At 39.7% G+C, this 72,089-nt stretch overlaps 1 pseudogene across 2 annotated transcripts; it reads right to left on the reverse strand.

Moving 5' to 3' along the window:
* Positions 1-40,290: 40,290 nt before the first annotated feature.
* LOC148030337 (PRA1 family protein F2 pseudogene) lies at positions 40,291-43,966 on the reverse strand (annotated as a pseudogene). Of its 2 annotated transcripts, none has more exons than XR_015692175.1 (2): positions 43,045-43,966; positions 40,291-41,510 (listed from the first exon to the last, which is right to left on the reverse strand). The product of XR_015692175.1 is annotated as a PRA1 family protein F2 pseudogene, transcript variant X1 (transcript). The 2 variants fall into 2 exon arrangements; XR_015692176.1 differs by lacking the exon at positions 40,291-41,510 and adding an exon at positions 41,526-42,618.
* Positions 43,967-72,089: the final 28,123 nt, after the last annotated feature.

The following is a 72,089-nucleotide window of genomic DNA, read 5'->3' on the forward strand; positions in this document are numbered from 1 at the left end:
TCACTAAATTGATTGCTTATTACGCATTCTCTATTTAATAAATTCATGTCAATAAATTAATGATTCACTTGTCTTTAAGTGTTGATGATGATCTAGCGTGGCCATGAGACCATTTAGAGACCAGTATTCCTAGTGTATCACTTAATGGGGTGATCAAAGCACTGTGATGGGGATATCTGGTACATGTAATACAAGTTATGAAGGGGGAAAGAAGTGTCTGCCAAGTGTAAGAGTGTACACAAGAACCAAGGAGTTACACATAAATAAAGATGGATTGAGTTCTAAGAAGAGGAAGTGCATTAGCATTATGTTATGTATTTATGTGTGTATCTAGGGATGCCTGGGATTTTTTTACTTGTATGTAATGAGCAGTGCATTCATTTGGGGTCATCCTCTCCCCTACAAGTCAAGGTTTAAGGTCTTTTCTTTCATTAAGAAAGATGAGAGAGGGAATTCTCTCACTAAGAAAGACGAGAGAATGTGATCCTCTGGAAGTAAGGAGATAAGTGATTTTCTCTTTCTAAGGTCTGAAATGACACAAGATTTTGTATGGAATTCAATCTTAAGGTTGAGGCCCAAGGCAATATAATGAACTCTCCTTATCTATGACTCAAAGTGGTTGCATGGACCACAAGTTAAGAGTACAGTTTAAAAACCTATTTTTTGGAACATCCATTTTTAAAATATCTCACAATAGAAAAATGCTCTCTCAAAACGGGCCGTGAGGATTATTGGAAACAACGAGATCTACAACTTTCGTATTGGACATCTTTTCATCCAAACAATGCACAAAGAGATATCTCAAAATTAGTGCTGTAGAGTGGAACAACCACATCTTGCATGAAGAACAACTCAACTCTCTCTCCAAGAAGAGAAGCTCTTGAAAGCCTATAAAAGAGGAGGCTCTCTTTGGGTGTAAGGGAGGGGTGAAGGAAGCATCATTTTGCATGTATCCAAGAGAAGAAGAGAAGGTGCAAGTGATGTGGAAGCCCTGCTGAAATCAAGTGTTGTGGAAGCTCTGTTGAAATCAAGTTTCAAGAGGAGAAGAGAAGGTGCAAGTGCTGCAGAAGCCTTGCTGAAATCAAGTTCCAAGAGGAGAAGAGAAGGTGCAAGCGCTGCGAAAGCTCTGCTGAAATCAAGTGCCAAGAAGAGAGCCCTACACATATTATATAGGAGAGAAGGAGACTCAAGAAGGATCAAAAGGTGCCAACTTCCAAGTTGTGCAAGTGTTAGCCAGTTGTATACCGTGTAAGGAACCATGATCTTGTTTCCAAGATCTACAAGTAAGAACTGGCTTATGTGTAACGGAGGAGCTTTCTCATTGTCAATAATATAACTCCACAAGGGGGGGACTGGCCCATCTTGTGTTGCCAATTTCTCCATCTCTCTCTCTACATCTTTCTTTTCTCTCATCTATTCTCCCTCTGTGCCAACATAATATTCGCCACATATATTTTAAGTATATAAGAAAGTCGAGCGTGTATCTCGGATTTTATAACACAATCGGTTCCTATGCACTGCAATATAAGGCTCCCTGGCCTTCCTTCTCGCATCGTATGCCAGCACAGGGTGGGATGCATGATTGCACCATCAAATGCGCACAAGGCATACAACCTTTACATAAGTGAATGTGAGGATTACATCAATGGGTTTTAGGAATGGGCTACCCTCTGTATCTTTCAATAGAGCATGAGACAGAGGGTGGGTTGAGTGTGATTGGTGTTTCTCCTCAATCAATTCTGAGAGGTGAGATTGAGGGACATTACGTCAATTGGAGTCAAGTATGTTTCTGTTTCCCTCTACACACACGGGATGGGTCTCTACCACCATCACAAGCCATGCCACCCTATTCTATACACTGCATTATAAGGCTCCCTGGCCTTCCTGCTTGCACCTATGCCTAATGGGTGGAATGCACGCATGCACCATCAATTGTGCACACTGGCATACTCCCTCCCAATCACTTTTCCCTTATTCAGTTCTACATCGATCGTGAGTTATGGGATTTCATGCTTATTCATTGAGCGATGTGAGTCATGGGGTGAGCAACTGTTCTATCATCCTCTTGAGTACCTATGAGCTGAGAGTTCTATTCTTCATCATCGACACTTGACTCGACAAACTTTATCGACAAAGCTACCTCCCTGGGTGCTATTGCATGGTCTCTGCCATGCTAGATGTGTTTTGTGGGGTGCCCTGGTCCCTCCTGCCACCCGACGACGGCTTCAATCTTCCTGCATCAACAATGATGGTTCCCTTCAATCCTCTATGAAATGGGCCAAGTGTCCCTAACCCTACCTTTCTATTTGCAAGTGCATGTTATGTCTTAAGTGTGGGAACGCCAACGTCCAGTCGGTTGACAAGTCCGCGACCGTGTCGATCAATCTACCCTAACCAGTAAGGTCTTAAGTGTGGGGACGCGTCCTTGCGAGTCTGATGTGCATACCCCTACATATGTTATTACCTAAGCATGCTTGTTTACCATGTACTAGTTCTGCCTTGATGGGGTCCCTTCCTAACCCAGCCACCCTCGTACCCCCTGTCATCGAGGTCGTTTCCCTTGTGGTTGCTTTTATTTGCACTTTTTTTTTCATTTTCTATGTGAGCATACCCTATATTCACCAAACTCCCGATCCAACCTTATAGCCATGTTTGTCTCTTTAAATGATACACTTTTCCTTTTTACATCCCCCTATTCCAACTTACCGTTGTTGCGTTATTAATTTTTGAAGCTTTTCCCGTACAATTGGATGTATTTTCATCCGAACATGTCCTTATCATTTCGAAATAGTGATTTGATGTATTATCCCTCTCCTACGCCTTCCTCTGGATATTTTTTATTCTACCCGCCTGTTATTCCGATGTGTAGTTTGTCCGTAATTAATTTTTGTGCGGTTTCATGTCTTTTTCATGCTTATTTTTTATCTTTTTCCATGTGAACATGCCCTATTCTCCTAAAAATTCAATTCTAACTAGATAGCCTTGTGCAGCCACCTTTCCTGCACAATTCTCCTTTTCCCTTCACCATGTTTCGCCCTCTATATTTCTTGTTATTAATTTTTATTAGTATTTTCGAGCTCTATTTTCTTGTTTTTTCCATGTGAACGCCTTCTAACCCCATCCGAACTGCGATTTGATGTGACAGCCTTGAAGATTCTATATGTCCGGATATTTTTTCTTTTTACTGCCCTACATTCTAGTGTATGGATCCTTCGCTATTGATTTTTGAATCCCGTTTCGAAAACGATTTTTTTTCCTTTTTACTACCCTTCGTTCCAGTGCTCGGATCTTTTTATATTGATTTCTGTGTCTCATTTCGGGGTTGATTTTTTTATTTTTCCATGTGAACGGGTCTTATCTCCATCGGAACTGTGTTCTAACATGATAGCCTGTTTGGCATGCCTTTTCTCACAACTTTTCTTTTTTCCGCGTTTCAATTCGGCAAACGGATTTTTCGATATTAATTGTTGTATGTGTTTTCAGGTCTGATTTTTGCATTTTTACCATGTGAGCACCCTAAATTGATCCCGAACACCCCGTTGTCCTTTTTTGCAGTCTCCCCCTCGCCTTTCGCCACAGTATTCCTTTTTACCGCATTGCATTTTGACTCATGGTTTGCCTGTTATTAAATCTTCTTTGTTTTGTCGAGTCCCCGCATGCCTCACCTCGTGCGATCCCACTAACCAGCCCATAAGGCAAACATCACTAGCTAAGTTATCTAGTTCACAATCTCTCGTAGGCCCTAGACCCTCCTATAAGCGGATATCTATTAGCCTTAGACTTAGCAGTAAATATAGGGGATGACCTAGTCACTTGCATCATATGCTTGGATGCCACCTTCACCACATTTGCTAAAAGCTAAAAACCATTAAATTTAGGCCTCCTTGAGGAGCCATTAGCAACGAAAGTATGCTCCTTGCCATGCAAGATGGATATATTATGATCTACATTTGAGCAATTTCAGGAGTATGTTCCTCCCGACCATTCCTTTTTTGTCCTTCTATCAGCTGCAGAAGTTGGCCTTCTATATGAAGCTCTCAATGATGGATCTACCTCTTCCAGAGGATGGTTGGAGTGGAGCCTGGTCTTTGAATACCATGCTAATAGAAGTTGTTTGTATGGTCTTTGAAGATTCTGTGACTTTGAATACCATGCTGCTGTCTTATATGTATCTACAAGGTGATTTATTAATTCCAGATGATGTAGATCTGGCTTGGTATGTAGGGGATGTGGTCTTACAGGCTGCCTTATATGTCAACCATTTGGATTTGAGGATAGATAAAATATTCCAGTGCTATTCTTCTAAAGTGGCTGCTTGACCTTACACTTTATGGCATTCAATTATTGATTCTATAGTCATGAACCAACGACAGAATACAGCCTCTACTCATGTGCAGAACACTAACCAATTGAGGGTGGATCTTTTAGCTTATCTTTCCACTAACCATCCCTTTGATTCATCCTTCTTTGATGCCTACCATCGACGATCTGTTTTAGGTCCCTCTGTTCCTAACTTATTTTAGTATCAACAAATGGCCCATCTCTATGATGCTTATTTTTCCCTTTATCAATCCAACTCAGCAACCATCTTACCTCTCCTTTTTCAACCTCAGGGTGCTCCTCAAATTCCAATCTTTACCTATTGTTCTTTCATTGAAGATCGAGTCTTTTCCCCTTCTCCGCCTTATCCCTCCCCATCTATCCAAATACCTTCTACTTTTCATGCTTATCAATTAACACCTTTCTTAACTGATTCACCTAAATTTTCAACTAATCCTTCTTTAGCTTATTCCTCATTCTATGATTTTGCCTACCCATCTCTTCATCCTCTTTTACTCATTCCTCTTCCATCTCCTACCACTTCTATTTCTCAACCCCCTCAGTTGGCTAGTGGATATGAAGGATTTGATCGGCAGATTTCCAGACGAGGAGGATGGAGCTCAACTGATTCTCTTACGAGACCATAGATTAATTGGCCATTAATACCAGGGGACTAGACAACTACTAGTCAAGCATACCAAAATTATCTCCATTTTGCACAACAATATTCACAATCTCTAGATCCTTCAGTGAGATTGATAGCCCATTTTGCTTAGTACCTAGCATATATGCATAAGCATTCCCATAATGATCAAAAGGCCATTCCAAATCTTTGTATGAATGTCAATGTGAACATTGATTCCCAACAACTGGATGTTCTATATTTTCATGCCCTTTGTCTACCTAGCAGATACCTTGTCTTGCTAGAAAGGATGTGCTACCTCCTTAAATTCTTTCAAAATCCTCCAAAATCTTTTGTAGATGAATCCTTATCCATGGATTGTTTTTGTAATCATCAAGCTTTCAAGAGGGATCATCTTCACTGATACCCCTGGTTGTATCCTTTATGCTTCTTAATGCTATATCTCTCTGTTGGAGGTGCCACTCAGATTGTTGTTTTGTGTTTATGATGTATTAATTTTTATGTGATGAGTTCATGCTGGTTGAATAATTTGTTCAAGATCTCTCTTTTCAACTATTGACATTGATGGTCATGTTGGAAAGCCTACGATGCAAAGCTAAAGAACCTCTTATATCCTTTACAAATTTGTTATGACTTTCTATTATTTATAAGATGTGTTAATGCATACATGTGTTTTATTTTAGTTGTATTCTTTCTTAGATACAGATGATATGTTGGGATCGTGGTTGGGGTGATTATTAAAGATGCTAAAAACGACCGAATTGAGATGTTTATTGAACTTATATTCTTCTTTTCCTTAGGTCATCGCGAGGACGCTTCCTTTTTGTGGGGATATGTTGAAAGTGGAAAAAGATTGAATTTTTGACTGATTTTTGTTGTTTTTGAGGCTTGAATAGTTGATTTTGATGGATTTTGAGTGATGAGTAGTTGTTTTGGAAGTGTTTGAAAGTGTTTTGGATGATATTTATTATGTTTTAGGAGCTCATGATGATTCTCAGTAGAAATATGAAGCTTTGTGATATTCTGATATGTTCTGTTGAGGTTCTGATTGGTTCTGATACCTTCTGTATAGCTTCTGTTTTGTTCTTATTTTCTTCTGTATGAAGCATGGATTGATGATTGATGAAGTTTGAAATATTTTGAAAGCTTATTGAATAGTTTTTGATAATTTGAAATGGTTTTAGTATGAGTTATGAGGATTTGTTGTTCTCTGTTGACCTTCTGTAACCCTCTAATGAGCTTCTGTAGAGCCTCTGTCTTTGCTCTATTTCTGTTCTGTTCTGTAGATCTTTTGTAAGTGTTCTGTGAAATGAGGGTGTGACTTTGAGAAAGTTTTCTAACTTTTGGAAAGGATGAATCTAATTTCAAAAGAGCTAAAAAAAATGGAAGAAGTAGCTGCTGAAGACTGAAGAGAAGATTGAAGTGATAGAGACAGAAGTGAGCTATGAAGAGACACTATAGTGGCTCTGGTGCCCTTTCATACCTCCCATACCTCTCAGGAGGTGCATCCATGACCTAAGAATGATTATTGAGAGTGATTATTGAGTATTTTAGTGAGGAGATGATGTACTATTGATAGAGAGAGAGAGAGAGTTAGAGATAGCTAATTCTATCAAAACAATGTATCTATCTATAAGAGATTGTGAGAGAGAACTATAAAGACAATGAAGATGAATACTATGTGATTATTTCCATTCAAAAATGGTGCATTCTTTTGTGTTTATTGTTCTATTGATAGATTCTGTGAAGATGTTGAAGATTATGGTTAATTCTATCAAATCAGTGGGAGATATCTACTATGATGCTGTGTGAAAAGTGGTTCTTTTCCTCGTTGTGGTTCTCTAAAGGATGAAATAAAAGCTTATTGATGTTACAAGATAGATTTTCTTACAGTAGAAACCCCTTTTCCTTCGTGTTCCTCTTGGGGCTCCAGCTGACTAGAGATGAAGAGGAGCTGAAGGAAAAGTTTGATGAGCTTAGTCATGCTCACCATGGCTTTGATACCATCTTAGAATGCATGGATCTAGAGCATAGCTATGGTAGATGGAAGAGAAAGAGAAGACTCATGATAACATAGACAAGAAGGATTAATTATCATACAAGTGAATTAGATTCCAAGATGGAAACTTGGACTCATAAACACAATCTTGTGTGTGTAGACAATGTCACTATAACTGAAGGGACAAAAAGTGCAATGACATTGCATTGAAATAAGAACCAAGTACATGCTTATGTAGCCTTTGGGTTGCTCCATTCTCCTCACTATGATTATGGGATACAAAGCATCTCTTCCTAGAGCATACATCATTTGTCATATCTTTCAACAATTTTATGCCTAGAGGTAATGGGAGATCCTATTCTAGAGGCAGAGGATGTTCGAGTCTACAGAGAGATTGTGCATATCATTATTGTAGGTAGTTTGGTCACTCTGAGAGGGAATGCTTTCATAAGTAGAATGCTATGTCTAGAGGTCAAGTAAGGACCCAATTTGGGTAGTATGCAACTGGCTATAATGGTGCTAGCTATGGTTCTAAAGGTGGTTCATCACCTAGAGATTATCTCTTTACTATGGAAGTATGATGCATCGCCCTATAGAGGATGGCTAGTTTTTTTATTTAGAAGTAACAAACTATATGACGCATCATGCAAAATGGTTTAATAAAAAGAAAAAAATGTAGAGTGAAGAGTATCTTACTACAAGAGATGACACATTATATAAGATAACTCATTTTGTTCCTTTGCTGACTAGAGATGGGATAGAGAATAAGCTTTGGGATGTTTTGTATAAGCCTACCATCACTAAAAATTTGGCTTTACTTGGTCAAATGACTGATTGAGGGCTACAAGTAAGGTTTAATAAATATGGTTACTTCATTGAGGAGTTTAAGAATGGAAAACTTGGCAGGTTTATTGGTCGTGGTTAAAATAAAGGCACGTTGTTTGCCTTGGATGCAAAAACTCTTGTCGTACAAAGTTCTATGTATGTTGAGACTCAACATGGACAAGATAAAGATATTGAATTATAGCATAGAATAATTGGGCATGTAAACTTGCAAAGGCTTAAATAGATACAGTCTAGACAAGCTTTTCATGGGCTTCCAAAATTTGGTTATGTAAATTATGATCATGTATGTGAGGCTTGCCAGTTTGGCAAGCAATCTAGACTCCCATTTTCAAAGAGGGGGAGAGTGAGCACTTATCCTTTGTAAATGGTACATTTGGATATTTGGGGTCTGTGTTAGAATATTTCTTTCAATGGAAGATGCAAGTTTTACATCATTTTTATTGATGATTTCAACAAGATAACATGGGTGTTTTCTTGCAACATAAAAGTGAAGCCTTTGAAAAGTTTTTGGAGTTTAAAACCATGGCAAAGAAGCAATTTGGGAGTTACATAAAATTCTTGGGAATAGATATTGAATGAGAATATGTTTCAAATGAGTTCTCTTACTATTTTGAGAGATCATGGGATCAAAAGACAGCTTACATGCAGGTATACACCATAGTAGAATGGTGTTGCAAAAAGAAAGAACATGATCATTGCAAAAGTTGCAAGGGCTATGATGAATCAAATGCATATGCCTTTGACTTATTAGGTTGAGGTAGTATACACTATACTCCATATTATGAATAAGACACCCCCAGCTTTGACTCATCACATGTCTCCATATGAGAAGACATATAGAAAAACACCTACAGTTTCATATCTTAGGGTGTTTGATTGTATATGTTATGTTCATGTCCCTAATGATTTGAGGAAAAAGATGGAATCAAAGGCTATCAAATGCATTTTCATTGGATATTCAAATGAAAAAAAGAGTTACAAATGCTATTATCCTATCACTAGAGAGATCTACATAAGCAAGGATATAAGATTCAATGAGTACGAGTCTTGGTATAGACTGAAAGTTGCAATTGAGCTGGATGCTTTAGGAGAGAAATGATGATGATGGTTATGATGACAAAATTGTAGCAAATAATGGTTTAAAAAATTAGCATATTGAGGATATATCTAGACCTCAATACCATGAAGAAAGTAGTGATAGTTATAGTCCATTGAGTGACAGGTTGAGAAGTGTACAAAAGAAGGCAAAAACTGCACAAAGAAAAAAGCCTATGGGTAAAATTTCAGAGGATGACTCTATGAATTATGAGTTTGGGATACCACATGTTATAAATATAGGGATAAAGAGTGTAATAAAGTATATATCACCACATGTAAGAGTGGTTGAGACACCATCAGCGCACCTCAAATGAGGAGATTAGATAGAGTGAGACATCTAGTTGATAGGGTGACATATAATGGATTCATGAAGATACATTATGCATACATGATATTTTCTATTTAGCATCTAGAGCTAAATTTCTTTGAAGAAGAAATTGGAAGCACAGATTGGAAGGAAGTCATGGATGAGAAAATGGATGCATTGACAAAGAACAACATGGGTTCCAATTGAGTGGCCTTATGGCAAGAAGGCAATTGGCTGCAAGTGGATATATAAGGTCAAGTGAAAATTGGATGGCTCATTTTAAAGATACAAACAAAGGTTGGTTGCAAAGGTTTATGCACAAAAATATGGATTGGACCATGAGGAGACATTTAGTCCAATGGCAAAGATGACTACAGTGAGATCAGTGATTACCCTAGCTTTGATTTATGGCTAGAAATTATATCGAGTGGATGTCAAGAATGATTTCTTAAATGGCACATTGAAATAGGAAGTATATATGGAATATCCAAAAGGGTATGTGCACCCTAAGTATCCTCATTATGTGTCAAGTTAAGGAAGGTATTGTATGGATTGAAGCAAGCACCTAAAGCTTGGTGTGAGAGGATTAGTAGGTTCTTATGTAGCATGGGATTTTAGCAAAGCATGGCTAATTATTCACTATGTCAAAAATACAAAGGATGGAATGGTTGTTTTGGTCATCTACGTTGATGATCTTATCATTACAAGTTCTATTGAAAGAGAGATTAAAGCATGGGCTACACAAGGAATTTGACATCAAGGATCTTGGTTTATTGAGGTACTTTCTACGCATTGAAGTGATTGATACTCCACATGGAATTCGGTTCGTACAAAGGCAATACTCATTGGATATGTTAGAGAAGCATGGGATGACAACATATAAGCCACTGGATATACCATTGGATCAAAACATTAAGATGGTTGATTATGGATAGTATATTGAGATTGTTGCGATGTTCAAAAAGATGGTTGGTAGTTTGATCTACCTAACCATAACAAGACTAGACTTGAGTTATTCAATGGAATTAATTAACCAATTCATGGAAGTCACATTTGGATGCAATGAGAAGACTCTTGAGATATGTGAAGAAGATAGTTAGCTTTGGCTTGTTCTATGAGAAAGGGATTAAGCCTACATTGTTTGAATACACAGATATTGAGTGGGAAGTATTATGGATAGGAGACCTAACAATGGTTATACTTTTTCATTTGCTTCAGCCATGGTGAGTTGGAGTAGTAAGAAGCAACCCACAGCTGCTTTGTCTAGTGTGTGGAAGAAAATTAGACGTATAACATTGGTAGCATGTGAGCAAACATGGCTAGACTACTATTATGTGATATGGGGATTTAGATAGATGGTCTACCAACATTATGTTGGCAAAGAATCAAGTCTACCATGCAAGAATGAAGAGTATGGAATTACACTACCATTTCATTAGAGAGAAAGATGTGGATAGAGAGATAGACTTGGTACACATTGAAACCAATGATCAAGTCACCGATATCTTTACCAAAGCATTAGGCAGAGATAAGTTTGATTACTTTAGAAGTGCACTTGGGGTATTGTATCTATAAGCTCATTCTGAGCTTGAGGGGGAGTGTTGAGAAATAAGACATAGGTTAATTCTATATCCTATCTATGCATAAATAAAAGAGAGCCTATATATAAAGAGACTAAAAGGTCAAAAGTTATCTATCACTTTAATGAGATACTTAGTGTGTAGACTATTTGACAATGGTGGAAGAAAGAGAAGAATGAAGATGAAGAAGAAGAAGAAGATTACTTGAGCCTCCATATCTTGTGTCATTCTCCCTTCTGTTGTGTATCCATAATGATTCTTTTTAGAAAACATCCCAAGTCACACAAAGATGAGATGACACAATGATATATAGTGAAGGAGTGTTGTTGAAGTCCATTACAAAGATGAAGAGCTTTGAGTCACAACACAAGTGTTCCATTAGCTCTTCACTTACAATAAGGGCACTACCATCCCATCTAGAGTTTCAAAATGGCTCTACTAGAAGATATTGTAATAGGGAATATCATTAATCAAGACTTGAATGTCCTCTAGTTGGAGTGTGTGATTGAATCTTTATCAAAAGCTCATAAGGTTCTCATGAAGAACTCAAATCTAAAGCTAAATCTCATAGATGCATGCAACAATATTATCAATTATAGGAGACACTAACTAAGTCATAAAAGTCAATGTGGGAATACATTTACAGAGCCATCAATGTTTGTGACCCAATAACAACAATCATCAAATGAGCATACAAGATAATATGGCACCCAAGAAAAGCCAAAGAGACAAAGGGAGGAAGTCAAAATTTTGATACATTTTGAGGATCTAGAAAAGTAAAAGAAAAAAAAAAGGGAAGATATTGAGCTAAGCTTATCATCATCATTAGGAGAGTTGGATGAGGGGGAGACAAAGGAGCAACGAATGATCATCAGAGCTGCCAAAAGGATGCCAAGAAAAGAGTGAAAAAGACTAGATGCTTGGATGAAGTAGAGCCAAGAATAATATGAGAGAGCAATTAGGGGTTCCCTTGAGGAGCTCTTATGCAAGAATGATCAATCAATCTCTCAATAGGCGACACAGATCTTAGCAAAAATAGGAGACTCATTCAAGGGGAAGGAAAAATTAACATAACAGTCACAATCAACAACTCTTTGTGAGCTAATGGCTCACTTGGGAAATGTGAAAGCACAAATTGATGAGCTCACAAAGGCAAAATAAACCACAACAATAAGTAAGAAAGTAGACCATGTCTATAATAACAAGTCCAAACCCATGAACCACTTATAGAAAGTCAAAGTGCAACAAGAAGAGTGGGAGCTTTGAAACAATTCTAGTAAGAGATTAGGACAAACAAGGCTACAACCATAGCAATAAGGCAAGATCTTTAAAAGATATTGGATGCCTCTAAAGACCAAGTGCAAAAGCTCCTCGGTTGCCTCTAAAGACCAAGTGCAAAAGCTCCAAACCAAGATTAGCACGAATTGAAGGCCATAGATCCACACAACCTGATATACCCCTTTAATCTCTCCCATCACTCTAAAGCCACCCACAATCATGATGTCCCCTACTATCATGTCACAACTACCAAAATTGGACGCAGGGGAGTCAAAAGAGTGCTCGATAGAGGAAGAGGAAGACCTAGAGTAGAAGAAGGCTTATACAGCAATGATATAAACCTTGAGGACTCAATTGTGGAAGGTAATAGAGCATCCCAATTACCCTTGATCTTATACCACATGAAGAGAATGAGAACCCAAAAGAGATTGTCTAGAGATCCCTAGGAGAAGTAGAAATCTAGTACTTCAATAGTGCTTGATTTTAGAGTTAATGAAGAAAGCAAGTTCAGAAGGCCTCTTTCCTCTTGTATAGTACAACTACTCATATGAATAGGTGAAAATATTACAATGAAGTAACTAGATGCCCTAGGTCATTGGACCTAGTTCCCTCCTTTGGCTATTTTTTTGAAAGAGTTTACTGACTGCCTTGATCCCTCCTTCATCACCATCTGCAATTATTTTAGACTCCTCATTAGACTTTTACAACAACCAATGATACCATATGACAATGGGCTACCACCACTATTCTTTGATATCAATATATGTATCAATCAAATGGTGATGGTTTGGCTTCCCCTCTAAGCCCTACTATTGCTAACATTCTACAAGACATGGTGGACATCAGGCTTGCCATGTGCACACACCCCATCTACCCAAAGTCATCACTACAAGTTGCACGTATTTAGCATATACTTAGGTCACTTCCTTGAGTAATGTGTCTTTTCTCATTCACTTACCTATATTTAGTTCTTTTTTTGTATCTTAAAAAAGAGATAAATGAAAAAAATAAAAAGAACAAAAAGGAAATGTGGAAAAGGACAGTGCAGCCTCACTCCACTAGGGCAACATCCTAACCCAATTTCCCATATCAAAGTTACATCAAAGGTAGGACATTCTAAGTATGCTTAAATGACCTCTTACCTTGAGAATAGCACAACACCACAACTTTTCACCAAATGGGTCCTCAAGTGTGGGGCAACTTGGGATTCAACCCAAATCCTAGTTGCACATACATGTGCACAAACCACTACAGAAGTAAGGTAGACACACCTTGTAGGGAGAACATAAATGACTTAGAAAGTACAATGGAGCCTTGGAGAGACACACTATGTAGAGAGAGAATAAGTGACTTAGCAAGTACAATAGAGACTTGGAGAGACATCAACATTAGTGTCCCATAACCATCATGATCCCTTTTATTGGAAAATAGGTCAAATGATGTACGCTGCCGAATGAGGAGACTTGTATCCCATAAGCATAGTGAGGAGAGTGGAGAAGCTGGAAAAGCTATAAAAGCATGTACTCGGTTCATCTTTCATTGCAATGCTATCGTACTTTGTACTACACTATACGTCATTGTCACGTCCTACTTGAGATTGTGTTTATGAGTCCAAGCATTCAATCTTGGAACCTAATTCACTCAAGTAACAATTAGTGTCATTTGTCCATGTCGCAATGATTCTAGTCACCACTTTCCAACCTCGATAGTTGCAGCCATGCTCAAGATCCATGCATTCTCACATGGCATCAGAGCCATGGTGAGCATAGGCTAACTCTTCACATTTCTCTCTTAGTCTCTCACAACCTCTGGCAAGCTTAGTCCAAGCCCATAACTTCATCTCTTACTCCATTTTTCACTCTATTCCTTTGGTTTGCCATAGCCAGCCTGTACTAATCTCTGTTAAGGACTCAGGGAGAACAAACAAAGCCATATCTTCACTAGCCTCCTTCTAGGGATCTCTTCCCTAACTCCCTGCATAGGTTCCTATGACATCACAAGCGGGCATTGATCGCTTGTTTGAGCAGCAATGAGGTAACAGATGGTACATCAAGAGATGAAGAGGCTGTTAACCATATCTTTCTCAAGAAAACAGAGGCACAGTCCCTAATAGTGGGCACTGTAAGCCAACTACCAAGAGAAGCAAAGTCTTTGTCCATGGGAGAATACCTCCTCCCTCAACTCTAATTGACTTCTGAAATCACCTCTGACATCAAGATAGAAGCATGGATGTACTGTTATCCCTATTATATAGCAGTCGCAAAGACAAAAGCAGAGTCAAAGACAGGGACAGAGCTAGAGACAGAGACAGAAGCAGAAGCAGACATAGAGGTAGAGGACCTATTCTTCTCCTATAGAGCCTCTACAGAAGCAAAGACAAAGCCTCCAATGGAAGAGGATGAAAATGATGAGGAAGAAAATGAAGCAGGTTATGAAAGTGCAGATGAAGAAGTTCCTCTAATAGCGAATGATCTTGTTGATGTCGTTACAGAGACCTCAGAGGCCGAGAATCTCAGGGTGTTGGATGGAATAACCATGGTTCCGTTTGGGTTGACCAATGGGCCACAAAGTATGTAGAATCTGCATAAGCAATGGATCAAAGGTATAAAAATTAAGTTCCTCAATGGATCCTATCGCACTGACCATTCATTCTGGAGAAAAGATGATGATGATACCCTTTGTCAACAAAAGCCAGAGCCATCAGAGCCATGGTTTATACAAGGTTCGTGCTATGTGACATTCCTAAACGCATCCTCTAAAGATGAATCCCTAAGTCCAGAAGAAATCACCACTCACACAGAAACAAACAAAGCTCTGATACCCTTCTAGCAATCTCAACAAACAAATGAGTCATTTGTTCAGAAGGAGGACACTGGTTCTAGTGGAACATTAGACGAGGACACTACTTCCTTGAAAGAGTCAGACCTCTATCTAGAAGCAATCCGTGGGACATTTATCTGCGAAGTGGAAGGTGAAAGACAAGTCACGTTCCTAGATACTGACGGTACTGAACGTCACCTAAAAGTGGGTCTCAATCTTCTAGAAGAAAAACTAGTGGTCCTGTGAGACTTACTAAAGGAGAACTTAGACATGTTTGCTTGCTTGAACAAAGACCTAAAGGGGATTGATCCCATAGTATGCCAACATCACATTGACCTAGAGCCTGATGCCAAACCTATAAGGCAAAGACAAAGGTGTATAAATCCTAATTATTCTGCTCTGATGAAGGCTGAATTATTGAAACTTCTTGAAGTCGAGTTCATTTATCCCGTGGCTAACAGTGAATGGGTTTCCCCCATTGTGGTAGTACCCAAGAAGAACGGGAAACTTCGAATATGTGTGGAATTTTGAAAGCTCAATTCGAAGATGAAGAAGGATCATTTTTCTATCTCTTTTACAGACCAACTGTTGGACACAGTGGCAAGCCATGAGCTCTATTCTCTCTTGGATGGATTCAGCGGATATAACCAAGTCCAAATTGCAGAAGAGAACCAATCCAAAACAACCTTCACCACATAATGAGGGACCTATGCCTATAGATTAATGCCATTTGGGCTCTGTAATGCTCTTGCCACCTTCCAATGAGTAATGATGGCTGCCTTCCAAAATCATCTTCATGATTTCATTGAGGTGTATCTTGATGAATTTTGTGTCTATAGTTTGATCCGTGAGCACAGGGGACACCTAGAGCAATGTTTTGACAGATGCCGAGAGTATGGGATTTCTCTCAACCCCGACAAATGTGTCTTTGGCATCTCATCATGAGTTCTTTTGGGCCATATTGTCTCTGCACAAGGGATTGCAACAGACCCAGTGAAGATTGAGAAGATTGTCGTCTTGGTGACAGCACCAAAAAACCTCAAGCAATTGAGAGGATTTCTTGGCCATGTGGGCTACTACAGAAGATTTATTGCACATTTTGAAACCAAGGCAGCCCCTCTGCACAAGCTCCTAAGGAAAGATGTGGATTTTCTTTGGACTAATGATTGCGAAGGAGCCTTTAATGCCCTACAATAGTGCATTATCAAAGCACCTATCTTACAGCCTCCTGACTGGACAAAGGAGTTCCATGTGCACATAGATGCATCAGTTGAAGGGTTAGGTGCTATCCTATGTAAAAAGGGCCCCTCTAAATTAGATCATCCATTTGTCATTAGTCATAGTCTCAGGCTATTGTTGCTCACTCAACCTTAGTGGCTTTATCTATGATTTCTACACCAATACTCTTCCAAAAGGCATAATTCATACCATCAAGCTTAGTGATGTTAAAGATAGCACTGTCAGTGGGAAGAAGATTCCATACTACAAGCTGAAACAATGCAGACAGTTCAAAATTGGTTGCTGTAAATTGTAGAAAATGACCAAAAAACCACCAAAACCAAGGTAAAATGGCAAGAAACAGGTATTTAATGATGCTTCCCACCAAGCACCATCAAAAGTAGATCAAACCAGGATGATTGAGCATGAAAAATACATGACAGCCCAAAGATATATGCTTGCTATAATTTATGACTGCAGTGTACAATGTACAATGAGAGCTGACAGTAGGCAAAACCCAATATTCAAAGTCATCACTGATTGTCAATGCAAAACCAGCATCAAGCGGGCATAAACAAGCATGTAACAATCAAACTGAGATGATCCAACACCCAAGCATGTCAAACAAAGTCCATCAATAAAGTCGGTACACCCCCCAATCAATAGGGCAAAATGTGCATACCATTGCCAAGACTTGACACAAGTTAGTGTCTGCTCAATGAATACAAAGCCGAATCAACTCAAGTACATCTACACAAACCAAGGTATATCATCTACAAGGAGATTGATAGCCTCCAATTTAATCACCAAAAACGCTAAAAGAATGTGGTTCTTCATCGACAAATTATTTCCTTTTATCCAAAATTTGTGCCATAAACACCTTTGTAGAATACTTAATGTCATATTTTGTAAGTGGTGGCGTATTTTAGCGGGTCCGCAAGTTTTAAATGCCATTCACAATTTAAACATCCTTTTGCAAGTCAAAGAGAAGTAGGACTTTCTTTTCTTTTGTAGGCATTAAAATAAAGGTCTCTTGAGCCTTACATATGAAGCAATGTATGAACCTTACTTTATAAATAAATTGAAGTGGTTGCTTTTGGAGGTTCATAGGAAAAAGTGGTTGTAGGAAGTGCATGACTCCTCTCTTTTTGAAGGGAGTTGTGTGTCTTATTGCATCTTATATTCTTCCTCTTCTTGGAGCAAAGCACTTCTCCTTCTATCCTATCTCTGTGTTTTCTTGCTCCAATTTCCATGGACTTTGCACTTCTTATGTGTCCTCCCTCAGGTGCTTTTGGGTGATTTGTGCTTGTTTTTTAGTGTCCTCCAGTAGGCTGCAGAGATCCTGGTCTCAAAGATCCAAAAGTTCAATAGCCATAACCCGCACTACTGCCCAATGTATGATAAGTGTACAAAGACGCTCCCATTGGCACAAAATCCATAAGCGTCAAGAAAAAAAGCTCAAACAAAGCATGTAAGAGCACCAGTGATGGAGTATCCAAGATCATACATCAATAAGACATTCAGAGCATATGAGCGGTCAAGTATCTAATGATAGCATCCAATGTCATGAAGACAATCCTAATGAATCTCTGACGAGTCAAAGTAAGACCAAAATAAGCTCCAGAATATCCAAAGTCAAGCCCCAATGAAGCTCCAGTAGCATTCAAGTCCAAACAATGTAACTAGCATGTGTAGGTAACATAAGCATTAAGCATGTACCAACAACAGGTCATACATAAACCATAAGTATAACCTTTGTCACAAAGCATGCCAATGTAAACCAATTTCAAGTAAATTCCAACCAATACGGAGCTCAAACAAGGCTTAAAATACATTCCGGAACCATCCAAAGCATTTGCCAACCTTAATTTGCATCCCAATATTCATATGAAACATCCAGGAAGCACCCGTGACCAATAGGCAAAGCATAAAGTGACTAAATAAGCTTCAGCCCTAGAGTGTACAATAGTGATTTACTATGTAAAACTAAGTATTTCAAGCCACTAAATCAGCTCCAAACAATGGCCAATCAATAGGCATATATTCCCCTAGCATTCGGGGACCATTCAGGACCAACCGGGCATCAAATATCAATGCCAACCACGTTGTAGCATCAAATGTCAGTGTAACACTATTTATAACAGTCTCTGGACTGTTATGACAGTCCCAAAACAATGCTAAATCAGACCCAAATCAATACCGATGCTCAATGCTTCAATGTTAGGCTCCAAGTATGCTTCTAGGCATCAAATGAGACCTATCCAAGTGCCCAATGGTTGGAGTAGCTGGAGAATATCAATGTCAAGCTAAGGAAGATACTCCTGTAGGTCACGTGATGGCACAAACTGATCTGGGTTATGTGTAAGGATTGGGCAAGGTCAAGGCAAGATTGGGGGGTAGTCAAGGATCCCCAAGAGCTCCCTCTTGAAGGGCAAAGTCACCGGTAGAGTGTAGGCGTCACAAGAAGCAAGAGGACATGGATGTCTTGCTTCATAAAACCTATGGACTAAAGTGAAATGACAAAAGAGAGCTCCAATACCTCTGAAGGAATGCTTTGAGGGTGCCTAAATGGGCCGGATAGGTGCTCGGGAAGTCAGGGAGTGATTGAAGCTCGAAGAAGTCAAAATATGGCTGCGACGAGTGAGAACCAATGGTATAGGGATTCGAATGAATGCTGAAGGATTCATGGGCCAACCTCAAATGCTCAAGCAACCATGCTCTGATACCAATTGAAAGGTGAGAAGGATCGAAGCTTGCACAAGAGAGAAAGAGCAAGAGAGAGAGAGACTCACAATGTGGGAACTCCAACAGTCACAATGTGTGAGCAGCCTTTCCTTTATTCATTTGTCACTAAAAGAATAAAGAATAAAGTGACACTGATGAGCGCCCACTACCTGCGGTTTGTAGGCACGGGTATTGTCAAAGTAGTAATACACAAGCGGCTAGGCGGAGGCACCTTTACCCCCAACAACTACTTCTTGATCCTTTGCCTCTTCTCAAGAATTTATGCTCATCTGCAATCTCCAAATGGAGAAAAAGAATATAATATAAAAAGGAGATGCCAGAATGCAAATGGTGAAAAGGAAATGTAAAATATCTTTGGATACTCATGAAAAAGAAATAAAGTATTACCATTTGATTTTTATTATTCTCTAGTTGGCTTGGATTCCATAAGTTAATTGATGATGTTTCCTTGGTATCTTTGATTTCCTTTACATACTCTAATTCTTCTCTCCTTTAAGTCTTTCTTAAAGCTCATGAAACTCCTTATTAGTAGTCTATAATTCCTTCTCAGTATCTTTTGCTTTGGTCAAACACATAGGCAAGGCCTCGAGTGCATCTATGAACTTATCATCAGACATTTGTGTATCTAGTAAAAGAAATTCATCTTCAGAATCATGTTCAACATCAATAATGCCATCAATATCTATAAAAGCTTTTGCTATAACTGCCAAACAATAGTTCTCTCTCAAATTAAAGAGCCTTTAGATAGCAAACAATAGCAAGTACTCTTTGTCTTTGATTGGAAAGGTCAGCATAGAGGGGACAAAGGCTCAAGGATGACTCAAATACTTCAAGGATCTCAGCAATGCTTTCTTCAATAATAGTCTTAGCCTTGAAATGCGCAACATCTAAATTCTTTACAATAGATGCCTCCATTATGAACTATTAGATATGCTCAACACCCCATCATTGTAAGGTGTCATCAATAATGCATGGTGCTCTAAGTTGTAATGTCCCCATTATGAGAAGAAGCCATGTGTGAGCACAGACATTGAGGTCTTGACTTGTATGTCAGATGAGGTCTATGTGATGAGATGGAAATTGTAACATGCTTGCTGTATAGGCATGTTTTTAGTGGTCCATCGAGAGACAAATCTAAGCAATGCTTCCCGGCACTCCCATGGAATGTTATGGGGTTTTTCGCCTAGGGTTTCTCGAGTCCCCCTCCTCGCAATGAAACATTTGTGGCCAAACCCACTAGGATCGACCTAAAATATGGGCCACCTAGTGGTCAAGGTCTCCTGACAGCATTCTAGCATTGGGTCTTGGATATCCTACTTTACACAGAGATACCCAACCGAGCAGATCCATGTTGCACTTAGTTCAAAGAGAATGAGAAAAAATAGGGATGTGCCACTTAACCTCTACACCTGTAGGGCATAGCCCCATTCCGGTTCCCTAAAATGGCATGATTCGAGGTTCTAACCTAACAATTTATAAAGGTCAAATGTCAGTAAAACCTTGTGAGAAGCCTCCCAATTCTCTAGGACCACCCTGCCGTAAGGTGGACCTACCAGGGGTTCCACCCACCTGCTTCCCTCAATAGGCATTCTTTAGTTATTTAATTAGATCCTACCACAATTAAGTGTGATATTTAAAATTAGTTTTCTTAATTAAGCCTTTTAGGGAACAGGGTTTTGTTGTGTAATTTATAGCACAAACACAAATACAAAGCAAGCAGTCCTTTCAACAAACAAGTTCCTTAACTTATCTTCAAGTTAATCTTTGTCTCCTACCCATATAGGAGAAATTATATGTCCCTTCTGTCCTACAGAAGTAACTAGTCCAAATCACATGGCACCACAATTTCCATCCTTTATCTAGAATAGGATCTTCCAACGCCACAGAAGTTGGGGCCACAATGGTCTTCAACTCCATTCCAGACTTGGCAAGGGGTGTCCAAAGCTCCACCTGGCCTGCAAGCTACCTAGGAGTGAAACATTATTCCTGTGGTTGGCCTTTTCACCACTCGACCTTCGGCCCATGAATCGAGTAGTGCCCTTCTCGAGTTGATCCACAATGAAATCATGGAGGTGATCCACCCGCGCAAAGAACCTTTCCTTAATTAAATCATTTAAGAGTCAAGCACATACGACGCAGTTAGCCTAATATCATCTTCCAAGAAAACATTCCTTTATCCCCATGGCAATTTGTCATCACAGACCCTTGCCATGAATTTACCATCAAACACAAGCACTTGGAATAACCATCCAAATGACAATCCAACAATCAATTGAATGTAAAAGCATTTAGGATGTTGTTTGATCAACCAACAAAACCAATTGTATTTTTGCAAACAATGCAAGAATAGACGCAATAACATTTCCATCCACATATTCGCTCTCCCCCTTGGGATTTAAGAGCAGTACTATGTAAAATTTTACTTAACACTCCCTTCCTTCGGCTAAGGCATATGTTAAATTCTCAAACAACCATACAAGATGTAAGTTCTATTGATCACTTACAATGATCAACAACCCAAAATTCTTCCAAAGCAAGTATAAAAGTATCAGTCTTCCCTTTGGCTTAGGGTTTCCTATTCCTTGAGCTCTCTACTTGCCTTTGAGGCCTGGAGTTGTTGTTTGTATCTAGCCTAAACCCAAATTAGATTGATAAATGTAGTAGTTATCGGAGGAATCTCAAGGCATCTTAGGTTTAATCCTTATGATCATTTCTTGTACTAACTACATACATCATCAAGATCCCAATCTATCAAACATGAGCTATCAATTTGTGATATTAGCAAGAGCTTAAACAAAGACCTTAGAGTTTTAAAAGTGAATTTCTTTTAGACTAGGTTGCCTACCATGCAATCCATCAAGCATGCAAGCTGCAACATATACCTTCAATGTGGCAAAAACATAACTACTCATTTGCAAGAAGAGGGAGTCAACAACCTTATATACTTTTCATACTACGTATGAATTTGTCACATAGCATCTAGATGCAATTTAATTCTCTTGATAACGTGCACTTTGAAAACTCCATCTTTCGAATATTTAAGATGAAATTTATGCTTTTTAATTATCTATCCTCTTGCGGCATAGTACGGACCTCATGTGTCTCATGCGAAAATCAAAGCAAGCATCTAACAACTTAGAAATGTATTATTTATATCCGGTATCATAGTTGTATTGGCAATGACACCCTTGCCCGAAGCTTCGTTGTTGCTGGTTGTGGGATTCCCACCCACACTCGACACTCTTCGCTTTGGGGGCCATTCTCTATCTTCCTCTCTTTAAGTGAAACCCCCCCGCAGGGACTTCAACGGCCTCTTGCTCAATAGAGGGGCAAATGGGGAAAAGGTTCGTGGGATAGAAGGGAAGGGGAGGTGTATGTGATCTCCCTCTAAGGAGGGAAAAAAGAGGAACCTTCTGGAATGCTCTCTCTCTCTCTCTCTCTCTCTCTCTCTCTCTCTCTCTCTCTCTCTCTCTCTCTCTCTCTCTCTCTCTCTCTCTCTCTCTCTCTCTCTCTCTCTCTCTCTCTCTCTCTCTCTCTCTCTCTCTCTCTCTCTCTCTCTCTCTCTCTCTCTCTCTCTCTCTCTCTCTCTCTCTCTCTCTCTCTCTCTCTCTCTCTCTCTCTCTCTCTCTCTCTCTCTCTCTCTCTCTCTCTCTCTCTCTCTCTCTCTCTCTCTCTCTCTCTCTCTCTCTCTGTGCATGCCAAGGCATCCTCTTTTCTTGCTATGGGGGGAAGAAAAAAGTAATGAATCGTAGCCCTAGGGGGGGTTTATAATAGGGGAGGTGGGGAGGAAGTGGAGTGGTGGTGGTGGTGGTGCCTCCCCCACCCACCACCTGTCTGTTTGCATGGTGGCGCTACGGACTGGTTGAGAGAGCTAGGGGGTGGCAGGTCACGTGGCCTCCCCCTCATCATCATCATCGTCACCATCTTCTCCATCATCGTTGTCATCTTCCACTTCTTCCCCCTGTTGTCATCCACCCCCCCCCCCCCCCCGGCACCTATTCGGCGTCAACAAGGGGGAGGGAGATTTTAAAAAATCAACTAATTTTATTTATTTTTAGGGGGGTTCCTATCCGGGGAGGAATATTACAGCAATGCTACCCTCGGTCCAATGCTACCCTCGGTTCCTATCCAGGGGTTCCTTGGCCAACTAGGGAAGGTTTATAATATGACATGCCAACTAGATTACCTTCCCATGCTATAAAAGGAAAACCCCACCAAATCCATTGCTAATCTATCTTTCACCTAGATAGAGTTCCTCCAGCTATCCTTAAGCTCTTCACCTATCATTTGTTTGGATCGCCATCTAAGCTTTGCAATGGAAGCACACATGTGGACAGTATCAATTTGTTTGGAATTAAAGTAGTTTTTATTCTTCTCATATGTGATGTGTGTTCTCTACTCCTTGCTCAGATTTTGTCTGTTGTGTTGTGTAATTTATACATAAACAAGATCCTTTGACTCCACTTGCATGATTGGACTTGCTAAATTTTCAAACTCCACATAGTCCTCCTTATAGAAATATTTTCAATAATTTACTACTTGATCTAGATCCCATTTAAGATTGAACATGTCCTTGCTGATTGGAAATTATAATAACTCAATTTTACTTTGAATTAAAAAATCCAAAAGCCTCTTAGAGGGAATCATATCTATAATTTGAATGGGGCCTACAGTCATCAATGGGAATTTTCCTCTACTTGGTGGGGTCCTCCTTGAAATCCATGCACTTCATGCGGACCCTAGAGAGATGGTAGAAAGAACATTTGTGACAAGGCCTTCTCTTCTTTTTGTTGACTAATGGATGTTGTGGAGGTAACAGTACTTTTCCTTTTAAGACATTGCCTTAGTAGAAGAAATGGCCAAGGATCCTGACTATTAAGACATGAATAAAAGGGTATTGGAATTTAGAACTACAAGGCATGGGTATGTGTTGATATAGCATGAGGAGAGACAATGGAAGACTCAATTGGTGCCCCAATCGTGTCGTTTAGAAAGAGATGGAGAGTAGCTTATACGATGCACGAGGAGTTGGTCTTAGAAGCAAGAGGCTATGCAATCATGTCCTATGAGAAGGGATGAGCCAAGGAGATATGAAACACAAACTAAAAAGAGTGATTATAGAGAGGGAAAAAAATCTAGAGACAAAATCTCAACTTGGCATCTTTATAGGCACTCCTAACACGTAGCAAAAAACTACCCATTGGATCCAAATGTTGGAGATGTGGCAAAAATTTAACCATTGATCATTTCATTGGGAGTAACCATTGAAATCATAGCTCATCTAACACATAGAGGCTTGACACATGGCATGCTATGAAGTTGACTATAAAATATAGATTTTTTTGCATAACGTCTCAATCACACTCCAGCTCTCCCACATGGACTAAGCCAATGACTTGCATCCTTGAGAACTTCCCCTATGGTATGATTAACACCTTTGCAGCTCCACCAACTCTCTCCTTTGCACCATATCGGCCTTCTCTTTTGCAACTTCCCCCTAGAGTGCAATTGCACACCTTCAAACTTCAGCAACTCTCCCTCTCGTGTCGTATATTGGTCATCTCCTTGAGGACTTCTTCTATGGTGTGAAAGTACAACTTCACTCTCGAGCAGCTCTCCCTCTCACACCGTGTCGTGTCAGCCATCCCCCTAGGACTTCCCCCACGGTGCAATAGTGCACCTTTGGCCTCGAGAAAATCTCCCTCTTGCATTGTAACAGCTATCTCCTTGTGAGGACTTTCCCTACAGCCTCGAGAAAATCTCCCTCTTGCATTGTATTAGCTATCTCCTTGTGAGGACTTTCCCTACAGCATGATACCGCACTTTTTGGCTCGAGCAGCTCTCCTTCTCATGTCATATCAGCATGATCCTTGGCAACTTTCCCCTACGGTGCGATAGCACCCCTTGTGGCTCCACCAACTCTCCCTCTCACATTGCATTGGCCTTCCTATTCCTAAGCTAGTTTTTTTGCTTGAGGCACAACCACAAGCTTCTTATGTTCCCTCAGAGCAAGATGTTAGCCAAGCTGTCCTAGATATTTCCACAATGCCTCAAGAGATTCCTCTTGAAACTCCAACTGAGGCCACATCTTCAAATGATAGTCAAACTCTAGCTTCTCCTAGTCCTCTAACTTCAACTTCTCTTACTATTCTTAGCCAAGGGGAGCATTCATCTCTTCTAGATGCTCTTGAGCATGGCAAACCTTTAGCTATGCTAGTTGGGGAACCTTCCAAAGCAACCATAGTTAAGCAAAAAAGGAAGTCAAGTGTTTTTACATGCAAAGATGCTTCAAAGAAATCAAGAAATCCCAAAAGGAAATCAACCACCTTATCCCAAAGGCCACATTTATCATAATGGTCAAGGATATCTCAAATAGATTGTTCAAGGTTTCTACAAGTGATGGATTTAATAAGAAGTGGCAACTTTTAGCTTTTTTTTTTTTACAAGAGACTGATAAGGACTTCATCATTGATATCATGAATTATGCTTACATTGCTACTATCCATACGCATACAGTCAAAAAGACTACCATGGAGGAGAAAATCAAACACAAGGTTGAAAGTGAGGATGTGAGTCGCAAGAGAAAGATTGATTCTCTTAGCGCAATCAACTATGAGAGAATTGGCAAAGTATTTGACCAAATGGTTGTGAATGTTTCTTGGGATGCAAATAAAGAGGATTACCTTAGCATATCTCCAAAAAATAAGAGTATGTTAGAGAAAAGAGATATTCAACTATCAAATTTTGTTGTTTATTATTGTATGAAGTGGGGCCTATCTTTGGTTTTATTGACTCTTTTAAAGTCCCTTGTACCTTCATTCCCTTGTTTTGGGCTTTGTTTTTATACATGGCATACATTGCTTCTCTTAGCAACAATGATATTGCTAAAGAATGTATTTATTGTTGATCTATCTCTCTATGGACTTTTTTTCAAATTCTAGCTTAAATATTACAAGCTTTTTTAAATCTTTTCATAGTACCACATGCTCTCATATCTTTTTTCCATATGTTGAAATGTAAATACCTTATAATAATTACTTTTATTAATTTATTTTTATATTTGTTTGCTGACTAATGTTTTCTTTATAGTGGACATTGAAGTCTAATCTATTTTGATATTCTTGCTCAAGAAGCCATCCTTATGAATTCTCTTTCGAGAATTCATAGCATGGCAAAAATGTATCATCAATGGTTTTCTCTTGTTTTCTAGAATTGTTACAGGTAGTCTGTATTGTTGCCTAACAAGTTTTCATTTGCAATGCTACTACACTTGTTACTACCCACTTAGATGCCAATATTGAAGACATTGTAGACTCTCATAAACCTTTAAATTTTCTATTTCAAGAGGTCCCAGTATAAAATGATGCACACAATTGCAAATAGAATGTTACCTTGAATGTTTGTAGGATTAAAGATTCAAAGTTGTTGAACATAGATGAGGTTAATGTCAGTCTTTTATCTTTTGCTTTTAAGTTAAAGTTCTCTTGTGTTCTCAATTGAGTTTTTGTTTTCTTTGTTTCAGTGCAAAGATTACCATGAGCCATATATGTGGTGGATAAGGGAGACGTGTATTGAGATAACTTTGGACAAGTCAATAACATCGATGGACTGCCCTCTTCCTCTAAATCTTCGAAGGACAAAGCCAAGACATGAATGAAAGCTATATGCACGGGTACGTACACTACCAAGTCACCTACGAAAAAGACTTATGTTACCTCTACAAAGAAAGGTATACCAAAGCTTTCTCCTTTGAGTAAGGGCATCGGCAAGTCAACAACCAAAAAGACTTATATTACCTCGACAAAGAAAGGTATATCGAAGCTTTCTTCTTTGAAGTTTGATTCATCTCCTTTGAAGCCTCAAGAGAAGAGGGTGCCCTTGATAGTCAAAGAAGAAGAGAAGGTCAAAGGAAGGAGAAACTAAGGATCAAACAGCCAAGGACTAGCCTTGTATTTAAACCTTTATATATTTGCACTATATTATATTGTCTTTGTACATTTGTACTTCAATTTTGTAACCCACATATAATGAAAGTTTTGGGATATTGCTCATAGCAAATCTCTGCAATGCTTATAAGTGTCTATTGAAAAATACATTTGGCAACAATGTTTATAAGTAAGAAAAATTTAGAAATTTTTTATATATTCATAGTTCAAAACTCAAAAATGTTGGGAGGCAAATACCTCATATAAGAGAAAGACCATTCAACTCTTCTTCCAATTTCAGTACCATTGATCTTAAATGTGTACCCATGAGTTATATTGTCTAGAAACTCCAAGGTATCTCTTACATTCTTCAAACTACAATTAAAAGTTACATTAACCTCCTTTGATTCTTTTACAATTACTTGCACCTCTAGTTTTAATATGGAATACAATCAACATTCGAATCTAAAGAAACACAAGTACCATCTCTAAGTTTGTACCTCCTATAATCAAAACCATAATAAGAGATTGTCAAGAGATATTGTAAGATATAGCCAAAGACTTAGGACATCCATTATTGCACTATCTAAAATCATCTTTGTGGTCACATTTCGTAGATTTCTAGAATAGCCCCAAAATATTATCAAAATCCTCCTCTAATAACTTTTGGCTTAGCCATGAAATCTTTGTCCTTTGTAAATTTTTTACTTTAAAATAAGCTACAAATACATGTAAGGGTACAAACCATAACAAGCATATCCTTCTCAATATCCTTCCAAGAATCATGCCATTTTGAATGTTTTCAGCTATTCTAAGTTTGAATCTCTTTACAATTACTTCATCATCAACAGCTGTCTCCCAATGTAAGGGTGCAAGGCTTAGTAATGATAATCCTCGATATGTTTATATATACCTTCTCTTGACAAAGCCACATATTATGCATAAATACAAAATCCTACCTTTACTAAAAAAGCTATGCTTTGATTAGCATAGATAATATTTGCAAAATCTCTATGAATTGCATAGAATGTGCCACTAAGGCTCTCCATGAGCTGCCATTCAAAAATTGTCAATGGAAAGATGTATAATACCAATAATCCATTGTTTATTTGGTGCTTTAACAAAAAAATATAGTCACATATAGTATTCAACTCAAAACCAAACTTACACTAGCTTTGCTAAAAAAACATTCATTTGAAGGCAAATACATCTTATTCGCCATGTAAACATGTTGCGCTCAAGCAAACCACTCTTGGATTGTGATTTTGAAACCAATGATATTTGATATCTTCTCATTTTGTTTTCTTCACCTTGCGAGATTCCTTGCAAGATGGTAACATGGTAACCCAATCATTTATACTAAACATTTTGGTCTCTCATTTTCCATCTGCACTTTTGTTAAAGACCATGCAAGAATTTATCAAATGAGAAGGATGCCTTCTAAAACCCATGGAAAAAAGGGATCATAGCTAATGTGAAAAGAAAGAAACTTGTAGAGAAAAGGTTAATGAATTCACAACAAATGTCAACAAGGCTAATGAAAATACAATGGGCTCCAAGAAGAATATTCAAACATGTCTCCAAATTCATAAAATCGATAGTATTAATTGGATCTCATTTTTATCACATCTTTTATCAGCTTTTATTAGGTTTATAAGCTTTGGAACTACTAAAAGATGTCACATTGCAAAGGTTCCAGGTAAAAAGGAGGAGAAATCCATGAAATGGACTCTACTATCTCCAAAGTAGAGGAGACAAGGATACTATATTCTTACACATGTGGCAAACTCTCATTGGTTCTTTCCTTAATCCAATTATTAACAAGAGTACCATTTTTGACATGTTTTGATCCTAATGCAATCTCTCATACATACAATAAATTGATCACTAAAATTGACTATCTCTCTTTCTCAATCACTCTCTCACATCTCTCACACAATGATACAATAAAACAATGATCCATAATCCTCTCTTTTGTCATGAAGCCAGCCTTTAAAGGGCATGTCTAATATGAAGAGGCACCACAACTATTACAATCCTAAGGAGGTCTGTCATAAATATATGTTTATATCACGTGGGTTCAACATAAGGGATTTTTAAAATATCATTTGTACACATTTTTTACATACAAAAGGGTCCTATATAAAGGGGTTACTTATAGATTGAATAGAACAGGGTTATTTTTTATTAAAGGAAAACTCAGAGATAAGGATATTTATAAATAGACCTTGAACACATGTGATATAGAGGGTATAGATATAGTGAACTACCCAGGATTACAATGTCCCTTCACTAATAAACTACTATCATTGTCACTCCAAGTCTTCAAGTCTAGTATTTAACCACTACTTTCTTCACTTGAACTAGCTAAAAGGAGCTTCTATTCCCCTCTTTCCCAAGAAAGAAAATACTATTAAGCTATGAACCTATCATATGGAATCTTTATAGAAGGCTATAAAAGCATAAAGAACTTGGAGGGGAGGGGGAAAGGGCTATATATATATATATATATATATATATATATATAGCAACTAGACTCAAAAGATTGGATTTTTTGAATACCTCATTTAGGTAGTTTTTATATGTACAAAAGAGTGCCATATAAAAAGGTTACTCTTAGATTGAATAGAAAAAGGGTTAGATTTTATTTAGAAAAAAATTACAAGTAAGGATATTTTCAAGTAGTCCTTGAATGCACATGATATAGGGGGGTCTACGAGGGGGTCACTCATAAATGTATATGTATATCAGGTGGATTCAAAAGAAGGGATTTTTTAAATACATCTTTTTCCATATCAATCAATCAAAAACCATCCAAAGAGTCTTAAATAAGGATATTTTTAAGTAGTCCTTGAATGCACATGATATAGGGGTTTACCAGGGGTCACTCATAAATGTATATGTATATCAAGTGGGTTCAAAAGAAGGGGATTTTTAAATACATATTTTCCCATATCAATCAATCAAAAACCATCTAAAGATTCTTAATACTAATGTTGAGAAAATTGAAACATAGACCAAAACTTGATAACTTTCTTAGTACACCAAATTGAGAACTACCCACATAAGAAGAGGAGAAAAGTGAAAAAAAAAATGCAAAGAGTGAGACATTATATCAATTGGGTGCAATTTTCCCCGTGCATTGAGAGGGCTCTCCCCAATGCATGTATTTATTAATTATTATTGCTTTTGTGTCCAAAATAACATATTGTATCCATACTTTTACATTTTGTAAATAGCTCCATTTCTCTAATATCTTAAACGCAATATATTTGGACTCAATAACAATAATATCCAATCCTACAAGCATACAATAAAAATATATAGCACTCCAAGTAGAAAAGTGATATGTTACTATAAAAATACCAATCATAATTATTGTGCTCCTTCCAACACTTCATTATTTCCACAAATTTCTCCAATTCTTTGATCTAAATATATGTCCATCAACAACACAAAACTCATTATTTGTTTTGATGTCCACTACTTTGCATAATGCAACTAGTGCTACACATTCACATGTGCAATAAATCACATGATTGTGTAGCAAATTGGAAATAAAAATAAAAATCCACATAAGATATTAAAATTAGATCATTTTCAATCGATAATCTGATAGATTAATAATCATTAAAAAACCAACAATGTATGAGGATAGTTTGCTAATACTCTTATTCAATGCCAATGTCGAGATTGTAATGGTATGGCTCTATCTCTGAGTATTGTTATTCCCATTATAATGCATAGCCTTGTAAGAGGATATGTAATTAAAAAACAATCTAATAGATTGTTTACCCATATTAGAGTTTACTTACAATAGTGCTAAGCATGTGACCCTAGGGTTTAGTCTATTCATGCTTATATACGAATTTCAACCTTGATCAACTAGTTACAATGGGATTAGCTAATGAGAAAATCCAACATGCTAACGACTTTCTTCAAGATAATTTTGATATGCTAAAATTAGCATGCTTAAATGTTAAGAAAGCTCAAGATTGTTAGGAATATGCATATGAACATAGACATATGGTCACTTTTGAAAAAGGTGGTAAGGTCTGCTTATGTGTTCCAAAACATTCAAGAAGTTTGAAGTCTCGGCCAGTTCTTAAGTTATCTCCATAGTATTCTTGTCCATTTACAATCCAAAAACATGTCGATGAAGATGCATACAAATTATATCTACCATCCTTTAGTAGAGTCCATTCAATCTTTCATATTAGCTAATTGCAAAGGCAACTTGGCAATGATTATAGTTTGGTGGACCAAGGAGCATTAGTAGAAACTATTGAACTGTCAGTTCAACCTCATGAACCAAAATGAATCTCAGATTTCCATGAGCATGGTATGTGTCATCATGCTCAAAAACAAGTTTTGGTTAAGTGGAAAGATAGACCTGAAGAAGGTCCTACTTGGGAGAACATTATTGTACTCTCAAGAAGTGATTTCCCACTTTTGTTTTTGAGGATGAAAACTCTTCCAAAAGGGGGGAGTAATGTCAAGACAAGGATCTTGCGAGGGGAGACGGTCCGTGGGATAGATCGATTGTAGTGCTAATAGCAAGCAATGGACCACTATGCTAAGGTATTCATGGGGTTAAGGGGGTCAAGAGATAGTCTACATTATGGCACAAAGGTAATAGACCGAAGATCAAAGGATAGGCAATAAATGTGAATGGACTTACTAAAAGTCATTAGTCCATGGGGCTGCCTAAAGATACCACTGTAGTGCTAAAAGAGGCTATCATCTTGAGTTGCTAGGAGGTGAACTGAGCTTTTCCAAACTTCTGTGTTCACTAAAGGCAAGGCACCTATGAATGCATGACAATAAGGCTTTAATTCTCATGGAGTTGCTATGAATGGGCCACCTTTCTACAATTGTACTCATATGAGAGGCATGTGATGTAACCAATCTATAGCATCAAAATTTCAATGCTAGTATTGATGTTATCCCTATAAACCACAAGACCTCTCATTCCATAGGTTCCCTCCAAGATCAAGAAGGGTTAAGACATGACCATGGCATCATCGATGATTTACAAGTGTTCGTACTCATGTGCCAAGCATATTTAGCATCTCAACTTTAGTGGTGATTTGTAGGCATTATAGAAGTCGGACCTATGGCCCCCAGTACTCCATTTCTTTAACCCATAGCTCAAAATCCTACACCTAAACCTAATTATCTTTCTCAATCCTAACCTCTTGAACATGGTTAAGGTTTATGATTTTAAGGCATGAGTTCTCATGAGTTAAGTAATCAACTATGTAGCTTTTAGTATGGTGATCCACTTTGCTATATAAAATATCAACAAAGCCATAGATGCAAAATTTCTTGAGGTCTAGACATCACCTATGAGCCAAACCCAACCCAAGCTATCAAGTTGGATGGCCCGCTTCTATATTGCCAACAAACCAGTGGTGAAGTTAAGATGTTGAGAACATACTTGGTGCAAGAGTACAACCACTTGTTAAGGATTGGTAAATGAGTTGTATATGACTCGCACTCAAGTTCTTGGGGGATCCACATGTAGGTTCCCATAGGTAATAATTTCATTTGATAAATATTTATATTGTAATTTATAGTACACACATAATAGCTGTATAATTTATTTTTGGTGTACACTAGGATCCCTCACCCATAGAAGGGGCATAATACTTAAGTTTTGGAGATGTGACTAACAGAGTCTATGGGGGACACACACACACACACACACATACACGCACATGCACACGCATATGCATGCACACACATAGAGTGTCACACACACATGCACACTCACACGCACACACGCATGCACGCACGCATAGAGAGAGAGAGAGAGAGAGAGAGCTTGTGTGTGTGTGTGTGTGTGTGTGTGTGTGTGTGTGTGTGTGCATGCGTGCGTTCGTGCGCACACACTCTCTCTCTTTGTGTGCATGCATACGTGCATGTGTGCATGCGTGTGTGTGTGTGTGTGTGTGTGTGACACTGTGTGTGCGCGTGCGTGCGTGTGTGTGTGCATGCATGCACGTGCACACGTCGGCATGCTAGATTTCTACAAGATGATGATCAAACTAGACTATTGTTTATGTATGCGTGCACATGCACACACACACACACAAAAAGGTGGACTTTATGGAGTGATTATTCTATCTATGAATAGTGGAAGAAGGATCATGTGCCTCAACTATGGCAAGGAATTGCCCATGTTAATCATTTCTTTATTCTCAATCTATGTTTTTGTATCATTTTCTCATCAAATGGAAGAAGTCAAAGAGAGGGAGAGAGAGAGAGAGAGAGAGAGAGACACACACACACACACACACATAGAGAGAGAGAGAGAGAGAGAGAGAGTGTGTGTGTGTGTGTGTGTGTGTGTGTGTTCTTCCATTTGATGAGGAAATGATAATGTAGTATAGATTCAGAATAAGGGGATGACTCGCATGGGTGATTCCTCACCATAGTGGAGGGAGAACCTCCCTTTTCCACCACTCACTACAAGAATTCCTACTCCATTGTGTGTGTGTGTGTGTGTGTGTGTGTGTGTGTGTGTGTGTGTGTGTGTGTGTGTGTGTGTGTGTGTGTGTGTGTGTGTGCGCGTGCAAATACACAAGCAATAGTTTATCACCCATCACCATCTCGCAAAAGGCTAGCTCTCTCTCCCTCCCTCCCTCCCTCCCTCCCTCCCTCCCTCCCTCCCTCCCTCCCTCCCTCTCTCTCTCTCTCTCTCTCTCTCTCTCTTTGGTTGGATCATATGCATCAGGAATCATAGAAAGATAAACTTTTCAAGGCATCAAATTTCTAATTGTTAGTATTATTAAAAGTTATAGAAGTTGGCTTGACCTCAAGAATTAAATAGATTACTCAATTTGTATTGTTTCCTTAAATACCCAAATGTAGTATGTTTCTTAGTTCATATTTCAACTTAGGTGATTCATAAACTTCCACCAAAACTTGAAAGGGAGAGAAATGTAGCAGAAATTGCAACACTTGAAGCTTTATCCATAATCAATTGGCTCTAGGATGACAAAGCATTGTTGCATAGGGTTGTTTCAAGTTAGAGGATGAAATTGAATGCAAGTTTTAATACTCTTGAGGCAGTTCTTTTGTAGCGAGAGAATAAGATTGTAGTTTTGTGTAATCAATTGGAATTGTCTCATGGTCAAAGCCAAAATACTATTCTTAAGGATCTCTATGAATCAAATGATCAACGATCTAATCAATCTATAATTGATTTTAACAAGCGAAATTGTGCAAGTACCAGATGTGAATAATTATGTACTTCACATTATAGCAAAAATGGGTCAAGTTATTCATGTTAATCAATTTTTTAGTATGTCTAAACTAGTTCCAAATGATCTCAATGAAAGTAACGAATTTATTTTACACTTAGTTATATGAAAAAAAAATTAGGTCCCATACCTATTATACAATTTTTTAGGTTCATTAAAAATTTCAACAATTCATCAATGTCCAAATGTGCATAATATTTCAAGAATTTAATACTAAGAATTCAACAATGCACTTCATTAGTACCAATAGAAACTCATGTGCTAGAGCAACAACCTAAAGTACATCAACTTGAAGACCTACAATGACAAGAATGTTTGAAGTAATCCAAATGCTAGCAATAATAAAGATTCAATCTTCAATCACCAAAGAGTAAGAAGAGATATTGGGGTTCAATTGAATTCCCAAAATTCACATAAATAAAGGAAGCTAGTGGATCAACAATAATAAGAATATGAATGAGACTTAAAATATGTTTCTATTGATTGAGCTATTAAAAGACATTGGAAATGTATCTTTGAAAGAAATGCTTCAATTATGATTGTTTTTGGTTGTTGAAAGTTTGTGATTAAGAAACAAAAAAATGGTTAATACCTTCATTTTGTGCATTCACAATTGAATGAGGGGATTTGATTAAGAAAAAATGATCATTGGTCTCAGTAAGCCAAGAGGTATTAGCACCATATAAGGTGCAGAAATAAACCACCTTATGAAGTGAGGTGCTTACCATACAATGGTGCAAACCAAGTAGTAATAATCCCTCAATGCTTAGCATATGAAGGTGCAAGCCATATATATGTTACCATAAATTACTTAGCAAACTAAAACTATATTGTGTGACTTGGATGGAAAGTAGGAGATGCAACATCGACAGTTGTAGTCCAAGGATAGGTGGACCCGATAAGTCAAGCAAGCTTCCCAAATGAATCTATAGTGAGTTAGAAGACATGAGATCATTGACAAGATTTTAAAACCTAAATCAACTCTCAATTGTAGCAGACCATGACGAGGGCCATGGCTTTCTAAATGAAGCAAAATTGCATCATCGTCTTTGAACCAAGTGAAGTTGGTTACTCTCAACCTTTATGAATTGCCAATTATCTAGTTCAAGCAAGCACTAAAGGTTTTGAAGAGAGTAACCCTTACAAATTGCCAAGTGTCCAATTTAAGCAAGCGCTAGAAGGTTTTGAAGAGAGAAGTTTCCCTTGTAGGTAAAATCAAAGTTTTCATGATAAACTAAGCATACTATCCTTGAGAAAAAGGAGATCGCAAGTTAGGGAGGCATAGATAAAATCCAAAAATCTTTTTCACCATCCACCTCTACTTTTGTTATACCATGGTGCTATTATAAGCTTCTGGTGATTTTTCTATCAAAATCATGGTTTATGATCTATGATGTTGCTTTCTTAAGTTATAAACTCTCATATTCTCCAAGTTATACTCCATGTAAGAGCAAAGATATTTTAGAAGCCTATAAAATGGGCCATAACAAACCTTCAATTTCTTTGTCAAGAAGTTGGAAGGGTATACTTGCATGTAACTATTCTCATGCTCAACTAGATTAAATTGGCTTGATCAAGCAAAAGAGATAGAGAACAAAGAGTTGGAAAACTTCTAAACTCTTAATAGTTGATGTGCCACATGTGGTTATTAACTAACTAATGTGTCAAGTGGCTTAGTGGACGTCACTTCCCACTCAGGATATGGCACTCATGTCTGAGGACTGCGTGCAAGGCGCTCAAGGGAAAAAACACAAGCTAAATTGGGATGAGCTAGACATAGACATACCCTCTACAAGTGTTTGTGATGTGCATAGAAAGCCTAGAGAGCTAACAATAATGCAATGGAGATCAAGTATACAATAGTCATCGTGCAACAAAAATCCACATGGAAAAAATGGAGTCCCAAACTGCGACACGATCTCAAGAGAAATATACTGACAAGTGCAAAGCTGTGCTACAATGAGAATTCTAAAAATTAAAATACATGTTACTTTTTTTGTGCCATTTTACAAACCACTATGTTGCATACTCTACCGCTTCCTCTATTTTTGGCCAAAAAACCCACAAAGTGGGAGTTTGAGCACTAGTTTACTTCTCTGAGAGGGTGCAATGGAAGAAGGAACACGAACACGGAGAGAGAAAGAGAGAGAGAAAGCAAAAGATGAAGAAAGAAATACTACACTGACTGAAGATGAATGTTGAATACAATGATGAGGACTGATCAATCCCTACATGCAACCCAAGGTGTCAATGAGGGGACCAAATCAGGCTAAGATGATGGCAGCACCAATGTCGAAGAGTGTTTGAGAGACAGAGTGTGCTGAATTTGCAAAACTGTGATTTGCCAAGTGGAGTTGTGCTATATATAGCCACCTCCACCAAAAATTGGCCGACTGCATATAGGAGTATGTCCTAAATCTGGCTAACTACAACAAATGAAGGTACAACTGCAATAAATGCAGTAGTCTGGCTGCATAGAAAAAATGGAAAAATGATGAGACTCTCTCCCAAGAAATCGTGGACCTAAAAGGCAGTGGCAGGAGGTGTCAACCAATTGACAAACCATAAAAATACACAATAAATGTGCCTTAAACAAAAGAAACGTATTCTAGAATGCCAGAGCTCCCATGTCTTCATCGGACTCTGACAAGAGCTCACAACCAGGAGATGACTGACTAGCATGACCAAAATAGGCAGGCTAACTACTCCATTTGAAGCCCACACTTCCCTCATGTAGTAACACTTCATTGCCTAGTGCTTTTATTTAGCACTCCTTAGATATGAAGTAGAGAGAGAGATGTTGCTTCACAATATCATCGCCTTCCTAGGCAATGTTGGCTATTGCAGACCCTAGTTTACACCACTTTATCCTCAAGAAATGCTGAGGCATGAATGCCTTGTGCAGGTGTCCTTTCCAAGCCTTCCAGATCTTCTCGAAGGAGAGCTAGTGCAACCATCAAATCTCTTGATGGAGTCCTCTTCATCCCCAAAATGGAATTTAAGGTGCTTCAAGGCGAAAAGCGAGCATGCATACTCTAAGACATAAGGAACTCTCCGCCAAATGCACTCGAGCTCTTTATTGCCAATGGCATTGGGATCACCACTAAGGTACGCTTCATTGCCTTCCCGGATAGTTGCTACACATGCAAGGGCCTCGAGCACTTCGCACGCGATTGCCCTCACAACCAACAAGAAGATACCAAAGCAATGAAAGAAGAGGCTAGTTCTAAAGCAGCACCTCCCAACCAACCAAAACCCATAGCTCAAGCCAATTGTAGTGGAGACACCCTCTACCTCAACTTGAATAGACAAATAGACTAAGCTTAGCAAAAATCCATGGACACAACTAACTAGAGCCAACAAAGATTGCTACCAAGGGACAACTACAAATCAGAAACTATAAGGCAGACATCATTGCACCAAAAGAAACCAAGTTGGAAGAGGAAGACATGTCGTTTAACATTTTTGAATGTTACATATGTTTCTAAGACGTCAAGGCAAGGCATGTAGGAGAGACTTTGCTCCCAATTAAGAAAGAGCTTGAGCCTCATTTTAGGTGGAGACATGGTGAAGGGACAATTGTAGTCACCATGGCATGCCTATATGGTTTGGAGTTCAAAGTAGCATCAGTGTGTACTCCTAACATCTCCTCTAGAAGGGCTAAATGTTGGGCTTTCCTTAAGAATATCATGTAGCATGACAACACTAGCAATCGTGTGATTAGAATGTGACGATCAATAGTGCAGACCACTCACATGGACAATCGCCCATGATCATGTGCAAGGAGGCGAGGGAAATCTAGCTTCAATGCACAAGCTAGCTAATTTGACAAATCAAACTATAAGTGTGAAACCAAATTTCACTTGGCATAACCAGCATGAGTCAACTACTTGGATGAGCACTCAGCTCGACAGAGCCTACTTTCCCCTGACAAGCAAGGATGCCACCTTTCCCCTGACACCCGCATCCAAAACCTCTCCCATATTCAAGCATCTAACCACATATTAGTTTGTCTTAGCAGGCTGGTGATCCTCTTCTTGCTCTCTAAGTGCCTAGATTCAAGATGAACATTTCCTTAGGAAGCACGCCTTTGATTATGACATCATGGCAACTTGGACCAGAGCGTCTAGCTTAAAGCCTAATGCGATGCTAAGGTGGGAAAGATGCATTGCAACTATGACCTATTGCGCCAAAGCACATGGCAAAAGGCAAGCACTAGCTCAGAGGATGTGAGAGGATAAAGTAGCATGTGAAAGGAAGTCAGCCATAACCAAGCTTGCCAAGGACCTAGCTAACATATTTTACCACAAAATTCTCAATAACACAGCTTGAATTAAAACTAGCACAACAATGAAAAATCAAAGCAGCCAAAATCCAACTTAAGGAGAAGTGGCTAATTAAAGGGGATAATAATAATCGCTATCTAGATAAAATACAGCCATTTGCAACCTTGACATCTCAAAATGCAACTAATAGGAAGAACCACCATTGGATCTACCTTAGTGACGTCTCCAAAATGACATGCAATTAAATCACCTATTGTGAAAACAAGGCAACTAATGTCTTAACTTCTACAATGAAAGGACCCACTTGCTTTCCTTCAAAGGCTCAAATGCTCAGAATAAAGGCCCTTTCAAGATCATTTGGGACCTATTGCTTGAAGTCATGAACATCAACCTCTTTGAGTCAATAACCTAGCTATCAGACCATTCCACCATGAATAACTAATCTAGGCAGAGTTGATTGAGAACAATGGCAACAAACCAAGTTTAGCACCACAATACAAGGCTTTTCAAACATACTTGGTGCAAAGATACAAGTGTCAATTGAACTTCCATGGGTATTAGTTCAAGGTAGCTAGACAAGTCCCAACCTTTTACCAAAACATGTTACTTCCCTAGGCCGTGTCAATGGCTAAGAAGTTGAGAGAGAAAGTATCCATGCTGCAAAAGAAAAATGGAAGAATAGGCAAGGACAAAGCCATGGAGAGAGAGAGAGAGAGAGAGAGAGAGAGAGAGAGAGAGAGAGAGAGAGAGAGATGCACACAATCAATGAAACTAAAGTTAGCTTTGATTAGAAATTTAATAGAAGCTCTTTCCAAATGCTTTTAGCCCATGTATGTTATTTATTGTCCATAGTATAGAGTCGAAATTGCTTTAATGGGCACTGAGACTCCAAGAGTAGACCTGCTTGCATATCACAAGCCCACCAAGCAACAAGGACGGTTAGGCATCATGATAGGCTAGAAAACAACCCAAGGCAACAAGCAATAGCTTGAGGACTAGGTCCTTTGCCAGCAAGCAATTGCATGGTTTGACTAGGTCCCAACTAGCCCACCAGTTGATCAGACTATTTCCAAAAGGAGAACCTCCATGCTTGGCCCATTGTAGCCTCTACCTAGAACCCTCATTTTCTCCACATTCAACCTTGTAAATGCAGCTCCATGGTTGAAGTTAAGCATTGATATGACGTGGGATTGACATACTCTAATGAGAATATTACAAGGGCATGCGCAAGTGGAAGAGTATGACACCCTTGCCATGGGTGCACCAAGAATAGTTAAGCCCAAAGTGGCCTACCAATCAACCCTTTTCCATTGTGCATACAAGGTTAAACCATTTTTGCAAGAAGACAAGACTTGCATTTTGCTAGACAATCCAGATCCTTGAGGTCCTCCAATGTTTATCTCTACATAGCTGCATTTGAAGGATGTGATTAGTCGGCCCTTGAGAGCTTTATCTTCGGAGATTTGTGCTACGGTTAGCTCTTAAGCAATGATGAGATGCTTGGTGAATATGAATTCAAACTCTTCCCATGAGCAAGGCAGAGACTGAAAGGCATCTATTGTACTCTAATCCAGGAGATCTAGATCTATCTTTCAAAGCTGCTGGTGGGCTTACAAAAAGAGATGCCGAAGGCAGTGCAGATTTCTAAAAAGGGAATCTCACTAGATGTCCACAATTCTACTGGAAGTGAGAAGTGTGTAAGAGGGAGGGCCTTCGCATATCACTGTTGAACTCTGCCAACTTCAACCTAGGAAACACAGCACAATGAAGTGTGACCTTGGCTCAAGAGCTAATGTTTGCTAACAGTACTGTGGAAAGGGAGGAAAAGTAGAGAATTCTGTGCATTAATTACACTGATTCATTTAACTGACCTACATGTGAAACCCCTAAAAAACAAAACATCAATGCTGAAAGCATTCCCAACCTTGGTGAAAAAGGAATCTCCAAATCAGCATTTAAAGAATCTGGGCTAACTCCAAGTAGGTGAATAGTAGGAAGAACAGAGAGTCGGCCAGAAGGGGGACCTCCCTAACCTGCAACATGACTGAGTCCTGTGGACACTGGATCTGGACAAATGATTTGTTACTTAATAATCAAAAAAGCCTATTCAGAATGTTCACCCCTTTATGAGTGGCATAAAAAGAAGCCACTAAACCCAAATGTCACGAATATAAACTTACTCCACCTGGACTTCTTGCCTCTGCCTTGCACCTTCCACTTTCTCCAACTCACAAATATGGAAACACTTTAACCTCTTTGGGCTTCCCACTATTGGAAGCTGGGGACGCCCTAACAGTATGCCCCTCAAAATCTGTCACTGGGGAAATAGTTATATTTGACTCTTGCAATGGAAGCCCATAAACTAAGCCTGCAAATCAACAATATTGTGGGCCTCAAACTGGTTAACAAATACCTTCCATACCATAGTCAAAAGGCTCTCTGATTCAGAAGTCACATCCTCTCACTGACACCAATATAAGAGACAGGCTGATCTGAGCGATCTGCTGAGCACTCTCCGATTTGTGAATGCCTGATTCTCACACTGCTTTGGGTTCTGAACCATCAACAACCCTTCACAATCTCCTGGCAGCAAGGTGGGCTTTTGATTTCCACCTTGCACAAGGGACAGTTAGAATCAAACTGCTTTGGGTTCTGAACCATCAACAACCCTTCACAATCTCCAGGCAGTAAGGTGGGCTTTTGATTTCCAACTTGCACAAGGGACAGTTAGAATCATCCAGGCTTCAATTGCTCTAAAAACACAGGCAGAGGAAGAGCATCTTGCAGTGCCACCACGAGACCAGTGCAAGCCAAAGTCCAATTAAATGCCCCCCCAACAAAGAATCTTCAGCAGAGAAGCACTACAAAAAAGTACCAAAATACATTGCCTGTAGACACCCAAACATGAACGCCTCAATGGTTGAGCTCCAACCTGCATTTCACTAAGTAGAAAGAAACTAGGGTATCCTCCAAAAAAAATCACATATACAATGAAGTTTGGGCTGCTGACTACCTGCCGTCACCATCAAGTCCACCACACTCCAGGGAAAACTTTTATGGCCTTACTGCAGGAGAGGTGAAATCTAGGCAGACAGCAAGCCAAAAACCTTAACGCTGCTCCAAGACTGAAGTTCCTCAGGTGAGAGCACAGGCACACCAATCAGCAGCACACAGCCCCTGAACAGTAGCACAAACAAGGCAAGACCATTAAGCCTTTACCTTCTCTCATCCAATTTCAAACACAGAACAACAGCCATGAACAAGGAGCAGAAGCAGAACACAGGTGCTTTAGCATGAAGAGCGAGCTGTCCACCTGGAGCAGCCAGATCAGGTCCAAGCACAAGTCAGAACTCAACTAGCAGGAAGAACTTTTAAGCAGCAATATCCTAGCAGTGAGGAAGTAAAATACAAGTGGAGTGAAGGCCTCAAAACAGCCCAGTCAGGAGCATCCCCAGTCATGCCTTCAGGTAATTACACAGCTGTAGCAGCCACAAGACGTGCCTTAAATTTAAACTATAACTGAGGGCAGCAAGCAGCACCATCCAGGAATGGAAACACAGCAACTGTGGCCTTCAGAACTACAAAACAATGCAGGGGAGGAGCCGTTTGAATCTGACCAGCAGCCCACAGGCACTCCATGACACCAGAGCAGCCTCAAGCACTAGAAAATGCAACGCCCACCAAGCGCTAGGCTCTCTGTATATTGCTGCTAGCACAGCTAATCTACTGTGGATATACTACCTGAAATCTGACTGCACCACCCCCCTTTGTAGGGCCTTGGTAGGCTGGTCAAGTTGCAGGTCTGACCGGCCTCCCACTCATTCAACAGACTGGGCATTTCTAGTTGACCAAGCCAACTTGGCTCATCCACCATCACCATTCACTGTATCAATCATGCCACCATTATGCGCATTTGGCTAATTGCTGGCTTGCTTTGGTGCCTGCCTCACTTGTTTGCCTCCCCACACAAGTGCACCTGTTCATATATGCATGCATCTGCTTTGTATCTAGGTGGATCATAATCTCTTCCATTAAAGTTGCAATTATCCTCAGAACACTGTACTGCGGCTATCCAACATCCTTGAACCATGCACCATAATCTGCATTCTTTTTAATTGATGTAGATCGTGCCATTGGTCTAGATTTGCTTGCTGTCCACCTAGATTTCACCTCTGCTGCAACTAGATATGCTTGCTGTCCACCTAGATTTCACTTCTTCTGTAGATCTTGCTAGATTTCACCTCCATCGTATGCCATGCTAAACTCTTTCTCATTGATGTAGATCCTGCTATATGGGCACAAACATGTCCACAACTTGAGCACAACACATTGTCTGAATCAACTATACAACTATATATCTGTGACCCACTATAAGTAGATGTAAAAAATGGACATAAAATGAGTATATCTTTTGTCAGAATAGCCTAAGGTGTTGAGAAGCATTAGCTTCGAAAGTATTACAAATTCTCTCAGCTCAATGTGAAGAAACAACAAGAACATCCTTACAAAACTGTGAAGGCTAAAAACCCAAAAGAGATACAACTGGTGCACAGAACAAATATACTGGTGCACGCCAAAGAATTGGACTTATTTAAACTGTAAACGTACTGTGACTGATTATTGCCTCTTTCAACTGTGTTTCATGCTGTGTCAAATACATCATAATACACACAGGAGAAACCATAGTTTGATGCAATGATTTTGCCTGCACCTTTGTCAGAAAAGGTGACTGCACGTTACTCGACTGGTAGATCATGCTGTACCACTGCCTCTACCATTGGTGGGGAGGCCAAAAGGCGGCCCTGAAGCCGGTGGAACAGCAGCAGCGCTTTCAGCATCATCCAGGAAGAGATCATCTGGATTGCGGAATGCAGCATGTAGAGCAATGAGGAGCAAGCTGAGTAGCAGGGAGGTGATGAGGGCTGCGCCGCCTTGTGTCAGGAAGAGGGCCACAATTGTGAGGATGGACAAAATGACAAGGAGCACATTGCTGCTCACAGGGTTGCCGAAGATGACCACGGGATCGGACGACCGGGAGAAGTAGAGGTAGATCCATGCGGCCGTCAGAATAGCCAGCACAAGCAAAGACCACGGATGCCACAGCAAGCTCAGGCCGACCACCACGAGTGCCCCGATGGCGTAGTTGCGGCGGAAGTACCGCAGGTTGTTGCGCATCCGGCGCACGGCGGCCGGCAGCGAGGCAGGCTTGCCGAAGGCGGCACGGTACGGCGACAGGCCAGAGGAGGGGTCATCGCGCCGCCGCAGCAGCTCCGACCAGGGCCGCAGCTGATCAGCAAGGTACTGGAGGCCACGGGAGGCGGCAGCCTGCGCGTACTGGGAGGCCCTGGCGATGGAGGAGGGGCCGGGGGAGACCAGGGGGGTGGTCTCTGTCACGTTGCTGCCGACCACCATGGCTGCTGGGAGCTACAAGGCCTTGCAGATGATGATGATGATGATGGTGCTGATGGCGACGATGACGATGGTGACTCAATGCAGCGATTGTTCATGATCTTGTTGGCTTCACCCTTTTCCCTTCCAGATAGATAACAGCACAGAAAGAGAGAGAACAGATGTGCTTCTTGCTCCTCTCGACTCATTCAAGACAACGTAGTAGAAAAAGACCGTTTTGTCTTCTTACGTTCCCCTCCTCACTACCTTAGTTTAAAAGGTCCATGGGATCCGATCCTTTTCCATGTGAGTAGGTCCCTTACCGCCTGCCTCATGGTTCCAAAGGTCCATGGGATCTCATCCCATTTCACATGAGCTGCGAGCAGCTTCAAAAGTTTTTCTTTTGGAGTCACTCACCCCACGCTTTTGTTAACACAAGCCTCAACCAGCTTGCCTATGTCCCTCGCCCTCGGCTCCAATGCTCAGTCACAACTCACCATGACCTTGAAACAATGTGATTTACATTCAGCATATCACCTCTGCTGCAATGCTCAGTCACAACTCACTATAACCTTGAAATGATATGATTTACATTCACCACATTACCTTAGCTTCAATGCTCGGTCACAACTCACCATGACCTTGAAACAATGTGATTTACATTCACCACATCACCTCATGTTCAATGCTTGGTCACAACTCACCATGGCGTTGAAGCAATGTGATTTACATTCACCGCATCACAACCAATAGTGTACTAATTCAATTCCCATCGCAAAAATGATAGGATATACTTTAAACCTTAATAACTAGTTATAGGTTTGGTTTTAAAAGATGATATTTGCTAACAAGCATGAGTGACTCCCACACATCCTCATTAGTAAATCATGTAAACATTAAAGCTTGTTCATGTGCAAACCAAAAAGGATGGTCACGTTGATGGCACCTATTTTGTTTTCACACACAAGCCATCAAGTATATGTACTTAAGGGCAAGGCAAGTGTCTTTCTTACTAACATTGTACTGTGCTACCGTGTTGATTATATCCTTTCACATCAACAATTGTCTTTTCATCCTTAAAACAATGCAAACAATTCCAATGTTGATAAGGAGCAACCACAAGGAGAGAAGACATTGTGCCCCATCCATCGTGTTGGACCCATTTGTTTATTCTCGTTATGGAGATTTGTTTTTTGCAAAATAATGCTTCATTAATATATTCCTCAAAATTTGTCAAAGAAGTACATGGCTCAACACTATGGTTCGAGCCAAACGATCTACCGCATTTGAGTACAAAGGCCTCTTGAGGGTCACCAAGGCAAAGAAGTGTAGCATCATTGAGGGTTACCATTCAATAGTGTGAAGAACATGCAATGGTAACTTGAGTATGAAGATAACAACTATCAAAATCCAAGGCAAAGAAATGTAGCATCATTGGGGGTTACCATTCAATTTTGTGAAGAACATGAAATGGTAACCCTGAGTATGAAGCAACGACTATCAAAGCTCTTGCTAGTGCCAACAGCCTCCCTAAAGCTGCTCCTAAATAATGCCTCTTTTTAGGGTATCATACATTGAAGAGCTCTACCCATTGACGATTGGTTGCAATCAAGTCTTACAAATATACAACCCTATGACACTCGCAATCACATTGTTGAGGTCTCTAGTGTGTTTTTTGTTAAGCAATGTGTCCATGTGTAACATTGCCCAAAACTAGCCTTAATCATGAAGATCATGTCCTACATCTCAATCTCATGGGACTAAATACCAATCCTAGCTAATTAACTACCAAGAGAAGGTATTGTAGGGCAATGCACCCTTGTGATGGCTTTGCATGACAAAGAATCTTGCAAAGCCCCTCACTAAGGAAAGGGCTAAGAGCGAGCTTTTTTGGCAAGTCATCATTTTTTATGCACATGTTCAGCTTGTCCCACCCTTGCCGCTTACGCCACCACCACCTCTCTCTCTCTCTCTCTCTCTCTCTCTCTCTCTCTCTCTCTCTCTCTCTCTCTCTCTCTCTCTCTCTCTCTCTCTCTCTCTCTCTCTCTCTCTCTCTCTCTCTCTCTCTCTCTCTCTCTCTCTCTCTCTCTCTCTCTCTCTCTCTCTCTCTCTCTCTCTCTCACACACACACACACACAACAAAGTATAACAATGAGAGAAAAAGGATGCGTGAAGAGTAAAGTAGAAAATGGCATTTCTATTCATAATCAAGTACATCAATGGCTCATGTGTCGCTAATCAAGTCTAAGTATGTTTTCAAAATTTGATAACAAAAAGCCTTATTTTTTGTTTACAATGCCTATTATCGAGGCATGCAAGCTCAACACAATTGGACTATGATGAGCATTTATTTATTCAAGTATTCTATTCAGTTGTAGACAAATCTATCACTCCTATAGGTGACAAGGAATCCAACCATCAAGGTCTTGTCAACTCTCCCTAGAATACGAGAAAGCTAGATTAAGCTTGAAAGCTCATGACAAGACTCATCACCCATCATTACGCTATTCTCCGTTGTTGTAGTCTACACTGATGAGGAGAGGCTGTTGTTAAAATATGATTTAAGTATATGCTCTATTTCTGCCATGTTTGCTCCACAATCTTATATCCTTCCACTAAGTTCCACCCTCCCCTAAACAAGAAGAGAAGGGAAAGTTGTAGTGCTCAAGAATGAAGGAGAGATTCCTCTCTCACTCTCAACCACCCTCTCTCACACAAGCTCTCGCCCTCACATGTTCAAGCAATGGAGTAGAAGGAATAAGAAGAGATAGAGATAGAGCTCTCCAAGTTCCACATATAAGAATAAGCCCCTCTTTTTATTTTTCACCTTAGATACATAAAGTGTGATTTAGGTTGCCACCCTTGAATCCTTTCACTTGAGGGCTATCCTTTTACAATATCTAGCTTTACCCTAAGCTTTTGTTTTGCAAGACTTTTGAATACAAAGGTCTAAATTTTTAGACAATAAAGCCTAAAACAATTTTGAAAACCATGCAAGCTAGTTTGTAGCTTCTACTCAACTTTACTAATTTACTAATTGTGCAATATTTAGCAGTAGCCTTCTATTCTTTAGGTTACAATTTTCTTTGTCATTCCTTAGCTTCATATTGTTGTACATCTCTTTTTCCACTATACCATCTTCATTGTTGCCTTATCTTGGTAACAATATCCTCCTTCCTATATTGGTGGCAATCTTGAGCACTCATGGTAGGATGTGGGGTCTCTAGAGAATTTGAGTTGACATTAAGGGTGAGGATACATGTTGTTCTTGATGGGTTTGTCCAACACATGTACTTGCAATAGTGTGCTCAAGATGTGTGCTTGTCTCATATAAGTGAAGAGTATGTGTGTATGTGCAGTTCGGAGATACATTTAATGCTAGGTGAATCAAGGTTCCTTAGGTATATCCCACACCTCAGGACCTATCAATGTGCCCAAAGTTCTAGGTTGTTAGAGGTAGAGTTGGTCAACTCATGTGAATATGCATCGCTAACCTAAGGGTCCCAAGTGTAGAGAGTTTGGATACATATTCATTTTTCTTATTTGTGGCTTAAGGATGGGATGGGGGTTGAGGAAAAGACACTAGGAGGAGTGATTGAGAAAGGAAGGAGCAACCTATCATGTTGCACGAGCTCAATGGTGGGATATGACGAGAATACTCTTATTCTTTCAAATGCTCACTCTCCTTTAGTTTATTTGCCTCGCACTCTCCCTTAGTTTATTTACCTCTACTCTTATTCTTTCAAGCACCCACTCTCCTTAAGTTTATTTACCTCTCACTCAATTGGCTCTATCTCCTACTCTCAATCTCTATCTCTTGCCTTCTTCACTCATTCTCCCATGGACGTAAGAAACCAAGGAAAGAATTTAAGAGAATGCAAGAATGATGCCTCTCCTTCTCCATTATATCTGAATTCTAAGATGAAGCATTGATGCTTGCTTGATCCAAGGCACACAAACAATTGAATTTCCTCTTACCTCTACTTGTCAATCCATTTTCTTGAGCTCATGGGTGAAGAAGAAGAAGAGAAAAAGGGGACAATATATTGGATTCCTTTCTCATTCACTCTCACCTTCTCTTGCTCTTTATCTCACTCTCTCTTAATATGTCCGAAGCTCACACACACACACACACACACTCTCTCTCTCTCTCTCTCTCTCTCTCTCTCTCTCTCTCTCTCTCTCTCTCTCTCTCTCTCTCTCTCTCTCTCTCTCTCTCTCTCTCTCTCTCTCTCTCTCTCTCTCTCTCTCTCTCTCTCTCTCTCTCTCTCTCTCTCTCTCTCTCTCTCTCTTTGTGAAATTAGGAAGAAGGAGAAGAAGATAAGAGAAGGAGGTCGCTCCATGATTTGCAGAATTAAGAATGAGCTCTCTATTCATTTTTACATTTTAGATTGGGTTCCTTTTAGGTGAGTTCTCTCATCTCTTTAAGTCTCTCTTATCCATTTGCAATGCCTAGTCTCTTTAAACATGACCTTCATGGCTTGCCTGACATTTTTGAAATGCATGCATGGGATTGTTCTATTTAGGTTGTGGGATATTTTCAATATGCACGGACTTGCGAAACATTTTAGTTTCACATACAAAATATACGATTGTAAAGGAGTGAAGCCAGTGCCGAGATCTTACAATAAATATCATGAGCACATCATGAATATTTTAGAACTACTATTATGGATTCATCATAAGAGTAAGTTTATGAATAGAGATGCAACTAAAAGAGATATCGAGGCCTAATTACCTCTAAATTATTTATTTTCTAGGTCCTGCCTTGGTCCCTTCTTGCTATTTTTAACTATCAATTTTCACATACTTTTTTAACAAATATTATTTTTTGCAATTGTTATTTTTTTACAAATTTTGAAGATGGTGCCTTTGATAATCTATTTTACCTTTTGAAATTTAGTAGTTGATATGTTTTATCATTGTTTTTTATTGCCTACTTAGCAATTATTGAAATCAATTAAGATTACCCCCTCTAGGTGATTGCGAATCCCTTGGCACTATTTGTGAAGGTAGCATACAATAGTAGATACCATAGACATGGAATGGTGAGACTTGAGTGGTAAGGTCCAATGGAGAAGTAATGGTTGGTGGATGTTGCTAAAGTAGAGGGTTATTGCAATGTTGTCTTGCCAATTCTTGAAAGTCAATGAAAGGTGCTAAATGATGAGGTTTTTCTAAAGAGGATTCCACTATTGATGTTTGTACTCTTGAATCTATTGGTACTTCCATGATAAATGTAAATTTTGAAGTACAAATAAGGGGTTGTTGAAAGGTATAGAGGACAAAAAACTTGATATCAAAGTAGGGATGAAGGGTTGGGATTCTCCATGAGCTTTGACAACTACAAATCAAAACCCCATACACAATGGCTTCGATTGGAGGATTCTAGCCTTTTCATACAAATTAAAAACCCCATATATAATGTTGGATTGGGAGATGGTCTAATGTAGGTAAGTTGAAACTCCCTAGGTATGTCCTATACTTGAAGACCCAACTGATGTACATGTTATATAATGTGAGTGTACATGCTTGAATATGCTAATACATAAGTATAGAGGTTTCTTTCCTTTTCTTTTGCTTCTTGTTGGTGGTTATTGTTGTAGCAAGGGTTATCTCTAGGATTGACATTTTCTTTTGTTTTTCTTCTTTTTGGTGGTTGCAACAAGAATAATCTCCATGATTGAGGGATAGGAAACATGGTTCATGATTATGAGGAAAAAGGATTTTGAAGAAGGTTATAAAAGGAGACGAGTTTGGATGGATGAACACTTGACGTCTATCTATAAGGTAGTCAATACACATGTCTCCATTGTGACTCAATAGCTAGTTGACCTAGTTGAGATGGATGAACACTCAAGGTATTCAATACACATGTCTTTATTGTGACTCAATAGCTAGTTGAGCTAGTTGAGATGGATGAACACTCAAGGTACTCAATACACATGTCTTCAGTGTGACTTGATAGCTAGCTGAGGTGACTGCTAGAGATCATCATGTTGTAAAGCGCCTTTCCCACCTAGCCATTTGCAATTTCATTTTGTTGCCACAACATTTAAGGCTTTTTAAGCTTTTCTTCTACTATGCATTAGCTAGGATCCTACTACATATTTGTGTTAAATCTATGTGCATACCACTTCTTCAAGAAGGGGTGCTTAGATTATATATTATCCTTGATCTCAGTAGTAGTTGCAATCAGTACCTTTTTTTTAAAAGAGTAGATTATCCAAAGCCATTGAGCTAACTTTTCAAACAACTTTTTGAACAAGCCTTCTACTATTTTAGGATGCATTTCATAAACATTATCATGCTCCTCTCATGTAATAGGAATTACTTTTTGTTGTCTCAACCATGGTCTCATTCTCTGTTCCTATATCCATGATCTTAAAGCTTTATGCAACTAGGATAATCATGCCACTGGTCTACTTAAAGCACATGTCCATCAGCTACCCTTTGTGCTTAGCTAGATCTTATAGTATGCTAATTATAGATCTCATTTTGTAATTTGGCTTTATCAATCTTGTAGGGTTCTTGGATTTTGAGAAGAAAACCTTGCTTTACTCATTTGTTGTTTGAAGTCCTTGATTTATTAACTTGCTTTTAAGAAGTAGTAACATCCTTAGTTGTTTCTTCTTGAGTCTTTGCCTTGACCTTTGTGGCTTCTTTGGGTTTCCCTTTTTAATGAAAACTTGATGGTGTTGCTGGTGCGCAAATCGGACACAGTATGCTCACGTAGTGAATCCCAGAAGGTCCCCAAGAACAATGAACTCTACCTTTTTGCACAAAAAACAATGTAAAAGCATGAACGACAAGAAGCAAGAGACCAATTGGGTTCAATCTCCCCCCATGCCTTGTGTGAGCGCTTCACAAAGCATGTATTTTATGTATATTTCCATCTTCATGCTCAATAATAGCCCAATTTACAAAAATATGACAAGCTTTTAGCTTTTGAGTTTGCTTTCTACAAAAATAGGAAATAAAGCTAATGGACGGTGCCCATGGAATCTGGCACACCCAATCTCAATGTCCAAATAGAAATAACATATCCGTGCGCATAGGCACATATAAAATAATAATCAATAATCGATGTCTCAATAGAAATAACAAAATATAGGCGTGGCGCCTATCAAAATATAATCCAAAGGTCGAATACTTGCTAGACTCCAATGCTTTCCTCCGCCACTGCTGCTATCTCTACACATCAACTGAAGCATTCACAATCGTTAGTAAAATAATACAATTAAACCGACAAAAGTGAATACCTAGCAGTCTTCAGCTACATAAATAAATCAACTAGTTAGAAATAAATCCTAACCTTAATTTATTACGAGTGCGCACTCTAAACTCATAAACGTTTATTAATTTAATATGCATTTTGCGGAATCACCCACTATGGAATCACCCCATGTACACACTAAATTAATGAAACGCCCGAAAAGGACAGGCGTCCCCATCAACTTCTCGCACAAAGAATCCTCTTTGTGTATGAGCCCCGGTCATCTAAGTTTACGGAATCCACCGTAAAACCTCACGGAATCCACCGTGGAATGTGCCTCCTGGCATCAGTTGCAAATAAAAATTTAGCTCAATATATTAGTTTTACCTTTAATGGCATTTTCCTTTCAAGTTTCACACTAGCAATACAAGGTATCTTTAGTTTCACAATAAATATTATCATTTTTTTCCTTAGATTTTTCAATCAATGCCTTCATTACTTCTTCATCTTGACTATTTGATAGTTGCCTAAGGAGTTCTTTGTTTGAATAGCCAAAGGGTGTAATTGCATTCCTAGTAACCTTGCATACATAAGAGGTTCCTAGTTTTGGTACTATTTATCTTGTGTTCTTCCTTCTATATTGAGGTTTGTGTGGCTATCTTGCTTTCCATTCCTTTTTTTACTTCTATTTTTCTTTCTTGATAGAGATTTGACTTGATGGATTGATGTTAGGTTCTTCTTGTTTACTTCTTTTAGGTTTGTTAACATTTTTTATCCTGGTGCGCAGATCGAATGCTGTATGCTCATGTAGTGAATGCTGGAAGGTCCCCAAGAACAATAGAACTCTACTTTTTGCACAAATTACAAGGTTCAAAGCATGAACGACATGAACAAGAGACCAATTGGGTGCAATCTCCCCCCATGCCTTGTGTGAGCGCTCTACAAAGCATGTATTTATGTATTAATCATCTTCAAGCTCAAATAATAGCCCAAATTACAAAATAGCTAGCTTTTAGCTTTTGAGTTTGCTTTAACACAAAATAGGAATAAAGCTAACGGGCGGTGCCCAAAGAGTCTGGCATGCCCAATACAATGTCCAAGTAGAAATAACATAATCGTGTGCCCATGTGCATACAAAATAATAATAAATATCCGACGCCTCAATAAATAGGCGTGACAAAATATAGGTGTCATGCCTAAGGTATGCGCCCATTAAAATATAATCAATAAATCTAATACTCGCTATCCTCCAATGCTTTCCTCCGCCACTGCTGCTATCTCTACACATCAACTGAAGCATTCACAATCGTTAGTAAAATAATACAATTAAACCAACAAAAGTGAATACCTAGCAGTCTTCAGCTATATAAATAAATCAATTGGTTAGAAATAAATCCTAACCTTAATTTATTACGAGTGCGCACTCTAAACTCATAAACATTTATTAATTTAATATGCATTTTGCAGAATCACCCACTATGGAATCACCCATGTACACACTAAATTAATGAAACGTCCGAAAAGGACAGGCGTCCCCATCAACTTCTCGCACAAAGAATCCACTTTGTGTATGAGCCCCGGTCAACAAGGTTTATGGAATCCACCGTAAAACCTCACCGAATCCATCGTGAAATATGCCTCCTGGCATCATACCCCCGGGGTGGGATAGCAATTGACCTCAATTGCTATTAGCTTAATGTGGAGCTAACAGAGTGGGGAAAGCATTTAAGTCTCTAGCGTGCATCCATTGTGCTTCCTCTACAGGATGGTTCTTAAATTTAACTAGATATCTAGAATATCTTCGGCCAGTTCTAGTGGTCAGAAAGTTAGTATCTATGATAGCTTCTGGTTCAAGTATTTCAGTCTCTTTCTCTAACAAAGGTGGGTTTTCATAAACAGGGTGTACAGGTAATTGGCCTCTAAATGGTCTTAATAAACTAATGTGAAATGTGTTTTGAATTTTTTAGTGAGGTGGTAATTCTAACTTGAATGCATTATCATTAATTTTATGAATGATCCTAAATGGTCCATAGAATCTAGGGGCTAATTTCACAACTGGGTGTCTCTCTACACTTTGTAGTCTACGTTTTTCTATTCTCAACCAAACATAGTCATCAACTTTGAAATTCATTGCTTGTCTTTTCTTATTGGCTTGTTTGGTATATGATTGCTGGGCTTTGGCAATCATGTCTTTAACTTCATCAAAAATAGTGTTATGCATACTAGCAATATCATCAGCACTCTGAATTCTATTTGACAAAGATGCAACAGGTGTAGATAATCTATAATCATAAATCACTTCAAACGGTGCTTTCTTTGTAGATGTGTGTGGTGCATTGTTATATGCAAACTGTAATAAATGCAAATGTGTATCCCATGTCTGAGGTTTAGAAATAGTATAAGCACGTAAAAGATCTAGAACAGTGCTATTAGTGGCTTCTGTTTGTCCATTAGTTTCAAAATGAAATGCAGATGAGAAATCAGTTTTTGTGCCTAGGTTAGCAAACAGAGTAATCCAAAAGTTGTTACAAAATCTAGAATCATGATCAGAAATAATAACTTTTGGTAATCCATGGTTAGTGAAAACAGTTTTCAAAAACAATTGTGATGCCTGTGATGCTGTTAAAGTTTTCTTACATGGAATGAAATATGCTTGTTTACTAAACCTATCTACTACTGTCCAAATCATATCATGGTTAGATTTAGTATTAGATAAATCAGTAATAAAATCCATAGAAATTTGTTCCCATGGTCTAGATGGAATAGACAAAGGCATAAGTAATCCATACTGTTTACCATGATGTCTCTTAACTCTTTGACAAATCAAACATTCAGAAACAAAGTTAGATACATCAGTGTCCATATGCGGCCAATAAAAATCTACAGTTAATGTACGTAAAGTAGATATGATACGTCTATGACCTTGATATGGGGGACAATGAATCTCATTCAAAACAAAAGATCTGAATGGAATTGTAACACATAATCTCTTTTCATAAAACATAAATCCATCATTATAAGATAATGAATCAATAGGAATCAAGTTATTTTGAACTAATTTATTCCAATCAGTATGAAAAGTAATATCCTGATGATAAGTATCTTTCATAGCAATCAAAGAATCAAAAGATATAACAGAAATATTATGAATGGCAGGTCTTCTACTTAATGCATCAGCCACTACATTTTCTTTACCAGGTTGATATTGAATGATAGGATGAAAACTCTGAATAAAAGATGCCCATTTGATATATCGGTCAGATATTTGAGGTTGGCTAAGTAAATGTCTAACACTTTGCTGATCGGTCTTAATCATAAATTCTGAACCCATTAAATAGTGTTTCCACTATCTTAAGGCTTGTACAACAGCTAATAGTTCTTTGTCATATGTGGAATATTTCAGTTCAGAGGGTTTCAGCTTACAACTAGAATAAGCTATAGGATGATTATCATGCATAAGTACAGCTCCTATTCCTGATCCACTAGCATCAGTCACTACTAAAAAGAATGATCTATTAAAAGCAGGCAACTATAGGACAGGGGCATGGGTTAATGCATGTTTCAATAAGTCAAAGGATTTCTGTTGATTATCGGACCAATAATAAGCAATACCTTTCTTCAGAAATTTGGTTAATGGTAAAGCAAGTAATGAAAAATTACGCACAAACTTCCTACAAAAACTAGCAAGACCAAGGAAAGATCGTAACTCATGCACATTTTTAGGTATAGGCCAATTCAATATTGCATCTATTTTCTTAGGGTCAACTTTAATTCCATCAGATAATAGAATATGACCTAAGTACTCAATTTCTGTTTTAAAGAATTCACTCTTTTCAAGATTTGCATACAGTTGATTATCTTTTAATAACTGGAAAACCAATGACAAATGCTCATAATGTTCTTTCTCATTTTGACTAAACACCAAAATATCATCAAAGAAGACAATTACACAATACTGATATTTCAAAAATATACGGTTCATCATTCTATTAAATGTAGCAGGTGCATTACTCAATCCAAATGGCATCACTAAAAATTCATAATGACCAAACTGTGTCCTAAATGCAGTCTTGAATATGTGTGACTTATCTAATCTCACCTGATGATAACCAGACTTAAGGTCTATTTTACTAAATATAGTAGATCCTTGCAATTTATCCATAAGGTCATCAACTCTAGGAATTGGATACCTATTCTTTACAGTGATCTTATTTAAAGCTCGATAGTCAATGCACATACGATAGGTATTATTCTTTTTCTTGACTAATAGAACAGGTGCACCGAATGGAGAACTACTAGGTCTAATCAATCCTCTATTTAGTAATTCCTCAACTTGACTTTGAATTTCTTTTTCCTCTATCTGGTTATGCCTATATGGTGCTTTACAAGGTGGTTATATACCAGGAATCAAATCTATTTTATGGTCTTCTAGACGTGAAGGAGGTAAACCAGGTAGGAGATCTTCGGCAAAACAGTCTTTAAAATATGCAAGAAATCATTTATGCCTAGGATGCATATGATTTTCTTTTACTTGCAGTTCATTCACCCAAATGAGATAAGATTTACTACTCTTGCGTAATGCACGTTTAGCTTGAGTATGCGAAAGCAATGGAAAAACATTAGATGCATGCATATCATACAATGTAATAGGTTTTCCTTGAAATTTAATATTAATTGAATGCGTAGAATAATCTATATCTGGGTTATGCTGATGACGCCAAGGCATGCCTAAAATAATGTCACTCGACTATAATGGAACAACTAGAAAATTTCTTCTTTCAGTGTATTGACCAATTTGAATTTCTAAATCATGCACTTCCTATGTACCATTATACCTAGTGCCTAAGAATGCTGCTTTGATGCGATAATGCGTAGGTACAGTCTGTAACTTCAATTCCTTTACTAACTTTGCTGAAATAAAATCATGAGTACTACCATCATCATGCAAAATAATCTTTTCCTTTCCATGCACTAAACATTTCATAGTCAATAAAGAATGTGGAGTTGGCATACCTGGTAAAGTATCCGTAGGAGTAGTAGTGTCGTCCTCATCTTCTGTGAAATCAAGCATATCTTCATGTTCGTCTTCTTCCATTGCTCCAAGGTAGTTGATATGAGCAGGTGGCTTCTTCGAATGGCAATTTGCTGCTAGATGTCCAAGCTGGTGACATTTATAACAGACTATAGACTTGGTGTTGGTTACATTGTTTGCAATGGCAGGAAGTCTAGGGACATTAGGATTTGGCTGTGAAATAGGCTTGGGATTTTGATTGACATTAGATGGTAAAGCAGGTGGTTTTGCCCAATTTTTACAGAAAGATGATGAAGTGAAACAACCTTGATTAAATCTTCTAAAGTTTGAGTTGAATTGCTTAGATCCATAGTTACCATTAGCTTGGAATTGCTGTGGACGTCTGTCTCTACCTCGCAGCTTGTCTTCAGTGTCGTGAGCTAGTGAAATTGCGTCTTCAAGAGTAGTAGGCTTGAACATGTTAACTTCAGCGTAGTAATGCCCAAGGAGTCCAGACATATACTTGCGCTTGTGTGTCGCTTCAGGTACGTCTTCAAGCATGCGTAACTGGAGTAGTGCATTCCAAAAACACTCTGTGTACTGAGGAATAGGCTCACGATCTCGCTGTTGAAGAAGATCCCATTGCTTTATAGCTTTCTCATGAAATTGTGGAGGAAGGAAATTCTGCATAAACTTCTTCTTGAAATTCTCCCAGGTAGTGGGACAATCTATACTCTTGCGTACCACTATCCACCAAAGAGATGCTCTATCCACTAAATGATTAGTGACACACTTGATTTTATCTTTTTCTGCATAGGCTTCCTCATGGAAATAGTCGTCAAACTGACTAATGAATGCAAGAACAGTTTTTCCCTCTCGAGTGCCATTGAAAGTATGGAATTTGAAATTTCTTTTACTTATCTTTGATTCCTTGCGGATAGTTTGAGCTTCGAGAGTCACGTCGATGGTACGTCGGATAAGATCTTCAGATTGAGGTTCTTCTTTGTCGGTAGTCGATCTTTGTAAATTTGCCAATTGAACTTATAATGCTTGCCTAGCCCGTCGTTCTTCATCCAATTGCATCATAATTAAGTCCAGCTTTTGCTCCATCGTAGGTTCAGGTAGGTCGCTTTCAGCCATTAAATCATCCATATGTGATTCCATCATCCTGCAAAACTCAAAAGACCTTTCACTCTCAAAATCAAGTTAGCGGGATGAGCGTAGCTCAAGTTCGGGAATACAAGGCTTATGTATTTTTGGGTGTGGCTTTCACAATCTTCGAAAAATCTGTGTTTTATCCTTCTTCGTATGCTGAAAATGCTTCAGCAAACCTGCGTATGCGTAGAGTACCTTCCAATAAACAACTTTGTAGTTCGGAGTTTCTGCGCAGGAACAACCCTTCTATGAGTTTTGAACAGAAGTCAGTTTTGACTCCAGTTGACTTGTCTGACTTGCAGAGTACCAAACTAATATGACTTGCAGAGTTTGTAGACTTGCAGAACTTTCTTGCTTAACTTGCAGAACTTGACTTGAAAAACTTGCAGAATCTGATTGGTTGTGTGTGACCTGACTGATTGATGCTTAAGTAACTTAGAGCTTAGGTGATTAAGCTTGGGTGCTTAATCAACGATGAAATCGTGGGGGGGAGGGCCGTTTTTTGAAGGGCGGCGAAAATTTCGGAGGTCTCCTGATACCATGCGATTACATTTTGAAGCTTTTAGCTTCTTAAAGCTTATTAAGCTTTACTACTAAACTTGATAATCATAAAAGCTTTTAAGCTTTTGGGCTATGGAGGCTTATCTCTGTGTATGAAGACGACTTGATGAAGAAGAGATAGAAGTGGTCCTCCGCCTCTGCAGACCGGTCCCTCGTAGTTTAATGATGGAAACAGGGGTTCTTGATTGCCAGGAATCTGCTTGTATCGACCGTTCGTGACGAGATTGACCGTAGAGCCCGATCGTTCCAAGAGCTCCGCCTTCGCACAAGATGGGTAGCGATTGGAAGCTCTTGATCTCAACTCCGCTCTGATACCACTGGTGCGCAGATCGGATGTTGTACGCTCGCGTAGTGAATGCCGGAAGGTCCCCAAGAACAATAGAACTCTACTTTTTGCACAAATTACAAAGTACAAAGCATGAACGACATGAACAAGAGACCAATTGGGTGCAATCTCCCCCCATGCCTTGTATGAGCGCTCCACAAAGCATGTATTTATGTATTAATCATCTTCAAGCTCAAATAATAGCCCAAATTACAAAATAGCTAGCTTTTAGCTTTTGAGTTTGCTTTAACACAAAATAGGAATAAAGCTAACGGGCGGTGCCCAAAGAGTCTGGCATGCCCAATACAATGTCGAAGTAGAAATAACATAATCGTGCACCCATATGCGCATACAAAATATAGGCGTCATGCCTAAGGTATGCACCCATCAAAATATAATTAATAAATCGAATACTCGCTATCCTCCAATGCTTTCCTCCGCCACTGCTGCTATTTCTACACATCAACTGAAGCATTCACAATCGTTAGTAAAATAATACAATTAAACCGACAAAAGTGAATACCTAGCAGTCTTCAGCTACATAAATAAATCAACTGGTTAGAAATAAATCCTAACCTTAATTTATTATGAGTGCGCACTCTAAACTCATAAACGTTTATTAATTTAATATGCATTTTGCGGAATCACCCATGTACACACTAAATTAATGAAACGCTCGAAAAGGACAGGTGTCCCCATCAACTTCTCGCACAAAGAATCCACTTTGTGTATGAGCCCCGGTCATCAAAGTTGACAGAATCCACCGTGGCACGAAATCCACCGTGAAATATGCCTCCTGGCCTTGGTAAGTAGTGGTTTTGGGTTGTTATAATTGTTCTTCTTGCATGGCTTGGTTGTTTTGATTGAAATACACAATGATGATTGCATCTAGTAGTGTCAAGTATAATCTTCTTGTATTACAATCCATATTGGAGTTTGTATGGAGCTTGAAAGGTCTGCCAACAAGTAGTATTTCTTTTCCAACATCTTGATTCTTTAAGGTTAACTAGCATATAAAAATCATTGGTAGATTTCCAAGTGCAATAGTCATCATTATCTTACACACCCTATCAATGAACAAGATTTACCTCTATACATGCACATTTCCAAGTACAAGAGTCATCATTGTCTTACTTTTCCATGTCATTGAACAAGGTTTATCTCTATACAGGTTGATGTTAGCATTAGTTGACACAAACTTAGGTTATTGAAGTTGGATCAAATCATTATAGGTAAGGGTATTATAATCTACACCTTCATTGATGACAACATCCAAGGTATACTATTTCTTTACAAGCAATCTAATCATGAGGTAAGTTAATGGTATTGGAGGTTATCGGCTAGATCAAGACCTATTAATTGGAATCCTCTTACATCATTTTATTGGTTATATTACATTCAGTATCAATAGAGACACATCCTTGATTTCATTTTCAAACTCTAAGCTTAATTCTATGGTGGCATTATGTATAGGCTTCCATGCTATAGACTTCTTAGCAATCCACTCAGCATTAACTCATTTAATTTCTTCTTCATATGTGAATGTTAGATCTAGGATAGCTAAGATATGTGTCTAGTCTTGTTCATCCTCTATAAAGGGAATATATTGTTTACATAGATATTTCTAATAGCATCTATTCAGGGGAGGTGATACTTGGATACAAATTCAAATGGATTGAGAGACAGATAGACAGACAGACAGACAAAGAGACTCTGTGTGTGTGTGTGTGTGTGTGTGTGTGTGTGTGTGTGTGTGTGTGTGTGTGTGTGTGTGTGTGTGTGTGTGTGCGTGCGTGCGTGCGTGCGTGCGTGCGTGCGTGCGTGCGCGCGCGCACATGCGCATGCGCCTTATTCTTAGCCTTCTACTCTATATTCTCAACCATGGATATATTAAGCTACCAACTGTGGATACATAAGCTATATCCTCAGTCTTCTACTCATCTCACTTAGGGCTATCCTCTTGGCTTAGTTTCAAATATGGAGGAAACAAAACATTGATATTGTTTCCCCTCTCCATATTAAAACACTGCTTTGCCAATGCACTCTTGAAAAGTTGTATAACAACCGTCTTTTAGGTCTTCCAAAAAACTAGTTTTCTTCTTTTTAGTATGAACATGGATAAGCTAAACTACTTCATAGAAATATTTAGTTCATGTGCTTCAAATCGTGAAAATAGTTTTCTACATGTGGCTCACAAAATAATTAGTTCAACTCTATTGTGTGAAAAAGGGCTTCTTGTCCAAGTGGTTCAAACCAAACTAACTCAAATGCATTCATTGTGTGAAAACAAACTGCATGATGCAATTCATCGCCTTGAATGTGAAAGCACCTTCAAAACAAAGATTGGCCAATGTGAAAATGGTTCAAATGAATCAATTTAAGTAGAACTAGTTGAGCCCAAACTAGACTTTCAATGGAATCAAATTACTCAAGCATGTCCTCAAGCATCAAACGATTACAATTAAAGCTTTTAAGTCCTCAAGGATAAACCATAAAAAGCTTTCTTTCTCTTGTCTTTGTCTGATAGAAATCAAGAAACTCATGAGCTTCTTAGACTAAACCAACCCTCTTCTTTGATTATTAGGCTAGCCCCCTGCATCTTTGAATAAGCTTTCATTGTGCTTAAGCAACCCCCTTACTTGTATACATTACTCCGTTAACAAAATCTCTTCTCAATCAATTCGAAAACCCAATTGATTTGCCTTCTTTCAAGCCTCTATTGGCTCTCCAAACACTTCAAAATCAAGCCATGGTAGTCCCCCAAACTAAGCCTCAATGGCTACCTTCATCGAAATACCAATTTTCCTTAAATCAAAGAGCTTGATGATAAGATTTATACCTCTTTTAAATTTGGGCAGCAACCATTGATCTTGTAGAAGGCATTGATTCCTCTATTGCGTGTGTGGGAGCTTTCACTCAACCACCAAGACCCACGGACCACTTATTGATTCAAGCGTTCCAAGCTGAGCACTAATGGCTACCTCTCACATAGCCGACGCGCCATCCATATCTAGGGTGTAGTGAGCTTACCTTGATGCCATTCGAGTTACCTCCTCTCCCACACACTCCGGTAGCTCCACGATCCAAGTACAAGCTTCAAGCAAGCTCCATCCTCAAGCTCCACACTCCAAGCTCCATGTTCGCAAGCAAGAGAAGAGAAGAGAAGAAGAGAGGAGAAGATGGAGAGCTTCCCCTCCTCGGTCCCTCACCCTCACACACTCACTCCCTCACACTCTCACACTCTCACACTCCCTCTCTGAAGCACAAGCTCAAGCAAGCAAGAAGAAGGAGAAGAAGAAGAAGAGGAGAGCCACTTTTGGCCACACACAAGAATGAGCTTCTCATTCACTTTTCAACTTTATATACAAAACCTTAAATCCCTTTTGGGTGGTCATCCCCTTTTTCCCCTTTTTACATGGCCGGCCATAGCCTAGGCCCTTTTTCCCATTGTCCTTCTATCTTCCTAGCTTCCTTTCCACCGCCCGTCTACATTTACAAATTGCACGGGTGAGAGCCCAGCACTCTTTTACAAGATTTCAGGGTGCGCCTTTTTATTTTAAAATGTGCATTTCCCCTTTTGCCTTTGCCTTGGACTTTTAACGTTGCCCTTGCGCTTTTGGCCTTTTCTCCTTTTCTTTCTTCAGTCGGGCTACCTTTTTTCCGCCTTTGCCCTGCGTCTTTTCCACTTCTTTTTGCTTTCTTCATGTTGGGGTTAACATTACCCCCCTCCTAGACGAGTGCCAGTCCCATGGCACTCACCGTCGTAGGTAGCAAGCTGTAGCATGCACCGAAGACGTGGATGACAAGGACACCTGTGGTTTCCATGGAGGAGTGTTGGTGGTGGTGTGGCAGAAGGTCCTGGGGGCCTGTTGGTGGCCAAGGTGGCTGGTGGAACGTTGCTGGAATTGGTGGTAGGGCTATGCTGTGTTGGGGATTGCATTGATGGCCAGCACAAGTGCTGGTTTGTTGGGGATTCTGCACATGACGATTCTTTGCGGGCTTGTTGGATGGTAAGGGACAAGTATCAAAGTTGAGCGTTGATGAAGAGCAAACAACACCTTATACCTGCAATTGGAAAACCTCGCCTGTGATCTCTCCTTAAGGGGTAGTGCTAGGCTTCTCATCGTGCACAAGACATATTTTGATTAGTTTGGAAGACAGGTCGAACGCTAAGCAAGCCTAGAGTATTGTCCTACACTTGAGGACCCAAACTGTGGATATACTTCGGTGCAAATATTATGTGAGTGCTCGTGCATACTTAGATATTACATAGTTAGAAGACCGTGGGCTAGTTTCTCATAACAATTCGTGGATGAAGCAAAGTTGTCCATGTGGAGAAGGAGTACGTGTGAAGGCATATGAGACATCATTTGCATTGTGACTGCACGATGTAGCATAATGGAATACAAGGACACCGCACTTTCAGTAGCTGGAAACCATTGGATTTGCTTGATGAGTACGGTGTACTTTTCATGGCCAATCGTGCGGTGCTTATCACCACTGATTGCAATGGTACGAAGGCAGAGTGCAAAAGAAAATTGTGCAAGTGGGTCAGGGTGACAGGTCTAACCCTAGGCGAGACAAGCGCCCCAGGTATGTCCTGCCCTTGATGTGTCCTGAACAATTGTGGGTGAGTGTAAGGGGCTAGGGGACAAGGGACAAAGCCGGTCGACCAAGGTCACCAGACGTACCTAATTTGAGGACCCCTAGGTGATGTGCTGTGATTGTGGGTGCTTCTTATTTTTCCATTCATTTCTTTTTCTTTTCTTTTCTTTTCTTTTTTTTTTTGCATGAGTACAACCATTACAATCTATTGAGGCTATCAGCCTTTCAATGGGTTGGAAAATGTCAAGCTTCGAAGGCTCAGAAAGCGAATAGTACAATGATGATGGTGCCCTAGCCTCATTGTTAGAGAAGCAGTTGGCGAAAGGGGGAGATACACTTGAGATATTGCAACCCTCCTTGCGGCACATGCAATGTGGGTACAATTGAGGTAACGACTACCGTGAGCCAACTATAGAGCTTGACCCAAAAAGGGGGCGTGGCCCAGGAATGTGTTGTGGGCCATGCAATGTGGGCGGTTGGCAAGGATGCTTTCGGTAGCGTGGCTTTGCCGAGGCTTGTTGTGGGATTGTGGGTGTTGCGGTGATTGGACATTGAACATTTTCGCACAAGGACCTGTATTATCCTGCAACCACTTGTCGCTTCATGAGAGCATATGCATTGTGTATGCCGCAACTATAATAAACCAGTGCAATGCAAGGAGATATCACTTATTTGAATTCTATGGTGTTGCCTAGACATTTATCACCTACGCTTGATTAGCTTTTTCTTTTGCTAAAGGCGTAGCATATATTAAACGCAGATATGATAAGTTCATACAAGTCAGGAACATGTCAACACTTAACAAGTCGGGAACACTTAACCATTTAAAAACCAAAAGTCCTGGCCAATTATCATTTGATAAGACCTTTATGCCTTATGGGCTACTTGATTTGTACGAGGCGGGGCGAGTCTAGATGGACGGGTGATTGGGGCTCTGCTGGTGTGGGGCTCCCGTGGGGGTGAGCAGGGAACATGTCGGCCGGGACATGAATGGTGTAATCTCGGCCTGCTACCGTCTCCAGAATATCTTTAAATAATTCATTAAATTCTTCTCTTTCTCGAGCTACCCTTTCTGCCTTTGAGCGTCTGGGGCCCGAGCGGGACCTGGGAGTGCGTACCACTAGTGCTGCCACCTGTTGTGTGTTTCGAGTCTCGACTTTCTTGACTCAAGGATTCTTCGGCCTTCGCCTTGGGCAATGTCGCTTAGGGCCTCGCTTCTTGGCATACCTCTTGATGGTGGGCACATAGCGCTCCGGTGGAGGGGCGCATGCCACATGCTCCCGCCTTCTGTGAAGAGCGTCTTTGCATGCCAGATGTCCATGGTTCTCCATGTGTTCCGTCTGGAAGCCTACAAGATGCAATCCAAGGGTTAGACCTTGATATAGGATACAACTGTTTGCATGGAAGGGATTTTAGTGTGGTTTATCAAGCGCCTGTGACAAGAAGGGGAGGGGTGAGGCATGTAGTGTTTTGTCGTAAAGGGATGGCCCCCATGATGATGTTTGGTTTGCCTCCAGCCATTAGCCGATATTGGCTTATGCTAAGTTGTGTGGACTGGTTATCATGGAGTGGGATAGGGCACATCCTCGGAAGGGTAGACCAAAACGGGAAGAAGGTGTATAGAAAGGGACTGCACCCTGTCTACAACATCAATGTTGTTGGTCAAGGCCTCCTATGGCGGTAATGTGGGTTGCATGCCCTTCACTTGGAGGTGGGAATGGTCACACACTTTTAAATGCGTAATGAGAGGAGGACTTGAGGAGCTTATCCTGTCAGACCCAACTCTTCTGCTTGCGCTTGACTATCATTGCTTGTGTGTGTTAATATTGTTTATACAAGGTGACACGAGAATCAGTGTTTATTTATATACATATTTATGAATCCACGTCACTTCACGAGGATAAGAACCAAGTGTAGAACTCGGGGTTATACCCGAGCGTGGTACACGCATCTAGTATTCGTGGCAGCTGACTTAACACTGATAGATATTTTGCCATGTCGAGTAGCATGGAACCTTGACCGAGTCTACTGGCAATATGTAACTCCTCCTCAGTGAGAACCTTATCAATCAAAGGGCCCTGTAGCCTAGTCCCAGCTAAGTCCGCACCCCGAATGTCAGTGAGCACTCGAAGGGAAGTTGGTGCCACATAGGTTGGGTCTCTTTGAGACCGCCATTTGGCCAATCGCTCTTCTGAGACCGTCATGATCTGAGCCCCTATTTCGGCCATTACCACGCGGCTTTCGCACCAACGCTGCTCAAATTGACTCTGGCCTGCTGACAGTCGCTTTAGTAGCTCTATGTCTACGAGATTCGGTCAGTATAGCACTTCATTGAACGTGACTGTTAAGCGCAATTCGTCGGCCTCCTCGTTAGGGATGAGTCGCATGTGTTCATGTAGGAGCCTGTCGTAGTGCCCGTTAAGATGTTCTCGTTCTTCCCATGATAGAGGAAAGGTCAAGTAATCTCCAAGCTGCTCCTTGGGGATCATGCCCATGACCGCAAGGACGTAGACACGCGCGACCACTTTGAGCTTAGCCTCCAACTCAGTTAAGCATTCTGCGACACTTCTATGTTCAACGAGGGCTTGCTCGGTTGCTATCTCATGCAAAGTTCTAAGAGTTTCCTTAGGCTTTAGCATGGCTGGGGGCTAAGGCCTAGATGAGCAAGATTGGTCAACACTAGGTTTTCTTATGCTCTTGGGGTTCTCACGTTTCTCCTGAGGTTTTGCTGTTATTTCGTCATGGTTCTTCTCGGATGTGACTGGTATAGATTTATCACCCTGTTGTGACAGCGTTGTATCAACTCTTGATTGATCAATGTGAGTTCTATTGTCATTGGATAGAGTGTTGTAAGCAACTGTTGATGGCAACTGTTGCTTTGGTTTGTCAGAGCATGCAAATGTGTCTGAGGTTTCACCGCTATTAGGAGAGGCATCAGTGGGTTCATTGGTGGATGGACTCGATGCTTTATTCATCAGCTCTCCAGCGCCCTTCGTCTCAATGTTCTTGGGGTCCACAACCACCTGCAACTGTTGTTGTTTTCTCTGCTTTCTCCTCTTGGTCAATGAAGGTGCCTCTCTCAATGACTCGGGACCCTGGGCTATATCGACCGCTGATGTGCTTGGTCGGGCCTAAGCATTTCCCTCTTCTAGTGTGTCCTTATGGGACATAGCCGTGGTTTGCTGAATAACCTTGCCCGGCTGTGAGGGTACAACTGCCGCTCTTTTCGGAGAGTCTAACTTTTCCACCAACCCCCTTGTGTTTGACTCCTCCATCCTAGACTTTAGGCACTTTGAAAGTGCTGGAGTTGTTGAGGGATTTGGTTGCGACACCTCCTCCACAGGTAAATTACTAAGGACACGTTCCACAAGGGGCATTGTCACAGCCAAGGGCTGTGACTGCTGTGATCCCTGATTGGTAGTAGCAACTAGTTCAGTGGGCTGGCTACCCTTGGTGGATTGCGGTGTCAAGTCCCTAGGGCGATCAGAAGTGGATGTGTCTTTCGTTGGCCTTTGAGCACTCATTTGTGTAGATCGAACATGAGCTGATCTAGTCGCATTAGGTGGCTCAGGCATATCCTTGGGTCGAGAGCTACAGATGGCATCATGCCCCACCTCTTTGACGGTTGGAAGCTTAGATGGAGGTAGAGATTGGAATTGAGCAGTCGCCGTTGACAACTGCTGTAGTGCTTAACCGATGGTGGTATGTCATCCCTATATCTAATCGTTCAAAACCAGTATATGATAATATTACCGACATGGAGATAGCAGATGACAATCCAACAATTAATGATGATGTGCATGATGACACCATAATGGATGATATGCGTGATATAGTACAAGATGAACCTCGCGAGGATGTTCAAGGAAACGCAGAAGAAGACAATAATGTGATTGTCGATTATATTGATGAAGTTATTGAGCAATATAGCAACACATCTGATAGTGGGATAGACTTATTTGTTTCGTTACCTCTTGGTAACATAGACCTAGAAGTAGATAGTTTAGCAAGGGCTGATCTCATTACCATTGGATGATACACAACCTGTATTTGAAAAACAAAAGCAAGAAACTTAAGTACTTATTATATTGTGTATATGTATCACATGTATACATATAAAAAATTTAGCCTTTGCATATATACCTGCTCACATTATTGAGGTAGTACTAATGTGTCATTCTTGTTTTGGTGAAATTTTGTAGAGTCAATGATTACAAAACCACTTGGATGACGTCTAATTGTGCAATGCTCACCATTTGTTACCACTTCTTTAAACCACTTCACATCCAGTACATATATAAATAATCGTTTGAAGTCAAGCTTCAGAATATCTTGGATCAAGCCACAATAACCTTCCATGGTACCATTGGCATCCTCGAAGTGAGCAAGGACACCACAATCACACACTCGCTCAGTGCGAGGTCTGCCTCTCGCGCTCTCTCTCGCTCTCCGCATTTGGTCTCGCCTTACTTTTTCTGGCTAAGGCTAGCATGCACCGCACTTCGTGCACATCTATGTTCTACTACAGCTTTCTAGCTCTCTGCTCATGGTTGTAGGCTGCTATACCCTATAGCGCTTTCCTAATTGCTTTTCTCTCTTCCTCTAGGCTTGCCACTACCTCCTCTACTAGCCTACCATGGATTACTGTTTTGGTCAGTAGGTCATATTCATTGACCATGTCTTGGACTGCAACTGGGAACTCACCCAAGTTTAGCTGACTCCCTGGTCTGCATTTGCTCCTAACATCATCCTGCTTCCTACTTCACAAGGTCGTTAATCAATCCAAGCAGCTCACCCTCAATCTTCAAGGGTCCTATTAATGGGGCTATGAGGCACCTAACTGTGTTTTGGGATCTCCTCCTATTGGTGGGTTCCTTCGAGTTATTATGTTTGAGTGTGTTCCTTGTTATTGAAAATAGTCCTCAATTTGTATACACTCAGTGATGGGTGCTCTATTGTGCACAGTGCAAATTCACACTTTCCGTCCTTTTAATGTGCTTATGTAAAAGAAATCACTGTGGGGTGTGCAAACAAAACAAAACAATCATACAAGTATGGCTACCCCCTTGGCTTGTCCATGACCTAGTATGACTCTATAAGTCAGATTGGTCTCTTGGCCAGGTTGCTAGAGGTTGCTTCTAGACTACACCATTGTGGTTTTCTTTGGTTTTTGGCTTCAGAGAGCCGGGTTGCGTTTCTAGGGGTGTTTGCGAATGTGTCCCAATCTATCCTAACCTGGGGAGGTGGTCCTATTCCTAGTTCTTTTGTCTTCTACCCAAATGGTCCGATTCCCCGGTCCAATTTTGGTGGTCCGACTCTCAGAGTCTGACAGTTCGATTGATGCATCCGATTGGATGGTCCGATCGGACCAGGCTGATTCAACTCAGAGTTTGGTTCGATTGGGAAAGGTCGTCCAATTGGACAATTGGGTATCCAATCAGACAGTTGGCCTAATCGGACCAAAGGGCTTGGTCCAACTGTCAACAAAGAGTGTCTGAATAGACGAGTGCTGGACCTAGGGTGGCAGTCCGCGACTCCTGGAGTCAGATGGTTCATCAGACGGTTTGATTGCGCGACTCTGAGAGTCGGACTAGGAAATAGTGGTCCCACGTGCAAACCCAACGGCGCATCGTGGTGTGGCTTGGCCGATTTCTCCACACAGTGGTTACGACTGCCTACAAGACTTTCCAGATCGAGCAAATACACAACAAGGAAAGTTTGTATCTACCTGGGGTGGTCGGAAAACTCCAAATCAATGGGCGTGATCTCTTCCTTGTCCTGCAACCCTCTCTCTCTCTCTCTCAAGCTCTCTCTTTCACTCTCAGTGTGCAGAAATGAGCTCTTTCCCTCTATCCTTGGGTTTTAGGGTCCTACCGCCTTACTCAGTCCTTACCTCCCAACTCACCTCCTTAGTCATTAGGCGTGAAAGCCTATCTTTTTCCCACTCTTTCCTGGTTGTGCCCTATTTACAGCAACAAAACCCTAATATATTCTCACAATCTTTTAGTCCTATCCTACCTTAATGCAAACAAAAATCACAAGACAATGCTTGGGCTGAATCATCCTACTCGTCTACACATAAGAAACCCAAAATACTTACTTGTTTCATAGATTAAAATATCTAAATCTCCTATCTACCTCAAGCATCGGTTCGGGGATGAAACCCTACTTCCATGCTCGATTCGAAGCATGCGGCACTCAAGGCTCGAATATGTTGGTCCCGACAACTAAATCAAAATGAAGGGAGCTCTCTCACTCAACCCCCGAGACCTACGGACTACTTATTGTTCAAGTGTTTTAAGCTGAGCGGCCATGGCTACCTCTCACATAGCCGATGCGCTCTCCCTACCTATGGGGTGTAGTGAGCTTACCTTGATGCTCAATCGAGTACCCTCCTCTTTCCTGCACACTGGTAGCTCCACGATCCTCGATGCAAGCTTGAGCAACCTCAATCCCGCTCTATTAAGCTCCATCCTCCATAGCTGCGCAAGAGAAGAGAAGAGAAGAGAAGAAGATGAAGAGAGGAGATGGGGAGCTTCTTCTCCTCAATCCCTCACTCTCACAAACTCACTCCCTCACTCAAGTGCACACAAGAAGGCAAGAAGAATAAGCTTTTTGCCACACACCAAGAATGAGCTCTCATTCACTTTTTGAACTTTATGTACAAAACCATATTTCCCTTAGGTGATCGTCCCCTTTTTGCATGGCCGATCATGGCCTAGGCCCTTGTTTTCCATTGTTCTCCTATCTTCCCAGCTTTCTTCCTACCGCCCATCTACCTTTACAATTTGCACAGGTGAGAGCATGGCACTCTTAAAATAAATCATGATGCACTCCCATCTACCTTTACAATTTGCATGGGTGAGAGCCCTGCGCTCTTAAAATAAATCATGATGCACCTTGCGCTCTTTTACAAAAGTATTGACTTGCGCTTTTTCTTGTGCCTTTCTCCTTGATTTAGGACTCTTCTGTGCTTCTTGTGTTTCCATATTTTTTTTGGCGCGCTTCCATCTTCTGCTTTAGATTTTTCGAATTTTCCACCTTGTTTATCTGAGGGTTAACACTAAATCTATAGAATTTAACCATAGATAGCAAGTATACTTTGGACAAAGCCATGATGAAGAGGATTATTCCATTGATCTTAGACATCAAGTCAATGGGAATAAACTAAATGCAATGCTAAATTCTTTATTTCTTCAAGGTAACGATGATGCTAAATTGGACAATGGGTTTTATGATGAGCAAGGGCAAGAACAAGAAGATGCTAATGAGAAATATGAAAAAGAAGAAGACCAACCATATGAAGAAGACCAAGATGATTAGGAAGAGGATCATTTAGAAGAAGGCAATGTATATGAAGATCACTTCATAAGTGAGTAGACTTTGAGTCATTTGTGGAAGGATATGAGCATGCTAAAAATGAAGAATCTGAAGTTCTTGATCATGCTTATGATGGATTAGTTGACGATGTGCATCAGTTTACACTCAGTCGGGGTCTACACTAACGAGAAGATGAGCTATATGCATATGATTATGGTTATAAAGACTTTGGTATTGATTATGATAATCAGATGGATGATGGATATGATTATGGTGGTGATTATGGGGATCTTTCTTCCTACCCATTTGACCCGGGTGGTTGAGATTATGAGTTTGATGATAGTTTTCTTACTCTTGATCATCATTATGACTATATATATTTTCATCTAGGAGGTTATGGGATGGATTTTGCACCTTCATTAGGCCAACACCCATATTGGGGTCTAAATATTTATCTTTTAGAGGTTTATTTGGCTGAAAACTAGTAATTGTATCTCTTGTTCTACTGTAAAAAATTTGTGGACAGCTTACTATTTTGGTTTAGTTTCAATTTTGATTTGATTACAAAGGAGCGGTACCTATATGGACTTAAAATATGTCTAAGAAGATTCCTTTTGACTCATAGCATTCTTGATTTGGATATGCCCATCAAAAGACATCTCAGTTTCACTATAACAAGGTCTATAGTAGACAACAAGCTGCCTATTGTTGCATGTGTCTTTTCTTGGAGTTATGATTGTCTAGTTCTTAGTTTTATCATTTCACATAGATGTCCATATGGCCTATTTGGTTTTTTACTTTTGATTCCATCCATTACTTAGTACATACTAGTGATTTTCCTATTTTGTAGCCACTTGTAACAAAGTAGTACTTTGATTTCCTTTACATTTATCCATTGTAAATAATCTACCAATATTTTTAGGACAAAAACTTCTTTTGAGTGGGGATGGAATGTAAGAGATGGAAAATAGGGTACATAGGGGCAAGCATAAAAAGTGAAGGTACTATTCATTTTGTACCTAGTTTTAACATAAGTATTTTCTTGCTTCATCTCTCTCCTCACAACTTTCATGGCTAACAACTTCTTCCTTTTCTATGTTTCTCTCTCTTCTAGTGATTTCTCACACTTCTCTCTACTTTCTTTCTCCTCTTGCAGTCTTTCTCCTTCATTCAATAGTCTTCTCTCTCCTATCCTTCTCTCTCCCTATTCACTTCATGACAAGCAACCTTTGAGACATGTAGTAAGAGGTATAGAGTCTTGCAAGGTACTTCCAAGCAAACAAGACTCTACTCTAGGTATTCTCATGTGTCCATAAAACATATTATAATCTTTCATCAATTATGCCTTCTTTATAATGGTTTAGAAATTAGAACATTTATGTGCATATTTATTCCATATGGACATTAAGAGGTGCATGTGTGTATTTATACTCTTGTATGTGAAAGTGAGGATATAAGCGCTTTGATAGCAAAAGAAGTATGTAGTATCATAAAAGTCTAAATTCTATATTTATCCGATATAGAAAGGACAAAAAAATCAAATCAAGTTCCAATCATACATGGCATGAAATTGATAGTCCTAAGGTCAAAGTTTCACACCAAAAGTCTTGGCCAATAGCCTTTTGAAGTAAGCTCATATTTTTTATCTTCTATTAAAAGTAAGGTGAGCTTAGTAGTTGACTTCTCTCTTGCCATAATAGACACAGCTCTCTCTCTCTCTCTCTCTCTCTCTCTCTCTCTCTCTCTCTCTCTCTCTCTCTACCCACCCATAACACACTCTCTTGATGGATAATAGCCATGGCATTGAGTAAATGAAAAGCGAGGATCTAACTAGATGAGAGATGGAAAGGAGGTTATGAGGTAGAAGCCAATGTATTTCATGTGTGATGGGTCTAGTTGGGTTCACTATGGTTGTGGTGATCACTTATGTTGTTGGTTTTTGAATTTGCTTGACTATCATATGTGGAAGATGTAGATAATGGCTTTGAGTAGTGCTACATTTTCTATGCTTTTTTCTCTTCATCAATTGTGTGTCCATCTTTTGTTGTGATGAGCACTTTAGAACATCACATTAATCTCACATTGAGACAAAATCCACAAGCCAACCACGACACTAATCTCACATGTGTGTAAACACATGCACATAGAGGGAGCACCTTACACCAAAAAATAAAG

The sequence above is a fragment of the Lygodium microphyllum genome, chromosome 10 (assembly GCF_053477565.2).
Source record: "Lygodium microphyllum isolate KBCC chromosome 10, Lygodium_microphyllum_v1.1.10, whole genome shotgun sequence".
Classification (NCBI taxonomy): Eukaryota; Viridiplantae; Streptophyta; class Polypodiopsida; order Schizaeales; family Lygodiaceae; genus Lygodium; species Lygodium microphyllum.